Source organism: Gadus chalcogrammus, chromosome 5, assembly GCF_026213295.1.
Source record: "Gadus chalcogrammus isolate NIFS_2021 chromosome 5, NIFS_Gcha_1.0, whole genome shotgun sequence".
NCBI classification, from domain to species: Eukaryota; Metazoa; Chordata; class Actinopteri; order Gadiformes; family Gadidae; genus Gadus; species Gadus chalcogrammus.
In genome coordinates this window covers 869,981-937,988 of record NC_079416.1, presented here as the reverse complement: position 1 = coordinate 937,988, position 68,008 = coordinate 869,981, and the positions used below count along the sequence as shown (strand labels likewise).

General features: G+C 44.6%; 1 protein-coding gene, 2 long non-coding RNA genes and 8 other non-coding genes across 11 annotated transcripts; 1 reads left to right on the top strand and 10 right to left on the bottom strand.

The window, feature by feature from the left end:
* Positions 1 to 15,811: 15,811 nt before the first annotated feature.
* Positions 15,812 to 19,357, bottom strand: LOC130382666 (histone-lysine N-methyltransferase PRDM9-like). Its single transcript, XM_056590533.1, has 6 exons — positions 19,339 to 19,357; positions 18,974 to 19,104; positions 18,273 to 18,416; positions 18,113 to 18,177; positions 17,673 to 17,863; positions 15,812 to 17,266 (listed from the first exon to the last, which is right to left on the bottom strand). Exons 1-6 carry the CDS (start codon positions 19,355 to 19,357, stop codon positions 16,323 to 16,325), a joined length of 1,494 nt encoding a protein of 497 aa, XP_056446508.1. The 3' UTR covers positions 15,812 to 16,322.
* Positions 19,358 to 19,699: 342 nt separating this feature from the next.
* On the bottom strand, positions 19,700 to 20,848 carry LOC130382543 (uncharacterized). The gene is made up of 3 exons (XR_008895588.1): positions 20,762 to 20,848; positions 19,993 to 20,072; positions 19,700 to 19,771 (listed from the first exon to the last, which is right to left on the bottom strand). It is a non-coding gene; the product is annotated as an uncharacterized LOC130382543 (long non-coding RNA).
* A 276-nt stretch (positions 20,849 to 21,124) lies between these two features.
* On the top strand, positions 21,125 to 24,475 carry LOC130382541 (uncharacterized). The gene is made up of 4 exons (XR_008895586.1): positions 21,125 to 21,355; positions 22,798 to 22,855; positions 23,893 to 23,943; positions 24,293 to 24,475. It is a non-coding gene; the product is annotated as an uncharacterized LOC130382541 (long non-coding RNA).
* An 11,514-nt stretch (positions 24,476 to 35,989) lies between these two features.
* Positions 35,990 to 36,154, bottom strand: LOC130383307 (U1 spliceosomal RNA). Its single transcript, XR_008895749.1, has one exon. It is a non-coding gene; the product is annotated as a U1 spliceosomal RNA (small nuclear RNA).
* Positions 36,155 to 39,991: 3,837 nt separating this feature from the next.
* Positions 39,992 to 40,182, bottom strand: LOC130383329 (U2 spliceosomal RNA). Its single transcript, XR_008895768.1, has one exon. It is a non-coding gene; the product is annotated as a U2 spliceosomal RNA (small nuclear RNA).
* A 5,470-nt stretch (positions 40,183 to 45,652) lies between these two features.
* Positions 45,653 to 45,817, bottom strand: LOC130383306 (U1 spliceosomal RNA). Its single transcript, XR_008895748.1, has one exon. It is a non-coding gene; the product is annotated as a U1 spliceosomal RNA (small nuclear RNA).
* A 936-nt stretch (positions 45,818 to 46,753) lies between these two features.
* Positions 46,754 to 46,944, bottom strand: LOC130383336 (U2 spliceosomal RNA). Its single transcript, XR_008895775.1, has one exon. It is a non-coding gene; the product is annotated as a U2 spliceosomal RNA (small nuclear RNA).
* Positions 46,945 to 56,137: 9,193 nt separating this feature from the next.
* LOC130383305 (U1 spliceosomal RNA) lies at positions 56,138 to 56,302 on the bottom strand. The gene has a single exon (XR_008895747.1). It is a non-coding gene; the product is annotated as a U1 spliceosomal RNA (small nuclear RNA).
* Positions 56,303 to 57,239: 937 nt separating this feature from the next.
* Positions 57,240 to 57,430, bottom strand: LOC130383335 (U2 spliceosomal RNA). Its single transcript, XR_008895774.1, has one exon. It is a non-coding gene; the product is annotated as a U2 spliceosomal RNA (small nuclear RNA).
* Positions 57,431 to 61,373: 3,943 nt separating this feature from the next.
* Positions 61,374 to 61,538, bottom strand: LOC130383304 (U1 spliceosomal RNA). Its single transcript, XR_008895746.1, has one exon. It is a non-coding gene; the product is annotated as a U1 spliceosomal RNA (small nuclear RNA).
* Positions 61,539 to 62,475: 937 nt separating this feature from the next.
* Positions 62,476 to 62,666, bottom strand: LOC130383334 (U2 spliceosomal RNA). The gene has a single exon (XR_008895773.1). It is a non-coding gene; the product is annotated as a U2 spliceosomal RNA (small nuclear RNA).
* Positions 62,667 to 68,008: the final 5,342 nt, after the last annotated feature.

The window sequence follows — 68,008 nt, the reverse complement described above, 5'->3', positions numbered from 1 at the left end:
AGTGACTTCCTCACAAATCGACCCCAGAAGGTGAAACTCGGTCCCCACTTCTCCTCCACCCGCACCCTCAGCACAGGCTCTCCACAGGGGTGTGTGCTGAGCCCACTCCTCTACTCTCTGTACACCTTCGACTGCAGTCCCACCCACCCCAGCAACACCATAGTGAAGTTCGCGGACGACACAACGGTGGTGGGACTGATCTCAGAGGGAGACGAGTCTGCCTACAGGGATGAGATCCTGAAGTTAACATCGTGGTGTTCAGACAACAACCTGGCATTGAACATCACAAAAACTAAGGAGATCATCCTGGACTTCAGGAAAAGCAGAGCAGACCCGGCTTCCCTCTACATCAACGGTGACTGTGTAGAGAGAGTCCACACCTTCCGCTTCCTGGGCACCATGATCTCTGCTGGCCTCTCCTGGACTGCCAACACGGCGGCGGTCGTCAAGAAGGCTCAGCAGCGGCTTCACTTCCTCAGGGTGCTCAGGAGGAACAACGTGGGAGAGAAGCTGCTGGTGACCTTCTAGCGCTCCACCATCGAGAGTCTTCTGACGTTCTGTATCTCAGTGTGGTTTTCACAGTGCACTGAGGCAGAGCGGAAGAAACTCCAGGGAGTGGTAAACACCGCACAGAGGATCACTGGCTGCCCCCTCCCCTCCCTGAAGGACATATACATCTCCCGCTGCCTAAGCAGAGCGGAGAGAATCATAAAGGACAGCTCCCACCCTGGCTTTCACCTGTTCGACCTGATGCCCTCTGGCAGGCGCTATAGGTCCATCAGAACCAGGTCTTCACGGTTCAGAGACAGCTTCTTCCCTAAAGCTGTATCCACCCTGAACACACACATGCACTGACCCCCGACTGACTGACCCCCCCTAACCTCCCACTGCTGTATTGTACTTTACTTTATTTTACTTTATTATTTATTTTACATTATTTACATTTCTATTTGGTATACTGTTGTTCTTGTTCTATTTATATATTTATTTATTTTCTCGAATGCACCAATTGGGAAAGCTTACTAAAAATGTTGTTGTACTTGACTCGTGCAATGACAATAAAAGGCTTTCTATTCTATTTCTATTCTATTCTATTCTATATGTCAGTGGAGTCGGCTTTCATTTTAAACACGAGCGCACACACACACACACATACACACACACACACACACAACCACACACACACACACCCACACACACACAAAAGTACATGGTTTAGTATTTTGCTGTCCTCTGCAGCGAGATCTCGTTCTCCTCTCTCCCAGCAATTCTGGCAGGGGAGGAGGGGGGGGGGGGGAGGGGGGAGGGGGGCTCCAGTAATGAGTTGATCAATCAGCAGTGGAGAGATGGTCTCTGGGTAGGTCTGCGCTCTCTCTCTCTCTCTCCCTCCCTCTCTCTCCCTGTGTGTGTGTGTGTGTGTGTGTGTGTGTGTGTGTGTGTGTGTGTGTGTGTGTGTGTGTGTGTTTGTGTGTGTGTGTGTGTGTGTGTGTGTGTGTGTGTGTGTGTGTGTGTGTGTGTGTGTGTGTGTGTGTGTGTGTGTGTGTGTGTGTGTGTGTGTGTGTGTGTGCGTGTGTGTGTGTGTGTGTGTGCGTCATCATCATCTAGGAAAGCAGAACCACTGCGCTAGCTTGTGGGGGAGAACAGGAAGTCTCGTTCACGAAGCAAAAGTTAAGCGTTAAACCCAAACCACAGTCACTTGGAGGCACTTCTCTCTTTATGGAGACAAAGAACAACACTTTATAAACCAGTCTGATAAAAACCATTATAAAGGGAGTCCAAAGAATATAAAAAATAAAAGGCTTTCTATTCTATTCTATTTCTATTCTAAAAATGTTAAAATTGACCATCAATCAATAATTCAAATACATTTGACATTAGAAATATAGTCTTTGCAAAATCTGCTAAGTTAACCTGATGGAAGATCTTAAAAGTGTCTTCCTTTCATGGTTAATCAAGATCAACTTTAAGAAGCCCAAGAAAATGTAGCATTTGGATTATAGTTGAGTAGGCTACATGAATATAAATCACCAAAACAGTGTGTGTGTGTTTATATATACTTGTGTGTGTAGTCCGTGCGTGTGTGTGTTCACATCTGCGTGTGTGTGTTCATATCTGAGTAAGTGTGTGTGTTCATATCTGCGTGTGTGTGTGTGTGTGTGTGTGTGTGTGTGTGTGTGTGTGTGTGTGTGTGTGTGTGTGTGTGTGTGTGTGTGTTCATAGATGCGGGTGTACATGTGTCTGTGTGTATATTTGAGTGTTTATAATAAGGTGTGTGTGTGTGCACGTGGCGCGTGTTCATATGTACGTGAGTGTGTGTGTGTTCATATATACGTTTGTTTGTTTGTGTTCATATACGTGTGTGTGTGTGTGTATATGTGTTTGTATTCCTGTATAGGCCTATGTGTTTGTGTATGTGTGTTTATATATGCGTCTGTGCATGCGCGCATGTTTATATATGTGTGTCTTTATTAGGGCTGGCAGTTTAACGTTATTAACAGCATTAACGCAAACCAATTTTAACTGCGTTCATTTTTTTAACGCGCGATTAACGCTCTTTTGGCTTGCCAAACGTTGTAGTTGTTTCACCTGCTGTCTAGCAACAACTAGTCACATTAGAAAAACTACAACACCATACCAGATCTAGCTACACCGGAAACAAAACAACAAGAACGCCGCACAAACTTGTTGGGGCAAGCAAGGATACGGAGCGGGTGAAAAACTCCTTTAAATTGTCTGTGTGTTTGTGTGTCACTCTGTTCAAGCCTGATTGTTTAGACTGGGACCTGGGGTTATACCACGAACCTCGCTGAACATACCCAGGCTTTCTTGGGGAAACCTGGCTCGACAGCCGCAACTCGCAGTCAGAGTTAAATGGTTCCGCGACGCTCACTTTAGATTAAATTAGTTGAACCAGGTTTTCCGCTTTAGGTTCAATGCGCGTTCACAAAAGGGGCGTTTCTCGCGTCATTTGACTCTCTCTTATGCAAAATTAATCGATCGAGAGCGGTGTATTTCACCCAAGGCGAGCAGTGTATTATTATGAACTCCTACGAGGAATTCAAAGTTCAAATCACAGCCAAGGGGAACACGGTTGCCCATAATATGGCTAGGGTGGCGTGCTGGCAAAAAATAGCCGACCGTGTTAATTCGAAAGTGAAAAGATTCTGCATATTGTCTGAAAAATATCATGCATCATCATGCCTTTTATCCCCATAGATGTGTTGCCAGCACGCTCCTACGAACATGGGGCCGAGTCAAAAATAAATATTAAAATATTATTCAATGCGGGAAGTTGTAAGCATCCATTTGAATAATTTCAGGTGAATCTAGCCTATGATTTGCAATGACCATAGGCTCCAACCTTTAGTCACATGTTGATTACCTGTAGCAAATAAAAAGAAAACCCAAATGAATACGACTGGGAGGGGGACCGCTCCACCGCCCTTCACCACTTCGGAGGAGCTGGCTCTCGCCAATAACGAAGGTCTGCCGATGATGGTGGAAGGGGGGATGACCTCTGACCCCACTGCCTCGACTTCCAAGGCGTTTGTAATGAGTATGTATTCATGTATTGGCAATGGACATAAATAATTGTCATGCTAATCAAATGTGAAATGATTGAGTGTAAATTAATTGTGTCATTTTTAGTTTAAGGTACAAACATTATTTTGGAGGAGCCGCCGACAATCCATCTCCAATCAGAGGTATATAACTATCAAAACTAAGTATCACGTATTCATCTAAATGTTTACTTTTTGGGATGAATGTCCTATAATAGGTTTCCCTGATTCTTGCAGGAGACTGTCGGCCTGTGACTCCAGGGCGACTATGGAGGGGATTTTTCTTAACAATTCTCACAGCTATAATATGAATTTGTAGAATAAAAAAAGCCTAGGCCTAATTGTGTCACTGACATAGCAGTTATGTAAGGGATAATGGACAACACGGCGCTTGACTATCCAAGGTTAATGTACGTTGAACGTGTGGGGCCACCATTGAACCTGAAACACAGACACACTGCGCAACAGTAAATGCACGGCTCCTTTGTGTAGCATTGCCTACATACGGTCCAACAAGGACAATCAAATAACGAATAACCTCTGAGAGTCTGTATCTATCATAAAGAATATCGTCAGACAATGCCAAGGGATCGGTTCTGTCCCGAAAAACCCTCTGTCTCCGAAGAGACGCCTGTACGATAAGTGCGCCGAGGTCCACGGGAACACCCACAAATGGTGACGTCATTGTCGGAGAAGGGGCTAGGAAGCTGTGCGCGACGATTTAAATAGCCGATCTCCGGGTAGACTAAGCTGAAAACCTGCTCCCGACCAAGTTTGGTTGCGAGCATAAGTCACCATGGTGATACAGCGACGCTAAAAGAGATCGACTTTCGTGGTCCAGCTAACCCAGGCTTTGCGCTCAACATACCTCGCTAACCCTCTAATCGAGCTTCGTAGTACAGGCCAGGGGCGGGCCGTACTATTAGGCAAACCAGGCATTTGCCTGGAGCCCCGGGCCCCATAGAAGGTTTTTGGGGCCCCCAATTTTTTTTTTTTTTTTTACTTTTATTTTTCCCGATATTACATTAAGAACAGTTTCTTATTTACAATATTGATCTGGTCAAGAGGGCCCCAATGCATATATTTTTTCCCCATATTTATTATTTTTATAAAAATCTCTTCACAATAGTAGCATCGGGATGTCTAATTATTACTCATGTTTTGACGATCTTTCCGTGTGCACCCCCCTTCAGTCTGCACTACATGGACTATTCCATGTTACGCGCATCACGCTCATCATGCGTATGCGGAAATTATGTCAAATTCAAAACAGTAAGCGGTAAGAGAGAGAGAGAGAGAAATCGAGTGAGACATAAATCGAGTGAAACATGAAGCGATCGTACGAAAGCGGGTCACATAAAAAGAAAGACCAAAGGCAGGACTTTCTTTCAAAGCTGCCAAAGCTATCCAGCTGTTTTACAGCCACCGCAGTGGCAGCGGGACCGTCGGCGGATCAAGAGCAGCCGTCAACGTTGTTTGCTGTCACGTTACTGCTCCTTTCATTCCAAGTGGCTCTGGCTCAGCCAGCAGCGATGCTAATGACGTGTGTCAACAAACTGACGGAGATGATGCACAACTGGTAGTGAATATTTCTCATTCTCCTCCTTCCACTTTGGTTATTGAAATTTATGACAATAACGATAACAATGACTGCGAGACACATATTCTTGTGGATGACCCAGCACTCTGGCCCAAGCTGCTGTGTCTTGGGCAGGTGCACACATATTCTTGTGGATGACCCAGCACTCTGGCCCAAGGGCCGCAGATTCACAAAAGCATACTATTACATAGTAATGAAAAATGGTGAGAGGGTGAACAGGTCTTGGTTAGTCTACAGTGAAAGTGCAGACCGTGTTTTTTGCTTTTGTTGTTGCCTTTCTGGAAAACAAAAACAACTGAGTGAGGAAGGATTTAAAGACTAGAATAACCTTGCAATGCATCTAATCAACCATGAAAGGTCTGAAGAGCACAGGAAATATAGTGATAGCTGGACGCAGCTATCAGTGGGTTTCCAGTAGTGGTTTCCAGTAGCTCACAGCAGATAGCTGCTGTGAGCTACTGGAAACCCTCAGGTAAATGAGGACTTATGGTTAACAGTCAGTGTAATGTGTCAACATAACTAATCTTATTGTTTTGTATGTTATTCTCAATTTGTAAATAGATAATTAACATTTGCATGAAAGAAGGATAGTGACTTTTGTTCATCCCTTGTATGGAGTATCTCATTATGCGATATAAGGTACTGAGACCGGTAGATGCAGGGGCCCCCAAATGACTGTTCGCCTGGAGCCCCCAAAGGGCTAAGTTCGCCACTGGTACAGGCCCCAGGTGTTGTTTGTCTGCAAATAACTCAGCCTCCAGCAACAGGATTGGTGGAAACGTATGAAGTGAATGAAATAAAAGCCCAGTTCACCAGATCTGAGGTCTGAGGTAATTAACCACCTGGAACTTGGTGCGTTTCCTGGAGCTCCGAGGACGGCAGGACGGGTGTTTACCTGGTCGATAAGACTCTGAACCCAGAACCTAAACCCAGACATCCTAAACACAGACCCTGAACCCAGAACCCATTGGCGTCACTATGCTGTTTTATTCGGGGCTAAAGCCCCAGATATTATTTAATTAGCCCTGAGTATAATTTCTGGGTGAAATAAATAAAAAAAATTACAAATATTTATAAGTAGCCTAGCCTAGATAGTCCATATGGCAAGAGAATGAACAGTTTAAAAATATAACCTGTTTACCACGTCAAGGGAATTAACCTCTCCTATCCCCAGTCAGATCCGTGTGTGTACGTGTGTAAGGTCTGTCTCACTTGTATTCATTTTACTCTGAAATAACTTGAATGGAACTTAAGATGTCGGGGATGAGCAGCACAGCAGTCAGGCAGCTGTTTAAAGCTATGATAAACTGTGTGTTTTGTTTATTTAGGGAAAGCATTATGAAAAAATGTGCATGCAAAATAATTGCATTTTCCCTCTGGCCTAAGCCCCGGATGTTTATGAAACTTAGAAACACCCCTGTTCTTTTACTGTAAAGGAGATAGGCCTATTTAAGTCACTATTTGAGGCATCAAATGAAATTAGACAATCAAGCACTTACATCACAATCATTTATTTGATACATATATACACACACTATATATCTGTACATCTATATAGTCTGTATAGTATATATATAGCTCTGGATATACCACCATCCAGGTTGCCCATCAGTTTGTGGAGGGAGGATATTAGCACACACACAACAGTGGAGTCTCCATCACCTCTTCATCAGTGTGTGGAGGGAGGATATGACCACACACACAACAGTGGAGTCTCCATCACCTCTTCATCAGTGTGTGGAGGGAGGATATGACCACACACACAACAGTGGAGTCTCCATCACCTCTTCATCAGTGTGTGGAGGGAGGATATGACCACACACACAACAGTGGAGTCTCCATCACCTCTTCATCAGTGTGTGGAGGGAGGATATGACCACACACACAACAGTGGAGTCTCCATCCGTGTGTCTAAAGTAAGTTTGGTTTTCATAAGTCCTATCATTACTAGTCCCATCTTTGTCCACTGGGTGGCGCTTTAGAGACTGATTCAACTTGTGCTCCAGCAGCTGCTCTGTGTGGAGAAGCTTTAAGGTAGAACCTTAACACTAACTTAACCTCTTTGTTATTCACTTTATGTCCCCTCTTTGTGGTTCCAGTCTTTACTAAAGGCCTTAGCTGTTCAACCCCATAACAGCAAGTTAATGAATAACTAATATCTCTGACAATTTGACCCAGTTATAAGATCACCTGAAGTAACTGATTAACTAATATCACAGACTATTGAGCCCAGTTGTAAGATAAGCTAATGAATAACTTATATGTATGACTGTAGGAGCCAATTCCTTTGCATCGTGTGTGTGTGTGTGTGTGTGTGTGTGTGTGTGTGTGTGTGTGTGTGTGTGTGTGTGTGTGTGTGTGTGTGTGTGTGTGTGTGTGTGTGTGTGTGTGTGTGTGTGTATGTCTGTGTGTGTGTGTGTGTGTGTGTGTGTGTGTGTGTGTGTGTGTGTGTGTGTGTGTGTGTGTGTGTGTGTGTGTGTGTGTATGTCTGTGTGTGTGTGTGTGTGTGCATGGCCTTGTACTAACCTATTTAAATGGCATTCAAATAGGTGGCATGAATATATATCTCAAACATTGCAGGTATATCAAATGTAGATCAGTGAGGTACTCAGGGATTAAAATCAACTTGTGAATTTATTAATTCAACTGATTTAAAAAATACATAGTTTGCTACATGTGTTACATGTGTAAGATGAGCCATGCATAATCAAATAAAACAAATCCCTATACCACACACATGGGTTAACATAAAGAGGTGACTTGCATGAGCATAATGACCATCACTTCTACTGAGACAATCACCATGTCTTCAAACAATGGACAACAATAGCACTGTCTGTGATCGTGGAATCCATTCATACACCAGGCAGTGTTTGACTCTAACTATAGCATCAACTAGTTAACTTTAACCTATAAGTCAAGTCAGAGCTCTGGTCCAGACAGTGGTTTGTTACCAGTAGAGCTCTGGTCCAGACAGTGGTTTGTTACCAATAGAGCTCTGGTCCAGACAGTGGTTTGTTACCAGTAGAGCTCTGGTCCACACAGTGGTTTGTTACCAGTAGAGCTCTGGTCCAGACAGTGGTTTGTTACCAGTAGAGCTCTGGTCCAGACAGTGGTTTGTTACCAGTAGAGCTCTGGTCCAGACAGTGGTTTGTTACCAGTAGAGCTCTGGTCCAGACAGTGGTTCGTTACCAGTAGAGCTCTGGTCCAGACAGTGGTTTGTTACCAGTAGAGCTCTGGTCCAGACAGTGGTTTGTTACCAGTAGAGCTCTGGTCCAGACAGTGGTTCGTTACCAGTAGAGCTCTGGTCCAGACAGTGGTCTGTTACCAGTAGAGCTCTGGTCCAGACAGTGGTTTGTTACCAGTAGAGCTCTGGTCCAGACAGTGGTTTGTTACCAGTAGAGCTCTGGTCCAGACAGTGGTTTGTTACCAGTAGACCTCTGGTCCAGACAGTGGTTTGTTACCAGTAGAGCTCTGGTCCAGACAGTGGTTTGTTACCAGTAGAGCTCTGGTCCAGACAGTGGTTTGTTACCAGTAGAGCTCTGGTCCAGACAGTGGTTTGTTACCAGTAGAGCTCTGGTCCAGACAGTGGTTTGTTACCAGTAGAGCTCCGGTCCAGACAGTGGTTTGTTACCAGTAGAGCTCCGTTCCAGACAGTGGTTTGTTACCAGTAGAGCTCTGGTCCAGACAGTGGTTTGTTACCAGTAGAGCTTGGGTCCAGACAGTGGTTTGTTACCAGTAGAGCTCTGGTCCAGACAGTGGTTTGTTACCAGTAGAGCTCAGGTCCAGACAGTGGTTTGTTACCAGTAGAGCTTTGGTCCAGACAGTGGTTTGTTACCAGTAGAGCTTTGGTCCAGACAGTGGTTTGTTACCAGTAGAGCTCCCGTCCAGACAGTGGTTTGTTACCAGTACTTGTTACCAGTAGAGAAACCGTACGGATTCCGTGCGGTTTGGCAAGAATTCCGTACGGAATCCATACGGTTTTGAATGACTAATAGCCGCGGCTATTAGTCATTCACTCCGGCTATTAGTTATTCACTCCGGCTATTAGTTATTCACTCCGGCTATTAGGTATGCAGAACGAGCCCCTCCCTCTTCTTTGCTTGACCACTAAGTTTGAAGGCTGTCTAACCAATCAGTGAAGAGAAATACCAGACTAAAGTAACGCATTGTCGAGACTAACGCATTGTGCCTCCATGTTTCGCCGTAACATAAAGCTGTGTTGTCTTTACTAGTTTCACTACAATGTAATGACCACTAGCTAGTGGAAAATACATTTGTGTCTAGTACAGTGATATATTTGTATATGTTAGGCTATATATTGAGATGGCAGTGTGCATTGAGTAGGCCATTGAGTAGGCCATAACATCACAATATTTCATGGATGCAAGCAAGCCAAGACAATCAATCTATATCTATAGCCTACATGCCAACACACGCACACACACACACACACACACACACACACACACACACACACACACACACACACACACACACACACACACACACACACACACACACACACACACACACACACACACACACACACACAAACCCACACACGCACACACTTTAAACACTGGTAAAGCAATAGGAGCCTGCATTGGCTAAAGTTGTTGGGATGCACGTTATTTTATAACAGGCAGGGGCAAAGTTGTGCATTACAATGCAAACACGACAATAATTGGCACGTTCTTGCGCACTCAGAAGAACATGAACTGAATAAATGCCAGGTATATAGCATATCGGAGACGGGCACACAATCAGTGCATTTGCAAATGAGAGCCTGCAGTATGACCGATCTTGTGACATTATTTAACCATCCCTCTACAGCTAATACGATCAGACAGACACATCATTGATCACATATAAGCCCACAACAAGCCCAACATCACCTCGGCAGGTGCGCTCTCTCTCGCACATTCACACAATCACTCCAACTCCAAGGCTAGGCTGTTTCACTAAGACCACAAACAACCACAACTAACCAGCCTACATATCCACAACAATGCGCAACAATCAGTTCATTGCGTATCTTCTGTTTGGCGCACATGGCTAATTTGCATAGGCTACTTGCACAGGACTGTCGGCTCCGCTTGTCAAAAAAATAGAACGTATTTGTGAATAAATGCTTTGAATTCTGAATACTGGACTTGGTGAGCTTAAATAGGCTATTAAGTGACCTTTAGTGAGATGGCCTAAAACGGAATACAAATGAATTATTCTAGGACATAGGCTTTCAGGATCAATTCAGAGGTTCAACTGTTCGGGATTCATTTTGCTTAGCCAGTGAAAGTGACCAGCTGTAGATTCCACACACTGTTAAAAATACTTCACTACAAGTAGGCTATAAGTCCTCCAAATAATTCAGCAGAATTGCATTACTGCCACAAGCATAGGCAGCAGTAGTCATTATGCGCTAAAATGGTCCCTGCCAGTGTTTTTCTATTCTGATGTTTGTGGATGAATCTTTCAGCTACAGCTTTGTTACATTTCCTTGCGATGGTTTGCTGGTTTAATACAGCAATTCATCAAATGATGTAAGATGATGTGTCCGTTGCGTGGCTGTCATGTGAGAGCCGTATACGCATTTTAAAAACACCTGTGATCAGCGTGACTATGACTTTCCGAGCGGATCATGGGGGGCTCTTCAATCATTTATTTTTCAGGATTTTCTACCGTCATCCTCCAGTTTATCGCAAACATCTGGAGATAAGTCGGTTTAATTAAATACTCAAGTGAAATACAAGTGTACCTCCAAATTGCACTTATTGTACAGTACTTCGGTAAGGGCATTTACAATCCATCACTAAAGTTTTGATAGAGTATTCTGATTCAGCGGATTTAAAATGTATTTGTATAATCTTCACAAATCTTGCAGCAATGCAATGTTAATATATCATCATGGGAAATGAGTATTCTGATTCAGCGCATTTACTATTTATTTCTATAATCTTCACAACTCACAGCAATGAAATGTTAATTTATCATCATGGGAAATAGCATATAAACAAGCTTCATAAAAATTAATTTCTAAGCAGTAGGCCTACTACATATTTCTCAACGTAAACATCATGACCATAAGCTATCCCAAAGTTTTCACACCTTTCACACAGTAGGGCAGCATTAGTCATACATAATTAACAACACATCAAAGAAACTTTATTGAGGGATAGCAGTGAAAAAACATCTGCGTCTTGGGTAAAGTTGGGCTATGCTTAATGTGAGGAGCAGGGCCCGATTGGAAGGAAGCCCATTCAGGACGAAATTGACCTGGAGAAGGCAGCTGCAGGCAGATGAAGATGGGGGGGCTCTACTTCTTATTACCACAACAGGAACAGAACGCAGCCAAGCCAATGAATTCAGCCAAGTCACTGAGAAGTCTGTCTGTAACATTTGGAAGATACAGTTCAACCATGTAGGACTTTTGTAATTCCCCATTGTACTTTACAGAGATAGAGCACTTTGTTGCAGTCAGACATTTGTTTTTGTTTACCTTTAACATAGTGAGTCTGGAACACAATAGTTTGACCTGGCTTGGTGGAAAGCCCACTCACCACGTCAAGGTGCAGGTCATGAGTGGGAAAAAAGGTGTGTGTGTGTGTGTGTGTGTGTGTGTGTGGGGGCACTCCAAGCGTCCTTCCCTGTGTGTGTGTGTTTGTGTGTGTGGGGGCACTCCAAGCGTCCTTCCCTGTGTGTGTGTGTGTGTGGGGGCACTCCAAGCGTCCTTCCCTGTGTGTGTGTGGGGCACTCCAAGCGTCCTTCCCTGTGTGTGTGTGGGGGCACTCCAAGCGTCCTTCCCTGTGTGTGTGTGGGGGAGCACTCCAAGCGTCCTTCCCTGTGTGTGTGTGTGTGTGTGTGTGTGTGTGTGTGTGTGTGTGTGTGTGTGGGGGCACTCCAAGCGTCCTTCCCTGTGTGTGTGTGTGTGTGTGTGTGTGTGTGGGGGCACTCCAAGCGTCCTTCCCTGTGTGTGTGTGTGTGTGTGTGTGGGGGCACTCCAAGCGTCCTTCCCTGTGTGTGTGTGTGTGGGGGCACTCCAAGCGTCCTTCCCTGTGTGTGTGTGGGGCACTCCAAGCGTCCTTCCCTGTGTGTGTGTGTGTGTGTGTGTGTGTGTGTGTGGGGGCACTCCAAGCGTCCTACCCTGTGTGTGTGTGTGGGGGCCCTCCAAGCGTCCTTCCCTGTGTGTGTGGGGGCACTCCAAGCGTCCTTCCCTGTGTGTGTGTGTGTGGGGCACTCCAAGCGTCCTTCCCTGTGTGTGTGTGTGTGTGTGTGTGGGGGCACTCCAAGCGTCCTTCCCTGTGTGTGTGGGGCACTCCAAGCGTCCTTCCCTGTGTGTGTGTGGGGGAGCACTCCAAGCGTCCTTCCACGGGGTTGGGCACCTTCCTTCATGGCCTCCTTAAATCGATTGTACTCCGGATACACCGGTAGCCTGAGGACCAGGGAACAGGTATTGGCCGTGGGGAAAAGGGCCGGTCCATCTTCCTCATGGAGGAATTCAAGCCGGGGTCCGATGGGAAAACCCACAGCAGGAATCCTTTTGAGGCCCGTGGCAAACGCCAGAACCGCCCCCAGGGTGAGACTCGTATCTCCATCTGTTAGTACATAAGAGATAACTTGTAAGAACGACCGCATGTGAACATTAACAGGAATTTTACACTGCCTGACATGTGCCAATCTTTCGTCGTCCTTAGTTAAGATAAGATATACTTTATTAATCTCAGCAGAGAAATTAAGGTTATGTTTTATGTTGGTTTGTGTTGCATTTCTCAGATCACAATAGAAATGTTCAAAAGTCCTTGTTTAACCCTAAGTGTGCACTAATAGTGTCATTCTTTCGAAAAAAATATAAAATGTGTTATTCTGGTTCTGTCACAATCGGTTCAATATAATTCCCTATGCAGTGCTGTATTTACAGGTATGCCTAGGTTCACAAATCAAATAGTAAATATTTTTCATGTGTGCATTTGTTCATTCATGCAGAGCTGTAAACAGTCTTGTATTTTTCCTTTGTGTATTGTGACCCATTATTGTTTGTGAAGACTTAACTTCTACAGGATGCCCCTTTTATATCCATTCATGATAATATCACCTGTTACCAGTTACTAATGTTGAAACAGTTGAACATTGTTGTTTTTTGAGCATTCTACAGCTTTCCTCTTTGGTGGTCCCCTGTTTTGAATTGTGCATCAAATTCAGAATAAGCATATATTAACAAAGAACAATTAGATAGATAAGGGTTGTAGATAGAAACACTTCCTTACCCTCCACCTCGATCAGCCAGTCCCTCCAATATATAAGGGTCCTGGCCTCCTTCCTCCTCCGATTGGAGCCCGGCTCAGACAGGTAGGACGTCATGAATGTGGACTCCAACCGGGAGGCCAGCAGCGGCTCAGGTGTGTCCATGAAGACCCCCTTGAGCTCCTCATGGTGGATCCTCAAAAGAGCTAGAATCCCGAAGGTCTCCAACCCTTCTTTGAATCTGTAAAATCAATGAGATAATAGATCATAGAAAATATAAGGTCTGTTGCTCTGAAGCCTGTTCTAGCCTACTCCATTGTACATAATGTGAAGATAAAAATCAATTAGACAAGGAATCCTTTCAATTAATATAAATTTAGATTATTTTGGAACACATGATAACTTTTCACTCCAACACAAAGGTCTCAGTCCATTAAATAGTCAATTCCCAGCTCCACTTACTGATTGAGAGCAGTCAAAATACGGCCCTCTGTGAGGAAGTTGAGGGCTGCCCCCAGCAGCTCATCCCTATGCGGGAGGCTCCGCACAAAGGAAAGGAGCCCATGAGGGAGAGCTCGTCTGTGGCCTCCTCCATAGCCTCCCTGGCACCTTCCACATGTGTGGCATCTGCAATCTAATATCATACATTAGGAACAATAATCATGATTTGGGATTTCTAAGCACTTTCATGGCACAAATTATCTTCTAACAGTAAAGAATGCATTGACATATGTGTATGACATAAGTCATACAATGAAATTCAACATCAGTACACTATAGAGCACACCACACAGTATCTTGACACAAAAACACTTCTCCAAAAAGTGGTTTCAATTAACATTAACCATTTACTTGCCTTTTGGAGCTTGGCAGGAAGAGGGGACAGCTTACAAACCTGTCTGTAGAGGCGCTGTGATAGGAATCTCGGAGAGACCTGCCCCTGCACCAGGCAGAGGGCAATCATCTTCCCCACCAGCCTGTACTGTCCTTTCTGCAATGCTGTGATAAGGGGAAAAGCACAAGGTTATTAAAGTTTGTTGCTCATTTTAAATGCATGTTAAAAACTCTAAATTGCAACGCCCAATACCATAAATTAAATTCAAAGCTTACCAACACTGTTCAGGGCCAGGGTTGTGTTGCCCTCAGGACCTTCAGATATAAAGAAGTTCTGTATTTGGTCGATGAGGAGGGTACAGAACTCTCTGGTTGGCCCCCCCTCAATGAATGATTGAAGAGCCCCCCATGATCCGCTCGGAAAGTCATAGTCACGCTGCGTATACGGCTCTCCCAGGACAGCCACGCAACGGAATATATATATAATAGTGAAATGCCATATTGAGAACATTTAGATCGGGGGACACGCAACAATCGAGGGATGTGGACACCCCCGAATATTGACGGCTATTTCGCACATTTTGCCATCACAATTATAGCCTAACATAACACTGTACTAGACACAAATGTATTTTCCACTAGCTAGTGGTGGTCATTACATTGCAGTGAAACTAGTAAAGACAACACAGCTTTATGTTACGGCGAAACATGGAGGCACTGCAGCTCTAGTCTCGACAATGCGTTACTTTAGTCTGGTATTTCTCTTCACTGATTGGTTAGACAGCCTTCAAACTTAGTGGTCAAGCAAAGAAGAGGGAGGGGCTCGTTCTGCATACCTAATAGCCGGAGTGAATAACTAATAGCCGGAGTGAATGACTAATAGCCGGAGTGAATGACTAATAGCCGCGGCTATTAGTCATTCAAAACCGTACGGAATCCATACGGTTTCCGTACGGAATTCTTGCCAAACCGCACGGAATCCGTACGGTTTCCGTGCGGTTTTGCACTTTTACCGCGCCATTCTAGGGCCGGATTGTGGCCTTCTTGGCTTTCCATGGGCTACCTCCAGGTACCCCCTCCATGCCAGGGCGCCCTGATTTTATGTTTATTAACAGCTCCTCCACCGGGGTCAAGACAATTTGAGTGCCAGATCCAGTCAGCCGACTGTCGGCCTTTTCACGATTGGCTTAAAAAAATGGCTTATTTAAATTTAAACCAATACGATGGTGGGAAAAGCTTACCAGTTTGTATGTTTTTTTTATACTTATAATTTTTCGCAATTCTGGACCCCCCCCCCCCCAAAAAACAAAACTCTCCGGTTCTGCACGATTCACGTGAATGACCAAATAGACCAAGAAAACGGCGATTGTCGCAGAAAAGCGACAAGTTTGCAGCTTTGTATATTGAAGTGAATATTTCACGGAGGGGCGGCGCCCTAGCGCCCTCTATTGACCCACCGCCACTGGTTGATATATCTATCATTTGTTCACTGTATTAGCCTACCAAATCACAGGCCTCTTCAACGGTTTAAATCAGACATCCTTTTTTTTTCTCACTTCCATTGAAGGACGGTGAATAGTAATTATTATTGGAAGATTGAAACATAATTATCAATAATTAATTCAAAATGTCACTGAATCCGGGGAAGGGGAACATCTTCGTGGAGCTGTGGTTCCCTCTGGTGGTCAGTAACGGGACCTCAGCTCATCCTTTGAATTCTACGTTATACATAACAGCATATCAAATATAATTCACCAACATGTTGGACTGCATCTATTCTATCCAGACAAAACCAGACATCTCAACACTGCATATCTGATTTTATTTGAATTTCTACAGGATAAATAAATAAATACATACAAATGTAATAAATATAACAATGACGTCAGAGAATAATTCAGTTAACATTATCTCTCTCAAACTATTTTTCGGGTAAAAACCTTCACTCATACAGACATGAATATAAATAAATACATAAAGTTGATAAGATAAACAATTAACCGTTCATGTGCCCTTTTAACATATAACAGCAAGGACCATGTTCGATTAGATCTGAATAACAGATGTCTGGGAACCATTTAGTTTCTTCACATGGTTGTTTGGGTGGAGACTCCTCTGTGAAGTTGTGTGTGACGCTTGAGACGACCAGATTGACTAAATGTTTTCCCACACTGTTTACAGTGGTATGGTTTCTCTCCTGTGTGGATGCGTTGGTGTTCCTTCAGAGTATCAGATCTACTAAACGTTTTCCCACACTGTTTACAGTGGTATGGTTTCTCTCCTGTGTGGATGCGCTGGTGTTTCTTCAGATCACCAGATAGACTAAATGTTTCCCCACACTTCTGACAGTGGTATGGTTTCTCTCCTGTGTGGATGCGCTGGTGTACAGTCAGATGACCAGACTGACTAAATGTTTTCCCACACTGTTGACAGTGGTATGGTTTCTCTCCCGTGTAGATGCGCTGGTGTTTCTTCAGATCACCAGACTGACTAAATGTTTTCCCACACTGTTTACATTGGTATGGTTTCTCTCCTGTGTGGATGCGCTGGTGTACAGTCAGATGACCAGACTGTCTAAATGTTTTCCCACACTGTTTACATTGGTATGGTTTCTCTCCTGTGTGGATGCGCTGGTGTCTCTTCAGTTCACCAGATAGACTAAATGTTTCCCCACACTGTTTACAGTGGTATGGTTTCTCTCCCGTGTGGATGCGCTGGTGTCTCTTCAGACTATCAGAGCGACTAAAGGTTTTACTGCACTTCTCACATCTGTGGCGTCCGGCTCCTTCTGCTGGAATCTGGCTCGTGCTTTGGACGGTTCCCGGGGAGGCTCCGATTGGTTCTTGATAGGAGGCTGCGACGTATGGGAGGAGACTAGGCTCCACCTTGATTTCTCCACTCCTCAGCAGTCGGCCGTACAGGTCGCCGTGGCTCCTCTTCATGTGTTTGTGGTGGAAGATCTGAGACGTGTAGGAGTACGGACACTCGGGACAGGGGAAAGCCTGTGCTGGTGTCAGCTGGGATCTCCCTCCTAGGAGAAAGAGAGAGTCATATGTATTTTATTTGCTGATGGCTGGTTTAAGCAGCCTCACCTGGCCAGAGTCAGGTGGTTTAGGCTTTGGGGCTTGATAAGGCTGCACAGCCTAATCAAGCATACCTGAATTAGTATACTTATATGGTTTTTTGAAACCTCCATGGTACTGTATATTTTGCATTTAGACCTTTTTCCAAGTAAGAATATTTTTCTATTATGTTGTCATCTTTTGTTTATTATATTTAAATTTATGTTAAAACTTCACAATTTCCTGTATAACTTCTTAACTGCTTTGTTAATGTAGATGTTTATTGTCCAAGCTCTTTTGAATTAAAATGAGATGTGGTCATGAAGGGCCGCATAGAAACCAAACCCTGACAGAAAGACAGACTTGAAGGCAGACCTTTAGTAGAGCTCTTGTTGTTCCACAGTCGATCAAATCCGATTCCCAGATGTCTGGCGTATTCGTCCCCATACCAGACCAAGAGCTCTGCTCCTGAAGTCACGAGGCCACAGGAGCGATACAGAATCCCTCCTTTGTGCTGAAATGCTATTAGGTTCTGTTCCTCTTCATTACGAGCACAATTGACGTACCTAACACACAGAGGGGTACGTCAACACACCTTTACAGTCTATCTTCTGCATATGTCATAGCAACCCAGAAAATATTGTGGATCTAATCAGATAACAGACACGGAGAAATATAAATGTTATCAATCAAGTAATGATAGTAAGATAATTATGAAATTTCTTCATGCAGTAGATGGTATAACAACAATTTCCCCCCGGGGATCAATAAAGTATTTCTGATTCTGATTCTGATAAAAGTGAATAGGGTCCAACCTCATCCAGTTAGAAAGTGTCTCTCTCTTTGCATCAATGTAATCATTGTGTCTGCTTTTGTAGATCTGGAGAAATGTGTTAATCAGACTCTATGCCATCCAATAAACACACAAGCACACACACAAGACTAGATCAAATAAATGAATACAAACACACTGACCTCCCAGGAGTATCCACTCTCCAGGGCTCCCTCTTCATCTGTCCTGTGTCCTTCGTAGGGTCCAAAGTGTGTTCCAATGGGAAGGCCACCGTCTCCACAGTAAAACACCCCTAGACCGGCCCCAGGGATCCCAGAATCTCTGATCTACCCCACATGAGACAGAGACGGAGAGAGGAGGAGAGTCGTAGAGTGAGAGGAATACATAGAGGGAGGGAGAGGTGGAGGAGGGAGGAGAGATAGAATACACACATGGAGAGGGGAGATGTAGAGAGATTGAGGCAGGGAGAGACAAAGAGAGGTGAGAGGAATGGAGAGAGGTGGTGAGATGGAGGGGGGGAGAGGAAGATAAGATAAGAAATAAATGGAGATGTGTAGTTGGGAAACAAGTGAGAAAGAGAGATTTAGACAGGAAGAGGGAGGGAGGAAAGGAAAGAGGGGGGTGGGACAGGGGGGGGGAGTTCAGAGAGGGAGTCACAAAGAGAGCCAGATAGAGGGAAATGGGGGGAGAGAGGGAGAGATAGACGGAAAGCACGATTCAGGAAGAAGAACCATTGGGGGAGAGATATATCCATCTGCTTTGGTAATATAACTGTTCACATTACTGTTTTTATATACATTAGCTGGGAAATGTATTAAACAATGAATGTTATACCGTCTCATTGGACGGGGATAACTTTGTTGTGTTAAAGTACGACATCTACCTCAAACCCAGCGGGCAGCGTCTTCTTGGCTCTGTCTTTCTCTCTGACAGCAACGGGGCGATCAGCCACGAAGACGATAGGACCGTGGACCTCGCACTCTTCGAGGAAGAAAGTCCTACACTCATCACAGACTGGAGAGAGTTCATTTATTTATTACGTCCAAAAGAGCTTCAGCTACAAATCTATATTAAATAGACAGAAACAGGAAGATTAAAAATTGGTTTGTGAATGAAAAAGAGGTGCACAGAGAGAGAGAGAGAGGAGAGAGAGAGAGAGAGAGAGAGAGAGAGAGAGAGAGAGAGAGAGAGAGAGAGAGAGAGAGAGAGAGAGAGAGAGAGAGAGAGAGAGAGAGAGCGCCCTCTTACAGAAGTAGTCGTCATCCATAGGTATTTCCGGTTCTTGGTAGTTAACTCTGAGACATTTCTCAGGTTCCTCCCCCTTGAATAAACCCTTGAGCCCTTCATATGTTCATGGAGAACTGATACACACACACACACACACACACACACACACACACACACACACACACACACACACACACACACACACACACACACACACACACACACACACACACACACACACACACACACACACACACACACAGTTACAGACTATACGTGCACAACAAGGTGTTATTGCAGTGAAGCAGTGGTGGGATCAGAGCTAACCCAATGAGACCTCCTCCTGGACTGCAGAGCCCCTCTCTACTCCTCCTCTGGGGCGGTCGATCTCTGGATGAGAAGGAGTGGTCCCTCCAGAGACCTCCTGGTCACTCCAGCCCCGCCCTGAGAGACTCTGACAGACAGAACCTCTAGTTAGGAGTACTCCCTGTTTTATTAATGTGGGTAGGACACACCTTACCTCCTAGCAACAATACGTCTAAGGTTATACATCGTGCTGGTGTAATTAATACCCTTAATCCATGAGTCTGCTGTCACACGGACATGAAGCAGGTCTCGTACCATAGAGGACAGGATATGGTAAGGCTGCTGAAGGTGATGTGTGCTGTTTTATACCTGTACAGAAACTGCATCTGACGTACTGGGCTGTTGTAGAGACCCCTGTCTGACTGGTGGTGGCTTCCACACTCGAGCACCTGCTGACATAACTGGCTTTAGGTTAGGATGTAACCTGCTAACTATTACCAACTGACTATATGAGTTAGGATGTGACCTATTACTACAACAAACAGACCATATGTAAGGATGTACTATATTAACTATGACTAACTGACTTAAAGGTAGCTTAGAAGTTATTAACAACCGAAGCAGTATAAAACCTATTACTATTAACGTACTATAAGGTAGTATTTCACTTTCTGACTTACGATAAATTAATATGTAACATATTAACTACTTACTGACTCTTAAGTAAGGAAGTATCCTACTCACTACTACTAACTGACCAAAAGGTAGTATAAGCTACTAACAACCAATGAAGTATAAATCCTAACTTACTAACTATAAGCAAGGATGTATGCTACTAACTACTACTAACTGACTATAAAGTAGTATATAAACGACTCACTTCAACTAACTGACTAAAATGGGTAATATAACCTGCTAATTTACTATGAGGTACAACCTATTATTAAATACGTTTATTACAGGTTTTCCTTTTTTCAGATGCAATAAAATCCCTTAAAATCAATAAAACCCCTTTTTGTTGCTATATCTTTGGTCAAATGACTAAGCAAAGCGGGCTAATGTATCTTCAGGGCTTTGAAAGGGATAATGTTCACTGCACATTACTCCTTCCAGAAATGTCTTGTAAATGTCTTTGTACCGGTCAATCCAGAGGTCCAGAGCTGCTCCTCCTCAGAGTCTGTCTCTTCAGGTGAGCAGACTCTCACCTGGCCGGGCTTCTCTCTCCTCATGAAGGCTGGAGCCACAAAGGACAGGCCTGACACACACACACACACACACACACACACACACACACAACACACACACACACACACCACACACACACACACACACACACACCACACAACACACACAACACACACACACACACACACACAGACACAAAAGAAGCAGTGATGTGTACAGCAGCACCACCTGTGTCTGTATGTATAGCAATGTACTCAGTAAAATAGTATTTAAACTATGAGTGGTTTACCAAGAGACGCCAGAACCAAAGAGAAGGGTCCAGCTGCAGGCTTGGGCGTTCCCGTCATGACACAAAAACGCCCATCGGGCGTTTCCGTCACGACACAAAAACGCCCATCAGGCGTTCCTGTAGCGTTTCATCGATCAATCAAGAAGAGGTGAGTGAGTTTCGCAAGGCATGCTGGGTATGCTACCCTTCCTTTTTGGCGGTTTTACCTCGTAGTAACTTTCCAGAAAAACGAAAGGGTTATGATGAGAGATTATGTCAGTAAGTATGATATTGTTTATTTGACAACATTGGCTGTTTAGTATTCTCATTTAAATCACTGATAAGCTGTGGTATCGTTGTATCCGAATTCGAATCCGATGTAAATACTCGTGACAAGCATGGTTCGGTAGCAGCGAATGCTATGCTATCTCGTCCATAAACGTAGCATATACTATTCAGAAATCAGCAACGTTTAAGACGGTTTGTAGGTAGGGTAAAGTTTGCAGCGAAGGCTTTGCCGATTATTTTACTGTGAGGTTAACATTACCAAAGTACATTGTTAAGTTGGATGTTAAGGTGTCAGCTGGCACGGTAAGAGGCATGAAATCGCGGCCACTCTGCTTCGTTGTGGTGACACACGCATCGGATTAAACTGCATGTAAACGTACTAGTACGTCTAAACTAACTAGTATGTTTACATGCATGGCAGATCAGAGAATTCTGTCAGTTCGGTCACGGCGCAACGAATTAATAAAGATCGTTAGCACTCTGAAAAACAGATGACAGATGTGCCCTTAGTCACTACTTTATTACCTCGTTGATGACCAACGTTTAGGAAAACATGTACTTTTAATTCACCCTTGGGTGAAATCACGACGCTGAAGTTGGCATCCGATTCGCAGCATCCGATTCGGCAGCTGGTCCACTTTAAATCGGTCCTGATTGAAAACCACTACACCTAGACTCTTCAAATCTGGACAAAATTTTCACAGTGAGGCTATACATTATATAAAACATAGTTACAGATTTGTGAAACCTTTTTCTATTTGTGAAAATGCAATACAGGCTCATTTTAATGCTTTTTAGGGGTCCAGACTGCATTAGAACGGGTCCTGATTGAAAACCACTACACCTAGACTGTTCAAATCGGGACTAAATGATCACAGTGAGGCTATACATTATGAAAACATAGTTTCAGATTTGTGAAACCTTTACCCTATTTGTGAAAATGCAATAAAGGCACATTTAATGCTTTTTAGGGGTCCAGACCGAATTAGAACTGATCCTGATTAAAAACCACTACACCTAGACTCTTCAAATCTGGACTTAATTATCACAGTGAGGCTATACATTATGTAAAACGTATTTTCAGATTTGTGAAACCTTTACCCTATTTGTGAAAATGCAATACAGGCTAATTTAGGGGTCCAGACCGCATTGCATTTTCACAAATAGGGTAAAGGTTTCAAAAATCTGAAACTATGTTTTACATAATGTATAGCCTCACTGTGATAATGTAGTCCAGATTTGAAGAGTATAGATGTAGTGGTTTTCAATCAGGACCGATTTGAAGATTCTAAGTGGTTTTCAAGCCGAATCGGATGCTGCGAATCGGATGCCAACTTCAGCGTCGTGGTGAACTCGAAGCTTAGTGTGGACTGAATGCGTGTTGATGATGATGCATATGAATTGCAACTTACACGTCTTCCAAACCTTTTCAGTACCCTGGCACATGCTTTGTCCAATGGACCATGGAAGGGACTTTACTTGGCTGACGAGGTAAAACGTGTGGCTGGCGCACGATTCATTGCATCTAGTAGAGTAGCATTCACTGGTAGACAGTAGGCCTGCAGCGGATTCGAATTGTATCCGAATCCGTTCGGTTCGTTTACCACAGTTCGGAGCATTCTGGAGATCCGCGGATTTCGGTTTCATGAAGGCATTGCCTTATGTAGCGTATTTTGCCTACTGTAGCCTACGTCCGAAACAAAAGGGTGTTTAGGACCCAGCGGAATGCATTCTCTCCAGTGCCTCCCGAGCCAATGAGACTTTTCCCGCCCCTCCCTTCAGCCTGTCAGCGTTCAAAACAAACTGGGCTTTTCAAGCGCACGATTCCGAAATTTAAAGAAAGTAATTGATACAATTATATTCTAAATATACGGGAGATAAATACAAACGGGTGATAATCGGGATAACGGCCTTCGAGGGCCGGACCGGTTCGTAGGAAATAATGGAACAGGTAGAGGCAACTATGGCTTTCATTGCTGCGCTCGTCGCCAGAGTTCTAAGCCTCGTCGGGGTTTATCCCTACATGTTACACTCCCCAGTTGCACCATGTTTTCAAATGCAATTTTAGGGGCAACATTTATTGCACAAAAAAGCCTTGCAAGTTGTCTGATTTGCAGTCAATTAACACATTGCAAATTAGCCTGTGGGTCTCATTCATTTTTGGTTTCTCCCCCAAAACCCTCCCCCGTCAAAAAAAGTCGGCCTATTTACTATTCACGGACCTGATCCTAATCCGAACCGTATCCGTAAAACCGAGGCCCAAAACGGTTATCTGAACCGAACCGTGGACACACTGATCCGTTTCACCCCTAGTAGACAGGCAGGCCTCTAGATTGTTTATTATGATTTAATGAAGTGTTCCTATGTGACGCTGATGGGCCCTGGTTGCTGCTAAATGCTTGTTCAAAGTGCATTGTGCACTTTTTGTATGTAGCTACAAAATGAGGGTGGATATCACTTTATAGTTTATAGGCATTATATACTAATAAGAATCATTGACAAATCACATTCCCCTTTTACCACCACAGGACGCACCTCACCAGTATCAGAGCAACAGCTGTGGGGTGTTTATGCTGATGGTGAGATGCATTATTTTCAGAAATGATGACTGATGACTAGTTTGCAAAACAACTAACTCATTTGTATGTTAATTTCAGTACGCAATGTATTCTACCCTCAAAAGCAATATGATTTCAGTCATCTCAATCAGATGTGTAGCATGAAATATAAGGCTTTTAATAATCTAGTCATCCTTACTGGAGGCTACAATTAACATGCATCATAGGTCATACACATTCTTTGTCTTCAGGTACTGCACTTACGGGAGGAGATGGCTACATCTTCACAATAATTTACACTGCTAAACAGTACTGTAACATGGATTTGTATTAGGCTATGAAGTCATTTAAAGCATAACTTTACTTTCAGGGGGACATGCTCTATCAGGAGGTGGTGGTTGGACAGCTGTTGGAGACCTTTATGCTTGAAAGGTTTATATACTGTGTCCATGTTGCTATTTACTTATTTTTGGTGCTCACGAAGATCGTAGCCAATACACTTGTCTCTCTGTCTCTAGCCCTGCAGAACTAGCTGGCTCCTTCTCACCCTCTCCATCTCCATCTCAGTCACACCTTCCAATCACTAAGCAGTGAAAGGTATTGCATACTATGTCAATACTTTTCTATTTACGTATATTCTCTCTTGCTCTTTCTCAGGCTTTTGATCGATCAGTGATTGCCTTTTTGTTTAATGGTGTGGGTTGTGTTGGTCTGGGCTTGTGTGATTGAATTGAAGGTTGATTATAATCCCTGTTTCTCTCCCTCTCTCTCGCTCTACTTCACTCTTTTTCGGCTCTCTCGCTCTCTCTAGCCCTGCAGGACTAGCTGGCACACCAAGCTCACCCTCTCCATCTCCCCATCTCAGCCACACGCTCCAATCTGGCACAACAGAGGACAGGCCATTCTTACCAACCTAAGTCCTTCAGTAAATTGTACAAGAGACGCTGAGACTGTACATGGCGATGCTTGGCGTGTTCAACAGGGTTTCAAACACATTCCGAGAACTAATCAAGCCTCTCCATCATTCCATATATAAATGACAGTTTGGCAGGGGACATTAAGCTTAATAAAGACAATCTCATCTACATAACGGTTAGAAAGATTTACAACAATGCAGGCTGTGTCAGTGGCCTTGCCCTACGCCTCAAAGGCTTCTCAAAAAAGAAGAATTGGCCAAGAGCACCCCTGGTACTGAGGCACGTTGCATATGGCAGGTTTGTCATAAAAGATGTCTGCCTAGCATAATGTTCTTTTATTACTCCTTTTTCGTTTTATTTGGGACGTCATTTTTGCAATCCCTTTCATTTGTAAATGTACATACTACTGTAGTAAATGTATCTGCCCAGAAATGCTGGTATTTTATTACTCCTTTCTTTTTTGTTTTTGTGACAAATGCTATACGATGTATATAACATACATTTGTGCCTACGATGTATGTTGTAAGGTTAATTGTTACAGAGCAATTACTGTATTTTGTCTTTATTGAAAACATTCAGTGGGAAAAGTAAGTGAACACTTGGAGTCAAATGGCCTACTGTTTGAGCCTTCATAGTGTCTGGTAACTGGATTTGAACTGCATAATGTCCCAAGTGTTATTTTAATCTATTAATTATTTAATTTGGGCATATTCTTAAACAACTATATCAAACATCTCACTTATACCTAATACCCTACCTATACTAACCCAGAAGATAATGAACATGAGATCATGGAGCCTCCCTGTAATGATCGTGTTGCATCAAGTTTGATGCAAAGTTTGGGCCGAGATCCGACACATAAATGTAAGCCAACATTCTGTAGGCCCAGCTGGCTAACGTACCCGTATTACGAGATCGAAAAAGAAGGGGGCGCTAACGTCAGTTCTATGCTGCCCATACTACTAGATCGACGAAGAAGAACGGGGCGTTCCAGCCTGCGTAGACGAAAACGCCCATCACACGAGAACGCCGGGGGGGGGCGTTTTAGTCTGCGTGAACGAGAACGCCCACGACACGGGAACGCCCATTTGTGTCTGCAGTCGGATGATATTGGAGAGTCTTGGCCCCATAACGCGGAAGCAAATCGCTCCTGTATGCTACCCTGCGCCACTGAGCAGTTTGTATAGGAATGAATGGACGGCCAGTCCGTGGTCCATCCTTATTATGTCCATGCTCTGGCAGCATCTTTATGGTGCGTTTTAATATCCATCCGTCTCGGAGCTCCGAGGACGTTGCCTAGCGACACGCACAAACACGCCCCTTTTCCTTGGAAGTCGATCTCGCCATCTCGTTTGAACTCAGCGGTGACCGAGCGAGGCTTCCGAGATAGAATTGAAGATGGATGCGCCACATTCAGTGAACTGTTTTCATTGTGTTTGGACCGCTTTGGTGGTTTAAATCGCAATTTCAATCACTCGTATTGCTGTAATAACTTGCATATGCAGAAGATACATTGAAACATGAAATGAAGTGAAAATTGTAGAAGTTCAAATGGCTGCGTTTTCGTACGGTGAAAACGCACCGTTTCATTTATATTATTTCGTAGTCCTGAAATAATAAATGAAAATAGTAGTAGTAGTCGGCCAATGCTACCGCAACAATAGCTTTCCGGGTGGCGTCCATGTTTTTCTCCGACGACCTACGCTCAAAACATAATAAAACGATTTTAGTGTGGGGTGGCGTGGCGTCCGAGATCCGAGTCGGCTCGCAGAGAATACTCGAATGCACCATTAGACGGATGAGGAAGCCGGAACCATTACGTCATAGGCCACGCCCACTGGATACAAACCCAGCGCGGGAGTCAGATGAGGTCAGGAACATATGGCCGTCCCGTTGCTAGAACACGGCAGCGCCAAACATTTCACTGACGACTGCTTCCTCAACTTGGGCCAATACAGAGCTGGACTTGCTCAACGTCTGAAAATCAAGTCTGGATCAGTACCAACTCTCCTCGGCTCAGCTACAAACCTCGACAAAGTAAGTTAACTAACGCCATATCATTGTGTTGCTTTACTGTATATGGTTACCTTGTTAGCATTATAATGTTGCTTTAGCATTAGCGCTACAGCTAACAGCCAAGTTATTGTCGCTAATGTTAAGGTAGATAGCATCAGTTATGTGTGTAAATACCATGGACCTATTAAAGAAAGGACTGTGGACTAATACATGGCCGCCCATTCATTCCTATAAATACACGCACTGTAAGTCGAGCGTGCATCTCAGCAAGCATGGGGCATCACACGAGAATGGGCACAATTCAACAAAGGGGCTACAGGCAATGATCTCTACTGCTTGGATACCAAGGGAATGCAATGTCTGCTCACCATACAACAAACGAATACAACTGTATTTTACCGGCCACTGGACCGCAGTAGTTCTAGCGTTTTACTGATGAGGAGATTGACCTGTTAAACTCATCCTAAATGCATATGGTGCGTTCGGGGCAACCCTTGTTCTCGCCCCCTTCTACCCTCTTGTACTCCCAGTTATAACTGGTTGTTTACGGGCTAAAAGTGTACCTGAAACGCACTATTATAGGCATGGTTTCCCCTTCTTAACACCTGATTCAAATCAAAGGGTTATTAGCAGATTTCTGAAGAGCTTGATGTCATGGTATTGAGTTGATGAGATGAACTATAAAATATGTAAACAAATCAAGGATGTAATATCATTTCATAGAACTAATTTTAAGTATTAGGCTAATGTAATTCACTAAACATGTTTATCTTATATCTTTTTGCATCTTGCACATGGACTATATACAATGTTACAAATTGAGTACCTATTTTACTTTGTTGTCTCTACGCAGCCCAGCTCATCAAGTGCTTCCATTCAGCAGCTTCTCTCAAGGGATGTTGCCTGCCAGACAGAACACCTGGAAACGCATACTTGTAGGCACACAGAAGAATATGTTGGCATTTTTGCACTTAAATAGTTAATCGCGTTTTAGCCTACATTCAGATGTGAACTCATTCTTGCATGCGAGGGTCTTGAATCCAAAAAAATAAATACGCAGGCAAGACATTGAAATTGTAGGGCGTGCCAAGCCGCGACCGAACCAGCTTGGCAGTGTAAAAACGCCTAATCTGTCAGTAGTGGGGATTGACAACTATTCTATGAAAATGAAAGAATATGTCTTGTGTTTGTTTCCTTCTTTATGTGGAAAGCAGCAGACCCCCGACACCATTTCAATCAAGGTTGAAGAGGATATTGGTGGAGGCTTGCCCGCCGTAGGTTAGTAATACTCATTGCATCTATGCAAGAAAACAACCTTGATCAACTGAGAATGTACTTGATTCTACCTGCGCTAAAAAGCCTGGTCCTCTTTGGAAAAGCATCATGACCAGCGCCCTGCTAAAACATGAGTCAAACTTGGGAGTTGCATTTCAAAGATGGAATCAGTCAAGAGCCCAGAAGGGTTTCAAGACGGATGCCACATGAGCTGGTTTATCATTCTCAAACATCACTGAATTCATAATGCATGAATGTCAGCTGATCAGCTTAGAGGGAAGGACACGTTGTTGCTTTTTAGTGTCAAAATATAATTATTGTGCTTGCCTCGCTTGTCATGTGGTGCTCAGATCACTTTGCGCTGCTGTTCGTTGAGTGTCCTTAACCTGGCCAACCTCTTGAGCTTTGAGTCTAGGGAGGAGGGTGCTGGAGGTGACGGCCCTCTCCAAAACTGTGAATCTGTGTCTGCAGTACCATTTTAAACCCTCTGTGTCAATGTTGCATACATTTAAAGAGTTTCTTTCACGTGTACAAATACACAATGCCTCCCTTTATGCAAATAATGTATTAAAACAATAGATTTTTCCTTTTTTTCTCCCTCTGCAGAAGACTGCGATGCCTTCAGAGACCGTAGCACTCAGCGCGGCGCCACCTCAGAGAGTCTGGGTGTGGTCGCCCCTGGCTCCTCCCACATGTCCAGCCACAGTGAGGAACTGAAGATTCTGAGCGTCTACGGAAAAGGGGAGGGCCCACTGGCGGAGGACGGCCATGGCACCCTCTTCACCGCGTCAGAAGTGGAGGCCCTGAACTCGCTGTCTGCGGACCACAGCGCGGCCAAGAGCCTGGAGCGCGCCGAGCGGTTGGTCTGCCGCGAGGAGCTGAGTGTGCAGGTTGGAAATAATCTTCTCATTCACCATCCAAAAGAGATGCTTCCTCTGTTACAACTCTAAAACAAACCCATAGAAAGCACACACCTTTATGATTCAGTAGTTTTTTACACTGCCAATTATGTCCGTCTTATGCCCAACTAATCTGTCGGTAGTGGGGATCAACATCTATTCTGTGAAAATGAAAGAATATGTCTTGTGTGTGTTTCCTTCTTTATGTGGAAAGCAGCAGACCCCGGACACCATTTCAATCAAGGTTGAAGAGGATATTGGTGGAGGCATGCCCGCCGTAGGTTTGTACACACATTGCATCTATGCAAGAAAACAACCTTGATCAACTGAGAATGTACTCGAATCTGCCTTCTCAGCAGGAGCCTTTAACCCTTGACCATCCAAAGGGCGACATGGGAAAATGCATAATCGACAAATAGAAGTTAGAAAGAATGTCCAAATATAATTCTTCCAATACACAAGTGTGTACAAAGTACATACTGTATACCTTTTGTGAAAATGATTAATTAAAAGCATCACTTTCTCTCTTTCTCTGTTTTCCTCTCTGAAGAAGACAATGTCATCAGAGACTGCAGCACGCAGCGCGGCGCCACCTCGGAGAGTCTGCGTGTGGACGCCCCTGGCTCCTACATGTCGGGTCACAGCGGGGAGCTGCGCATCCTGAGCGTCTACGGACAAGGGGAGGGCCCTCTGGCGGTGGACGGCCATGACACCCTCTTTGCCGCGTCAGAACTGGAGGTCTTGAGCTCGCTGTCTGCTGACCACAGCGTGGCCAAGAGCCTGAACTGCAGCGTACGGCTCGTCCGCCTTGAGGAGCTGACTGGGCATCAGGGCAGCCGCAAGGGCCGGCCGGTGTCTTGTGTGGAAAGGTTGTTCCCAACAATGCCAATATGATTGTCCACATGAGGACTCACTCTGGGGAGAAGCCCTACAAGTGTGACCAATGCACGAAGCGGTTCAGTCTGAAAGGCACCCTGAATAGACACATGATGAATCACTCTGGAAAAATCACCAGGAAATCTGCAGCTGCACATAGACACCATCTACTCTGTCCAGTTTGTTTGAGGACCCAAGAGTCTCTATCCTGTCACCTGCGCAGAGTCTGCATGAAGGATAAGACACCACCACAGATCCTAGAGGTGGTTGAAAAGGCCAAGAAAGATGTGTGACCTCCTGAAGAATGGGCGGGCTTTTAGTTATGCAGTCCTGAAGCAAATCGTCTCATCACCAAATCCACTCGAAGGATTGATTGAGGAGCTGAAATACCATCACTTGTTTGTGACAGGAGTCCCTCCTCCTCTGCCCATTGGTAATCCAAGGTTGGTCACCGAAACCCTTTCTGAATGCCCTGGGGAGGCACCCGGAGAGACAGAGCCATCTGATGTGGAATCTTGCGGCAGCAATGAGCTTTTTCAATGTAGACAAGAGAAAACGTATACCAAAGACAAAATGGTGAAAGCGAAGGATTTAGGCATTTTGAAAAAGCATTCAGCAGATCATCCATTGCTCAAGCGCTTTGCCGACTACCTAAAGAATGATTACGAAAATGCAAAGTACCAACAGGAGGTTGGTACTTTGTCAATGTCTTGTCGCACCGTGTGCGACAAGACATTCAGTGAAAAGTCCAACCTGGTGAGTCATCTGAAGATCCATGCCATCGCCAGGGAGACCTTTACCTGTGATGTCTGCGGGAAGAGCTTGGCCACTAAACCATCGCTGGTCAGCCATCAACAGTTACACTCGTAACCCAACATCATTTTGTACCGGCAAGGAGAGGCCATGCTGTACTGTACAGAGGCAAGCAAGGTCTGTGGCAGAGGCCCGCAGCAGCACTGTTGTTGACCCTAAATGGCTGGATCTCAAGACAGCAGAGGCGGCTGCCAAGAGGTCGGGGGCTGAGCTGTGGAAAGGTCAGCTGGTCCTCACGTTCGGGTAGTACGCCGGTCAGACCTTCAGGTGGCTTGTGGAGAATGATGTCGGCTGGCTGGTGTGGCTGCTGCTCCAGTACTGCCAGCAGGGAGAGCAGAACGAGCTGCTGAAGTGGCAGAAGGAGCGACTGCTCCTTCGGCCACAAGGTGACTCCTCACCTGAAAGTGCTGTCGGACGCACCGTTCCCGGAGGCTCCTGCGCTGCCAACATCCCTCCCTCCGCCAGACCGGCCTCAGGTCCAGTACCGGCTCATCCATCACGAGGCTGGAAAGAGACGTGGTGAGAAGTAGGGCTGCACGATAAATCGTTATAAAATCGCGATCTCGATTCACCCCCGTGTCGATTTAAGTTTTAAATTAATCGATTAATTCGATTCTCTTTTTTTTATGAGCCGAGTCCGACTGATAAACGCGATGGTTTAAAAGCACTCCCAAGCGCGCTCTCCCTTCTAGGTTCTGAGAAGGGCTTCACCCTCAGCCAATGACGAAGCGCCTTTTAGTCACGTGTTTCACTCGTTGCGCAGCGGAGAAGTCTGAAAGTCGTCCAACAACAACACAGACATCCATTACTGACACCTTGCACAAGGCAACCCCATACCCACATAACTCCAGTAGGAGTAAGGAAATAACGGACGCAATTGCTAACCATCTAGCAAAGGATATGGTTCCAATAAACACCGTTGCACGTGACGGCTTTCAAAAGATGATCCATACATTGGACAAACGCTAACCCGTCCCGCAACTATTTTTCATCCGTTGCACTGCCAGCTATGTATAAAAAGGTGCGGGCTGCGGTCGAGGCAGAAGTACAAGAAGCAGATTATTTTGCAGCAACGACTGATTTATGGTCCAGCCGAACCATGGAACCGTATATGAGCCTAACTGTCCACTTCATAGCTACTGATTTCACCAGTGAAGGCTATCTCCATCAACCACTGGACCAGACTCCAATGTTTTGGCCATAGGCTACATCTGGCAATTGGTGAGTTGTTACTCTACTTGTTGCTACTCTAGTTAATCTAATACTAATAATAATTAGGGCTGTCAAGCGATTAAAAAAAGAATCAAATGAATTACAGGCTCTGTGATTAATTAATCTGAGGAAAAATTTATTAATTTAGATTAATTAATCTAAATGAATCACATGCTTACAATTTTTGCAAGAAAGTATGTCAAAATAAACGAATTCAAATAAATTATGGCAGATGAGTAATTCAATGAATACTAAAAAAATATATACAATACTTTGTTTTGCAATTAAAAAAATATATATATATAAACAGTATTTGTTATCTGTGAGAAAAAAATCGTGGCAGAAAATCGTGATATTGATTCTAATCAAAAAAATCGTGATTCACATTTTTACCTGAATCGTGCAGCCCTAGTGAGAAGCGGAGGTAAGTTGTCATAAGCACTTTGTTTCACCTGTTGGCTGTGGAAAGCAAATAGCACACACGTCATATCAATACTGATCACATGTGTATTTTATATTTCCAGATTATTTGTTGATGAGCCTGTGACTCCAGCGAACCGGCCCGTTCAGCCCACTGGGTTTGTCGTCCTCCACCCGGCTGAAGCCTGCTGCGCTCACCCCCATTCTGCCGAGGCCTCCTGCGCCCACCCACCTCCAGCCGAGGCCCCCTGCTGCGTTGACCTACGGCCCACCCCCTGTGTCGGCAGCACCCATACTGCTGGTCTCCCCGCACAGCCACAGGCCCCCTCCGTCCTGTTTCGTGGGCCATCCTGCAGCCAGAGCCTTGTCCCCTCCTGCACCAACAGTGAAGACATTCATGCCTAACAAGTCCTCAAGGCCATGTGGGGCTTGCCACATGCCAAACTGTGGTGGACAGTGGAAGAGGTACAACCCTTTCAAGGACAAAGTGGCTGGAAGCATGCAGAAAATGTTTTCCTACTGTCCATCCACTAGGAAGTCCACTACCCCTGGCTTTTACAATGTGGTGTATGACAACTTTGAACACTTTAAGAGTGTCGTGGATGCAGAGTTGGACAGGAGGACTGTGTGTGTGTGTGTGTGTGTGTGATGTGTGATGTGTGTGTGTGTGTGTGTGTGTGTGTGTGTGTGTGGGTGTGGTGTGTGTGTGTGTGTGTGTGTTGTGTGGTGTGTGAGGGTGGGCGTGTGTGAGGGCTGGGCGATATATCGATATTAAAATATATCGATATTTTTCAAACGCGATATAACGGACCATATCGTCAATATCGATATAATTTAATTTGCGTTGAAATTACAGCACATTTGTTCCAAATAACACCAGTTTCGAACCGCGCCTGCCGCCTGCTATTTCGTACTCTGCTTATGTCTCTCCCGCTCTGCCTCCGGCTCACACACACAGCCTCTGCCTGCCCCGGCCCCTCCCTGACCACGTCACTTTTTGAAACATGAGCCGTGTTCGAAATCGTTCACTATTTATTGGGTATTTTAAGTGCACTATATTGTGCATGAAATTAACCACTGAGAATTCGAACACCACTACAAAATGGCGAGCACCCTATATAGTGCACTATATCCGTGATAGGGAACGATTTCGAACACAGCTATGGAGTCCGCCTGCGCATGCAGCTTGCAGCTCCGAGGAGCTTGTTGCAAGCGAAAGACCAACAGCTCCATAGTATGAAAATGGTTTGGATATAAGTTGTCTGACGAATTACAAAATCACGTAATTTGTGGAGAGTGCTTAAAAACTGTCGCAACCAAAGGGGTGCAATTCTGTCCATTATATTTCCGGAGGTGCACACAGCTTTTGGCCGTGATATTATATATTATAATGTTCTCAAATACGAGGTGGAGGCAGTGTCTAGTCCACGGTTTATTCAACCAAGCTCCTCCCCTTACTCTGCCTGGCCCGCCCAGAGACGTTGGCCCGCCAATGAGACACGACCGTGCGAGCGCCACATGTGTGTGTGTGGTGTGTGTGTGTGTGTTGTGAACACACACACTGTAACGCGAGGTGTTTCTTGTCGGTTCTTTGACGTCTCTTGTATTTCCACAACGAGACTGTTTTGGGGGTTATCTGAGCCATGGTTGAGAAGGAATTGGGGAAAGGAACTTTGGCTTGACTCGCTGAAGTACATGAACTGCGACATGCCTCCCGTGTGTTCTAGAATATTTACAGAACACGGCAAAAGGCTATGCGCCTCGCCATTGCGATACATCCACTGTAAACAGCGCATGGTACCGTGGCTGCACGGCAGAATTTCTGGAACGTCTTTGAATACTGTGTTAGTTGCCCACTAATACCTATATTAAGAATACATAAAATAGCATGTCATGTCCGCCCCCCCCACGCAGTCGTTACGGTTCATAATATTTCGGAGGCGCACAAAGCTTTTGGCCGTGATGTTATATATTATAATGTTCTCTAATACGAGGCGGAGGCAGTGTCTAGTCCACGGTTTATTCACCATCAAACTGTATTCAATTCCGAACGGTAGAAATAGTAATATCAAATCTGCGCACGGAGCGCGCCGCACCCCCCCGCCTTCGACAAATATCGATATATATCTTAGATCGATATTCTGCTTGAAGATATCGAGATATGACTTTTGGTCCATATCGCCCAGCCCTAGTGTGTGTGTGTGTGTGTGTGTGTGTGTGTGAATAACTTACCTCTGTGATGCCACTGTTCCTGTGCCATCTGTAAGAGAGAGAAAGAGGCTTGTTTGTGTGTGTTTGTCTCTGTCTTTGTGTGGGTTATTAAAGTGCTTCAGCAAGCACTATCTATTTATTTATATCGTTAAAAAAAATGCAAAAAAACTTTGTAGTATCCATTCTGGTCTATTTTCAATATCAAGGCCAATCTTTTTAACCTTAATCAGTTCCAATCTAACACAATCAGTTTACATACCCTTTAGTGGTTGTTCATGTTCAGATAATCTGTGTTTTTGTCATGCATGTTGTTTGTCTTTGTCAGCTTCATGTGTTTGTGATGTTTGTATGTATTTGTCTGCTTCAGTTTTAACAAAAGTTTGCTAAAGAAAACACAAAAAACACAAAAGGGAGGAACAGCTTGAGCCTTTATTTGTTGATTGGTCACCTGAGTCTTTGGATAATCATGTTCATTATTGCACTTTAGCCTGTACAAGCCAATTGTTGAGTTGTATCTTAAGTACAAGTGTGTGTTCTTCAATTGTTGAGATTTTTGCATTATTATTAATGTTATTTATATGTGCCTTTCCTTTTGATGTGTGCATGTCTGTCAGCTCCATGTTTAACGAAATGTTTGCAAATGGTAGTACATGTTTGTCTCTCGTCTCATGCTCTCGTGTTCTCGCCTGTAGATCTGTACCTTGTTGTGGTGGGCGAGCTTTTAATTAAACAGATCTTGTTTACTTGTGTTTTATATGCATTGCCTTTTCAATGAAACCCATTCGGGGTGAAAAATAAAAGTTGTAAAAGAATTTGAGTCTCTTTGTGCTTGGCTTTCACAAGGGGTGGGGTAGTGGAAAGAAAAAACACACCAAAGAAATTAGAAGTCCTTGTGTCTTCTCTCCCGCAACCAGAGGTGTGAATACACCCCCACTTTGCTGGCTGCACTCCCTGTGTGGTCAAAATAATGAATTCTGTGAATGGCTCTGTCATCCAGACAAAGTGAGTGCACTGAATACATTCTTATTATTTTTCTTAATTCAGCCCAAAAATGTAACAATTAAACACTTTTCCACTTGATAATATGAATCTCATCAGCTACATCAACTCAAAGTATGAAAATAATAAACAAAACATTCAGCAGACTAGCGGATTTTGATAATCTAGGCCTTGCACATAATATTTCTGGAAATAAGGATCCATAATGAATGAAAGGAATGAATGAATGAATGAATGAATGAATGAATGAATGAATGAATGCGTTATTCCAGACTCAGAGTTCCATATTTGAACGCAATGCATTACACTGCTTGGGCGTCATCGTTTGCGTGATCTTTTGAAGAAACGTAGCGATGCAAAACATGGTATGGACTGCAATATAGCACGATGAAGCCATTCATAGCTATTATTTCTTTAGAACAACATGATCAGGGGAGAGCGCGAACGCAGTCCCCCACTACCAGAAATTATGCAATCGAGATTCCCACATTTGGGGAATTCGCACGGGTCAGCAACAGCCTCAGTGCAATGGCTGAGCCTCGCTATGGGTGAACCACCTTCTTGATCATGGTATCTCCCTTGCCAGGTAAGTATGAGTTGAACACGTTCAGGTGGGCTGAACGATGCCCACGCGTGTTCCCGTGGAGAACGGTTGCAAAGCATTCGGAGATGTCTAGACTTTAATAAACATTGTAGACCACCGGTCACACGATGACAGGAGAATCTGAAATCAGCGAGATGGAAGCATAACGAAAGGAAACCTGGAGATCCGAGTTATCGACACGCCACAGAAAGAATCCTTTTTTCTTTCTTAAACAACAGAATATCGTTGGAATAATTGTAAACAGTGCGTTTATGAATTGTAAATGACACTTTATTGTCTACAGGCGGACGGGTGTACTCTCAGGAGGAGTTTAGTTTTTCACAGTGAGAGAGGGGTGCACCCAGGGGCGGCGCCAAACGGTTGCTTGCCGTTGCTATAGCAACTCCAAGCAATTACTCAGAAACCCCAGAACAACCCCTGATTTTTTGTCAAACTCAAACAACATATTTGAAATAATGCCATTTTCCGTAAAATGGTATTAAATAAGTTCAACTAAACCTATGGCCGAATGCGGTACCCGTCACCATACCGACCATTCCTGTCATATGGATTCCACCCTGGATGATCACCTCTGGCCAACCTCTCATCAGCTCCCTCTCTGACTTCACCCTAGTAACAGAACAGACCGTTTCAGAACTCATCCGCAAAGCCAAAACCACCACCCGTCAGCTCGATCCTCTTCCCACCTCCCTTGTCAAAGCATGTCTTTCCGTCCATCTCCCCCATGATCACCAACATAATTAACTCCTCCCTCACTACTGGTACTGTACCCCCCACTCTCAAGCTGGCTGCCATCACTCCCATCCTGAAAAAAACCTGGTGCTGACCAACTGACCTTAACCATTACCGGCCCATCTCCAATCTCCCTTTCATCTCCAAAACACTTGAAAGGGTGGTTGCCGCACAACTACAGTCCCACCTCGACACTAACAATCTCCACGAACCGTTCCAATCTGGCTTCCGTCCAAAACACAGCACTGAAACAGCCTAGGCAAAATCACCAACGACCTCCTCCTTGCAGCCGACTCTGGATTACTCACCATTCTCATCCTCCTCGATCTCAGCGCAGCATTCGACACCATCTCCCACCCTCTGCTCCTGGACCGCCTAGCTGGTATTGGGATCACTGGTGCTGCACTCTCCTGGTTTACATCCTACCTCACCGGCCGTCAACAATTTGTTCAACTAAGCAACCACAAGTCTGGGTGTTCAGGTGTCTCACTGGGTGTCCCCCAGGGGTCAGTCTTAGGTCCACTCCTCTTCACCACTTACCTCCTCCCGCTGGGCACACTCCTCCGTCACCATGGGGTCCATTTTCACTGCTACGCTGACGACACACAGGTCTACATCTCCACCAAACCCACCGCTGCCATCCCCCCCACTTCCCTCATCACGTGCTGGAAGAGATCCGGAGCTGGTTGAGCAGGAACTTCCTGAAACTCAATGGAAACAAGACCGAGGCCCTGCTCATCGGATCCAAATCCACCCTCACTAAATCACAACACACCCCAGCTCCACTCATAATTATCGATGGATTCCCAGTACCCTTCTCCTCCAAAGTCAAGAGCCTCGGCGTCATCCTGGACAACACCCTCTCATTCGCACCCCATATTCACAACATCACCCGGACTGCATTCTTCCACCTCCGCAACATCGCCAGACTCCGCCCATCACTGACCCAATCCAGCACTGAAATCCTAGTTCACTCATTTGTCACATCACGCATAGACTACTGCAACGCCCTCCTCACCGGACTCCCCACCAAACTCATCAACAGACTGCAGATCATTCAGAACTCAGCCGCCCGGATCATCACCCGCACCAAATCATCTGACCACATCACCCCTGTCCTCATTCAACTTCACTGGCTCCCAGTACACTACCGCATCCAATACAAAACCCTACTCCTCACCTACAAAGCTCTCCACAACCTAGCCCCCAGTTATCTCTGCGACCTCCTCCAAGAATACCTCCCTCCCGCTCCCTCCGCTCAACCTCTGCTGGACTACTATGTATCCCCACATCACGACTCACTTCAATGGGTGCCCGGTCATTCAGCTGGTCAGCACCCAGGCTCTGGAACTCCCTCCCCCCACACATAAAACAGTCAGACACCATTACAACCTTCAAGTCACAACTCAAAACTCACCTGTTCAAACTCGCACACAACGTCTAACTGATCACTGTTTTGATTGTTTTTTTTGTTTTGTTTTGTCTTGTTTTTGTTTTATTTATTTCTTATTGCTTATGTTTATTTATTTATTTATTTATTTTTTTCCACAATGTCTTGTTTTTTTTAAATATGTATGATGACTATATGCTCTGTAAGGTGACCTTGGGTGTTTTGAAAGGCGCCTCTAAATTAAATGTATTATTATTATTATTATATGAATCACCAGATTAAGTGCATAATCAGTGAGTAGCGTCAACATTTCAGGGCCGTGACTGGACTGTCGTTCAAATGAACACGAGTCAGCCTGGGACTCTCCTCTCCTCCCCTCCCCCTCACCGTGCCCAGTTCCCGAGCGTTGGGCATGCGCACACTCTGTAAGTGACATGAACAGATTAAAAAAAAACACATACACACAATTAACACAAACTATCCCAAGCAATATGTACAATATTAATTAATTATTATTTAATGTACATGAAACAATAATTTCATTAATAGCATAGTCTTACGAAAAATAAATAACATTTCAAATATGCGGACATCTCGCGGCGAGATTATCAGTCATATATGTTCGTTGCCGGCTCGTTGGCGCTTAAAAAAATAGGACAAGTTTTTACTATTTCGAAAGAAATCAAGTTCAAACACGACTCGCGATGGCGAGGCTGAGGATGGGCTCGTTAATAGCCAGACTTGTGTTGGACTTGGCAGTTGTTCGGAGGGGGGTTATGCTGAGGTCAAGAAACGGAAGAAAATATTGTAGCCTACACAGTTCTGAATTAGCAATACAATGTTATCCACATGCTTGCTAGCAATGTTGGTGTGTTAAACCGTATGGATTAAAGTGGAATATTGCAAGAAGTCCTGTGATCAAGACATCGATTTAAGGTAGGCCGTTTGGTTATTAAGTTTGCCCGTCGCAGCATATTGACTTGGGGCCCATGTGATTTTGTTTTGAAGTAGAACTAGATTATAGGTTTGGCTCATGCCAAAGGATGGGTTTATCGTAGCCTGGTATGATCCGCCCTTAATAGAAGTATTATGAAGTATAATAGTATCAACAATAATAGCAACTATTGTATTAATGTTCCACATAGGCCTACATTTGAGACGTATCGCGCAACTAATGTGAATGCTTTGGAATGTACCGTGGCGACGGTGGGTCTGAGATGTGCAATTCACCACTATTGACAGGACAGGTAACCTTGTAGTTGGGGGACTGCTGACGGGCTGTTGATTGAACTATGTTGTTTGTTATCGTGTGGCCGCAGTGCCACCTGGACTAGCAGTGAATGTGTACATGCCGCTGGCTATTTTCATGTTGGCCTTCTTAAAGATCTTCCTCTATATTGTTCTATGTCTTTACGTCTTTATGTCTGTGCGTGTGTGAGGGAGAGGGAGAAAGATAGCGCACGTTGAACTGTCAAATGATACGATCACACTCAATCACAGTGGTGCGATTAGTCTGTGTTGTTACTGTACTGTAACTTGCCTCGTACGGGACCGCAACCACCCCAACCCATGCCGAAAATGTCTTCCCGGCCGTGTCTCTGCCAAATTCAGGTGTTTTGATCAAGGTTTTTTTTTTTGACCAGCAACCTCTTGAATTCATACAGCAACTGTTAAGTAACTGCAACAAATTATTTCTGGCGCCGCCACTGGGTGCACCGGTCCTGGAGGTACTGCAATACCAGGTCGATGCGTGGAGTGGACGGGGCAAGCCCCTTTTCCATCTCCCAGTTCCAAAAATCAATTTAATATATGGTCCCCGGGTAGGGGACGTATCAGATATTAAACTGATAAGAACAGATACTACACTTGATCTTAGCCAAAAGGCCGAGAAGCGATGCCTACACACGCTCAGACCAAGAGGCGACGTTCCCAGACACGTCGCTCCACGTGGCGGTTTAACAGACAACGAAAAAAAAAACAAAAGAATGACCAAGCACCCTGTGTGCGTGTTTGTGTGTATGTGAAAGCTGAAGAAATAAACCGAGGTCGCTACATCTCTTTGCTGCTGCCTGCTGGCAGTCTCACTAGGCCGTCTGCATGTTTCACAAATAGAGTTTGGAGCAGTGGAGGCTTCTATAAGACTACAGGTGAAGCAGTGCTTCACCAAAAAAATGTTAAAAAATAAATAAACCAACAATACTATCGAATACTGCCAAAATGGTGGTGCCCACGATTTCCCCGCCCCAACAACGTCAACACCCGGAACTCTATTGCAGCCATTGCAGCCAATGAGCTCGAGTTGAAAAAGAAAATAGCTTACAGCACGTGGTTTCACTCAGGTAAATTGTATCCCCTTCACCGTTTGCTAGTTGATAATTAGACCTTTTTTTAAGGTTTGTATTAAGCTGTTTCGATTTTGTAGAAAGAGAAAAGATTTCGACCGTGTCATAACACGGTCGTTGTGTATAAAGGGAAGACGTAGCGGTTACGTTTTTAGCTGCTGGGTAGACTTCAGTCAACCTATCGCCGTTTTGTCTGCGAGCAACCATATTACTCGTGGGTGGTCTCCTTTTAATCGTGGTAATCTAAGCTTTCCAACGGTGTATGGCATGACTATATGTACCCAGGGGTCGTTGAAATAATAAGCTGATTAATGTGTGTTTTGTAACGATAGCTAGGCGCGGCTAACGACACTGTTTACAATGAGTAAGGGCATACGTCGCATACCTGCAAACTTGTTGCTTTTCGGCGACAATCAACGTTTTCTTGGACAATTTGATGTGGATATGTGTTGATTTGGGTAAATGTGACTGTTTAGACAACAGCTGATGCGAGAGTAAGTGTAACATAAAGCAATTTGGCGACCGTGTTAATCTCTTGTTGCATGGGATGCGCTGCATACCTGGTAAACAGTAGCTGATTTCTAACAACATAGATAACAATCTGGCGAGCGTGTTGTCCCTAGGCTAATACACCAACAGCACATTTCTGTATAATAAAGGGCTACATATTGTCAATCTAAATGATCTGCTTGTTGTACTCATTTATTCATGTTTTACTGTACCAGATGGAACATGGAGGAGCCTACACATCAGTGCACCGTGTGCGACAAGACATTCAGTGAAAAGTCCAACCTGGCGAGTCATCTGAAGATCCATGCCATCGCCAGGGAGACCTTTACCTGTGATGTCTGCGGGAAGAGCTTGGCCACTAAACCATCGCTGGTCAGCCATCAACAGCTACACCAGTACCCCAACATCATTTTGTACCGGCAAGGAGAGGCCAGGCTGTACTGTACAGAGGCAGCAAGGTCTGTGGCAGAGGCCCGCAGCAGCACTGTTGTTGACCCTAAATGGCTGGATCTCAAGACAGCAGAGGCGGCTGCCAAGAGGTCGGGGGCTGAGCTGTGGAAAGGTCAGCTGGTCATCACGTTCGGGTAGTACGCCGGTCAGACCTTCAGGTGGCTTGTGGAGAATGATGTCGGCTGGCTGGTGTGGCTGCTGTTCCAGTACTGCCAGCAGGGAGAGCAGAACGAGCTGCTGAAGTGGCAGAAGGAGCGACTGCTCCTTCGGCCACAAGGTGACTCCTCACCTGAAAGTGCTGTCGGACGCACCGTTCCCGGAGGCTCCTGCGCTGCCAACATCCCTCCCTCCGCCAGACCGGCCTCAGGTCCAGTACCGGCTCATCCATCACGAGGCTGGAAAGAGACGTGGTGAGAAGCGGAGGTAAGTTGTCATAAGCACTTTGTTTCACCTGTTGGCTGTGGAAAGCAAATAGCACACACGTCATATCAATACTGATCACATGTGTATTTTATGTTTCCAGATTATTTGTTGCTGAGCCACAGCCTGTGACTCCCGCGAACCGACCCGTTCAGCCCACTGGGTTGTCGTCCTCCACCCGGCCGAAGCCTGCTGCGCTCACCCCCATTCTGCCGAGGCCTTCTGCGCCCACCCACCTCCAGCCGAGGCCACCCGCTGCGTTGACCTACGGCCCACCCCCTGTGTCGGCAGCACCCATACTGCAGGTCTTCCCCGCACAGCCACAGGCCCCCTCCGTCCTGTTTCGTGGGACATCCTGCAGCCAGAGCTTTGTCCCTCCTGCACCAACAGTGAAGGCATTCATGCCTAACAAGTCCTCAAGGCCATGTGGGGCTTGCCACATGCCAAACTGTGGTGGACAGTGGAAGAGGTACAACCCTTTCAAGGACAAAGTGGCTGGAAGCATGCAGAAAATGTTTTCCTACTGTCCATCCACTAGGAAGTCCACTACCCCTGGCTTCGACAATGTGGTGTATGACAACTTTGAACTCTTTAAGAGTGTCGTGGATGCAGAGTTGGAAAGGAGGACTGTGTGTGTGTGTGTGTGTGTGTGTGTGTGTGTGTGTGTGTGTGTGTGTGTGTGTGTGTGTGTGTGTGTGTGTGTGTGTGTGTGTGTGTGTGTGTGTGTGTGTGTGTGTGTGTGTGTGTGTGGTGTGTGTGTGAGGGCTGGGCGATATATCGATATTTAAAATATATCGATATTTTTTCAAACGCGATATGAAACGAGACCATATCGTCAATATCGATATAATTTAATTTGCGTTGAAATTACAGCACATTTGTTCCAAATAACACCAGTTTCGAACCGCGCCTGCCGCCTGCTATTTCGTTACTCTGCTTATGTCTCTCCCGCTCTGCCTCCGGCTCACACACACAGCCTCTGCCTGCCCCCCCCGTCACTTTTTGAAACATGAGCCGTGTTCGAAATCGTTCACTATTTATTGGGTATTTTAAGTGCACTATATTGTGCATGAAATTAACCACTGAGAATTCGAACACCACTACAAAATGGCGAGCACCCTATATAGTGCACTATATCCGTGATAGGGAAAGATTTCGAACACAGCTATGGAGTCCGCCTGCGCATGCAGCTTGCAGCTCCGAGGAGCTTGTTTGCAAGCGAAAGACCAACAGCTCCATAGTATGAAAATGGTTTGGATATAAGTTGTCTGACGAATTACAAAATCACGTAATTTGTGGAGAGTGCTTAAAAACTGTCGCAACCAAAGGGGTGCAATTCTGTCCATTATATTCCGGAGGTGCACACAGCTTTTGGCCGTGATATTATATATTATAATGTTCTCAAATACGAGGTGGAGGCAGTGTCTAGTCCACGGTTTATTCAACCAAGCTCCTCCCCTTACTCTGCCTGGCCCGCCCAGAGACGTTGGCCCGCCAATGAGACACGACCGTGCGAGCGCCACATGTGTGTGTGTGTGTGTGTGTGTGTGTGTGTGTGTGTGTGTGTGTGTGTGTGAACACACACACTGTAACGCGAGTGTTTCTTGTCGGTTCTTTGACGTCTCTTGTATTTCCACAACAAGACTGTATTGGGGGTTATCTGAGCCATGGTTGAGAAGGAATTGGGGGAAAGGAACTTTGGCTTTGACTCGCTGAAGTACATGAACTGCGACATAACTCCCGTGTGTTCTAGAATATTTACAGAACACGGCTAAAGGCTATGCGCCTCGCCATTGCGATACATCCACTGTAAACAGCGCATGGTACCGTGGCTGCACGGCAGAATTTCTGGAACGTCTTTGAATACTGTGTTAGTTGCCCACTAATACCTATATTAAAGAATACATAAAATAGCATGTCATGTCCGCCCCCCCCCCACGCAGTCGTTACGGTTCATAATATTTCGGAGGCGCACAAAGCTTTTGGCCGTGATGTTATATATTATAATGTTCTCTAATACGAGGCGGAGGCAGTGTCTAGTCCACGGTTTATTCAACCATCAAACTGTATTCAATTCCGAACGGTAGAAATAGTAATATCAAATCTGCGCACGGAGCGCGCCGCACCCCCCCGCCTTCGACAAATATCGATATATATCTTATATCGATATTCTGCTTGAAGATATCGAGATATGACTTTTGGTCCATATCGCCCAGCCCTAGTGTGTGTGTGTGTGTGTGTGTGTGTGTGAATAACTTACCTCTGTGATGCCACTGTTCCTGTGCCATCTGTAAGAGAGAGAAAGAGGCTTGTTTGTGTGTGTTTGTCTCTGTCTTTGTGTGGGTTATGAAAGTGCTTCAGCAAGCACTATCTATTTATTTATATCGTTAAAAAAAATGCAAAAAAACTTTGTAGTATCCATTCTGGTCTATTTTCAATATCAAGGCCAATCTTTTTAACCTTAATCAGTTCCAATCTAACACAATCAGTTTACATACCCTTTAGTGGTTGTTCATGTTCAGATAATCTGTGTTTTTGTCATGCATGTTGTTTGTCTTTGTCAGCTTCATGTGTTTGTGATGTTTGTATGTATTTGTCTGCTTCAGTTTTAACAAAAGTTTGCTAAAGAAAACACAAAAAAACACAAAAGGGAGGAACAGCTTGAGCCTTTATTTGTTGATTGGTCACCTGAGTCTTTGGATAATCATGTTCATTATTGCACTTTAGCCTGTACAAGCCAATTGTTGAGTTGTATCTTGAGTACAAGTGTGTGTTCTTCAATTGTTGAGATTTTTGCATTATTATTAATGTTATTTATATGTGCCTTTCCTTTTGATGTGTGCATGTCTGTCAGCTCCATGTTTAACTAAATGTTTGCAAATGGTAGTACATGTTTGTCTCTCGTCTCATGCTCTCGTGTTCTCGCCTGTAGATCTGTACCTTGTTGTGGTGGGCGAGCTTTTAATTAAACAGATCTTGTTTACTTGTGTTTTATATGCATTGCCTTTTCAATGAAACCCATTCGGGGTGAAAAATAAAAGTTGTAAAAGAATTTGAGTCTCTTTGTGCTTGGCTTTCACAAGGGGTGGGGTAGTGGAAAGAAAAAACACACCAAAGAAATTAGAAGTCCTTGTGTCTTCGCTCCCGCAACCAGAGGTGTGAATACACCCCCACTTTGCTGGCTGCACTCCCTGTGTGGTCAAAATAATGAATTCTGTGAATGGCTCTGTCATCCAGACAAAGTGAGTGCACTGAATACATTCTTATTATTTTTCTTAATTCAGCCCAAAAATGTAACAATTAAACACTTTTCCACTTGATAATATGAATCTCATCAGCTACATCAACTCAAAGTATGAAAATAATAAACAAAACATTCAGCAGACTAGCGGATTTTGATAATCTAGGCCTTGCACATAATATTTCTGGAAATAAGGATCCATAATGAATGAAAGAAATGAATGAATGAATGAATGCGTTATTCCAGACTCAGAGTTCCATATTTGAACGCAATGCATTACACTGCTTGGGCGTCATCGTTTGCGTGATCTTTTGAAGAAACGTAGCGATGCAAAACATGGTATGGACTGCAATATAGCACTATGAAGCCATTCATAGCTATTATTTCTTTAGAACAACATGATCAGGGGAGAGCGCGAACGCAGTCCCCCACTACCAGAAATTATGCAATCGAGATTCCCACATTTGGGGAATTCGCACGGGTCAGCAACAGCCTCAGTGCAATGGCTGAGCCTCGCTATGGGTGAACCACCTTCTTGATCATGGTATCTCCCTTGCCAGGTAAGTATGAGTTGTACACGTTCAGGTGGGCTGAACGATGCCCACGCGTGTTCCCCAGGAGAACGGTTGCAAAGCATTCGGAGATGTCTAGACTTTAATAAACACTGTAGACCACCGGTCACACGATGACAGGCGAATCTGAAATCAGCGTGATGGAAGCATAACGAAAGGAAACCTGGAGGTCCGAGTTATCGACACGCCACAGAAAGAATCCTTTTTTCTTTCTTAAACAACAGAATAGTGGTGGCGAGATGATGCCTCATGAAACGTCAAAGCCTCGCAGCCAGGTGAACCATCAAAGTGGTTCGACCTCGAAGCTTCAAATGAGTACGCTAGGGACAAGGAATGAAATTATGATGAAAGAAAGAGTTTCCTGTGATGATGTGATGTTTGCTTCGTACAACATCAAAACGTTTAAGAATTAAAGTCATTTCAGTGATACGTGTGAGTGTGCCGTTCATAAATATCTCCCGAGCTCATGGTAGAGAACAAATCATTTGACAAAGGTTTTAAGTCATCCCGGGCAAAATAGATTGTCTTATAACTACAGTAGCCTACTAATAATTGTAATAATAGAACTGCATGATGTCTGAGAACGAGTGTGATTAATTACATAGCCATAAAAGTGATCTTGGAACTGGGTAGGGTCTTCTTTTTGTAGAAATGTGCCAATTGTGAACCCATATCGCGGAACAGCCCGAGATGAAGCCTCGAACGTCACGCGCCACGTCATTTCGCCTATGTGATACGGAGCTTCGCTGGGGGAGGAGCCGAGGTACTCGACACACGCCCCGATGCCTCGACGCAAACCATAACATCACTACAACAGAATATCGTTGGAGCAATTGTAAACAGTGCGTTTGTGAATTGTAAATGACACTTTATTGTCTACAGGCGGACGGGTGTACTCTCAGGAGGAGTTTAGTTTGTTTTTCACAGTGAGAGAGGGGTGCACCGGTCCTGGAGTTACTGCAATACCAGGTCGATGCGTGGAGTGGACGGAGCAAGCCCCTTTTCCATCTCCCAGTTCGAAAAATCAATTCAATATATGGTCCCCGGGTAGGGGACGTATCAGATATTAAACTGATAAGAACAGATACTACACTTGATCTTAGCCAAAAGGCCGAGAAGCGATGCACACACATGCTCAGACCAAGAGGGTAGCTTCCCAGACACGTCGCTCCACTTGGCGGTTTAACAGACAACGACGAAACAAAAAAAAGACCAAGCAATCTGTGTGCGTGTTTGTGTGTCTGTGAAAGCTGGAGAAATAAACCGAGGTCGCTACATCTCTTTGCTGCTGCCTGCTGGCAGTCTCACTATTCCGTCTGCATGTTTCACAAATAGAGTTTGGAGTAGTGGAGGCTTATATGAGACTACAGGTGAAGCAGTGAGTGAACGAAATGTTGAATGTATTTTCTTTCTTTATTTATTATTTATTATGTTACCTTTTTAAATTAGACCAGTACGTGAGTGCACTGAATTTCGTTGTACTTCTGTCCAATGACAAATAAATATATATCTATAACACCCGGAACTCTATTGCAGCCAATGAGCTCGAGTTGAAAAAGAAAATAGCTTACAGCACGTGGTATTCCCCGGTGAAGCAGTCAACGGAGGATTCACTCAGGTAAATTTTATCCCCTGCATCGTTTGCTAGTTAATAATTAGACATTTTTTTTTTACGGTTTGTATTAAGCTGTTTCGATTTTGTAGAAAGAGAAAAGATTTCGGCCGTGTCATAACGTGGTCGTTGTGTATAAAGGGAAGACGTAGAGGTTACGTTTTTAGCTGCTGGGTAGACTTTAGTCAACCTATCGCCGTTTTGTCGGTGAGCAACCATATTACCCGTGGGAAGTCTCGTTTTAATCGTGGCAATCTAAGCTTTCCAACGGTGTATGGCATTACTATATTCACCCAAGGGTTGTTGAAATAATAAGCTGATTAATGTGTGTTTTGTGACGATAGCTAGGCGCGGCTAACGACACTGTTTACAATAGTAAGGGCTACGTCGCATACCTGCAAACTTGTTGCTTTTCGGCGACAATCAACGTTTTCTTGGTCAATTTGATGTGGATATGTGTTAATATGGGTAAATGTGACTGTTGAGACAACAGCTGATGCGAGAGTAATTGTAACATGAAGCAATTTGGCGACCGTGTTAATCTCTTGACAATCTGGCGAGCTTGTTGTCCTAGGCTAATACACCAACAGCAGATTTCTGTATAATAAAGGGCTACATATTGTCAATCTAAATGATCTGCTTTTAGTTTTACTCATTTATTCATGTTTTACAGTACCAGATGGAACATGCCTACACATCAGTGCACCGTGTGCGACAAGACATTCGGTGAAAAGTCCAACCTGGCGAGTCATCTGAAGATCCATGCAGACGCCAGGGAGACCTTTACCTGTGATGTCTGCGGGAAGAGCTTGGCCACTAAACCATCGCTGGTCAGCCATCAACAGCTACACCAGTACCCCAACATCATTTTGTACCGGCTAGGAGAGGCCAGGCTGTACTGTACAGAGGCAGCAAGGTCTGTGGCAGAGGCCCGCAGCAGCACTGTTGTTGACCCTAAATGGCTGGATCTCAAGACAGCAGAGACCTTTGGAAAGGTCAGCTGGTCATCACGTTCGGGAAGCACGCCGGTCAGACCTTCAGGTGGCTTGTGGAGAATGATGTCGGCTGGCTGGTGTGGCTGCTGTTCCAGTACTGCCAGCAGGGAGAGCAGAACGAGCTGCTGAAGTGGCAGAAGGAGCGACTGCTCCGCCAGACCGGCCTCAGGTCCAGTACCGGCACATCCATCACCAGGCTGGAAAGAGACGTGGTGAGAAGCGGAGCTAAGTTGTCATAAGCACTTTGTTTCACCTGTTGGCTGTGGAAAGCAAATAGCACACACGTCATATCAATACTGATCACATGTGTATTTTATATTTCCAGATTATTTGTTGATGAGCCTGTGACTCCAGCGAACCGGCCCGTTCAGCCCACTGGGTTTGTCGTCCTCCACCCGGCTGAAGCCTGCTGCGCTCACCCCCATTCTGCCGAGGCCTCCTGCGCCCACCCACCTCCAGCCGAGGCCACCTGCTGCGTTGACCTACGGCCCACCCCCTGTGTCGGCAGCACCCATACTGCTGGTCCTCCCCGCACAGCCACAGGCCCCCTCCGTCCTGTTTCGTGGGCCATCCTGCAGCCAGAGCCTTGTCCCTCCTGCACCAACAGTGAAGACATTCATGCCTAACAAGTCCTCAAGGCCATGTGGGGCTTGCCACATGCCAAACTGTGGTGGACAGTGGAAGAGGTACAACCCTTTCAAGGACAAAGTGGCTGGAAGCATGCAGAAAATGTTTTCCTACTGTCCATCCACTAGGAAGTCCACTACCCCTGGCTTTTACAATGTGGTGTATGACAACTTTGAACACTTTAAGAGTGTCGTGGATGCAGAGTTGGACAGGAGGACTGTGTAAATACCTGGAAATGCGTGTGTGTATGTGTGTGTGTGTGTGTGTGTGTGTGTGTGTGTGTGTGTGTGTGTGTGTGTGTGTGTGTGTGAATAACTTACCTCTGTGATGCCACTGTTCCTGTGCCATCTGTAAGAGAGAGAAAGAGGCTTGTTTGTGTGTGTTTGTCTTTGTCTTTGTGTGTGTTTTTTAAAGTGCTTCATTAAGCACTATCTATTTATTTATATCGTTAAAAAAAAGGCACTTTGCAGATTTACTTGAAGTTCTTTTGTTCGCTTTTTATTTATTATTATTTATATTGCTGTTAAAATTAACTTTGTAGTATCCATTCTGCTCTATGTTCAATATCGAGGCCAATCTTTTAAACCATAATCAGTTCCAATCTAACACAATCAGTTTACATACCCTTTAGTGGTTGTTCATGTTCAGATAATCTGTGTTTTTGTCATGCATGTTGTTTGTCTTTGTCAGCTTCATGTCTTTGTGATGTTTGTATGTATTTGTCTGCTTCAGTTTTAACAAAAGTTTGCTCAAGAAAACACAAAAGGGAGGAACAGCTTGAGCCTTTATTTGTTGATTGGTCACCCGAGTCTATGGATAATCATGTTCATTATTGCACTTTAGCCTGTACAAGCCAATTGTTGATTTGTATCTTAAGTACAAGTGTGTGTGTGTGTGTGTGTGTGTGTGTGTGTTGTGATGGAAAATCTACATGTTGTATTGTTTTGGTCTATGTATGAATTTAAGTTTTGTTGTTATTCTGTGTAATTTAATATAGGGCCTACGTTCTACTCCATGCGGGTCATTTAAAGTGTAAACCGTCAAGGGTTGAGTGATACATTTTTATTGCCTGCCTGTTCCTGTGTTTTCGTGTCTTGTAAATGACCCTCCATGCAATCCTTTGATGTATGGGCCTGCTCCTCTACCCCCTGGCTAGCGTCAACAAAGCCAGGGGTTTAGATGGCACGACCGCTGCCCCCTCCAATGGCATTCCCCACAGCTGCAGTTGTAAAGATAACCATCTGGTACACAAAGGCTTTTTGGGGGACACACCTCCTCCAGAGCCCAATTCTCAGTGGAATAAGAACTCATCGATTCAGACACTCGGTGGACTTCTCCCCAGCGTACCTTTAGAGAATGAAGTAACACGCAAAGAGAAGCTCCCATCTGGGGCCTCAGATTATTGTAATGTATGCCTGTTATGTTGTTTGTTGATGCATGTTGTGATGTATCTTTGTTCATACTTTTAATACAAATATATGCGACCAGCAATTGCCTACAAGTATTGTGTGCTTTTTTTGCATCTAAAGATCTCATCTGTCTCAGACGCAATATCTAATACAGAAATTGCCACGACAATTTGGGGGCTCGTCCGGGATATCTAACCTGAAGATTCTACGAAATATCGCTCCAAAACAGGTCCGAGTCGAACTCGGTCCCAAAGCTCTACCCCGCCTCCAGGTGACTGTAACCAGACTAATGGGGTCGAGGAGAGAGTGCCTGTGGGGGATAAACTAAGGCTTCTTCAGTACGGTATCCAGAAGGAAACAAAAGAATTCGAGCAGGTGAGATCTCAATACTTCTGTAGCTTGAAAATACCTTTAAGCTACAAAAAAATCCGTTACTAAAACGGTATATACTGTTTTGAAAACGTATATTCGAACAAATCGGCCACGTTCGAACTTTGTTATAGGAACATACGGTAAAGCAACTCCGGTGAAGTTCCGTCAATATATGAACTATATGTTATATATGTAACAGAAAGGGCAGGAGGGTCTGTCAAAACGGTAAAGGGAAACCCGTTATGCGCTGTTGGGGTCACATATATATATAAATAATAATAATAGGTATTCATTAATAAATATATGTATATGTGTGTAGTAACAAGGAGGTTTCGGCGATATTAGATAATTTGTAAAATAATAACTAGTGTAAAAGGATCTAAAATATGGGGAACAAATCTGGAAAAACGGAGATAACGGGACCTGCGAAGGTGATGTTGGAGAAGCATGGTGAAGCGGCTCTGGAGGGTTTAAAATATTGGTGCAAACTGGGCTTTCCTGAAATGGGGAGTTTTAGCTTAAAACGATTACAGGAGTTAGAGAGACGATTGTTGGAATCAGAAATGAAAAAGAAAAGTTCCAAACTATGTTGGTGTGCGTTTTATTTGTGGGAAAGAGAGGGCCAGGATAGGAAAAAAAATCAGCCAGGGACAGAGAGCGTAGAGAGTGTAGGGATTTTTAATCTCAATGTCACCCGAGATATAGACCCGGACCTGGACTGCACCGGCGGACCGCGTGCGAATCCCCCTTCTCCTCCCCCGTATGACAACGCCCCTGAAGCTGCATCATCGGACAATCTCTACCCTGACCTCAAAGATGAGGAGAAAGCACCCGATTGCAGCACGGCAGGAGATAGGCCTGCAACTCGTAGCCAGAGGAATGCTCCACAGCAGGCGACGGCCACACCGACCAAGCGGGAGCCCGTCGCCAGCCGCTTGAGAAACCAGGGAATGGCGTTCTCCCCAACTACTCAACACGGGGACGTGATGAATGGACAATTCCCCATGATCGAAGTACTGAACCCCCAGGATGGCAGTCCAGCATACGTTTTCCGTGCATGGAGACCCAGTGACATTAAGGACATAGCGGAATGGCTCCCAGACCCATCTGTAGTGGGGGGGGCTGCCTTCGCCACAGCCCTTCAAGAGTTGGTCCAACAACACAAAGCCTCCATCAGCGAAGTTCGCCAACTCTGTGCGTACAGACTGACCCTAAGGTGGGGTCGGATCCAAGGCGACATGCCCGGGAGGGACGAAGCGGATTTAATGTTCAATTGGGATCAAGGGTCCGTGTACCGCCGGCTGGTAGAGGGACTGTGTGAACGGGCCAGGGGGGCGTTCCCCATGGTTAGAGATTGGACCGCTATTCGAAAGATCAAACAAACAGAAGGCGAGACGGTGGCTGACTTGATGGACCGCGTCGAAAAGGTGTTCAAGATCCACGGGGGAGTGCCTGTACCAACCGACCGGGTGGTTCAGACTCCGTACGAAGAAAATCTCACCGCGGCCTTCCTGGATGCGTTGGACGACAAAATATCGGAATTCATAGAGACACACTGCATTGGGTGGCGTACCGCCAGACTTGATTTGATTATAAGTCACGCAACCCACGCAGAAAATCTCTTCATGAAGAAAGAAAAGTTCGAGAATAATAGAAAAGAAGAGAGAACCAAGAAGCTCCAGCTCGCCCAACTGGAGGCCCTGGAGAATCCTAAGCCAACCCGTCGCAACAAAGACCAAGGAACCGATCGGCCAGAAGAGAGAAAGTCCCGTGGAGTAATCAACCGGGACTGTTTGTATTGTGGCTCCAAGGATCATTGGTTAAAAGATTGTCCCATTAGAAATGAGGAAAACGATGAAGCGGACGGCTGGGAAACCGCACCTTCCCGTGAAGTGACTGTGAATCATCCAAGAGGCAGAGGTGAAGGGGGGATTTCGCATTGACGGGACGCCGGAGCAGACCAGGTCCAAGGAGCAGGTATGAGCACCATAACACATAACACAACCAACCAAATGATTGTTGTATGGTTCTCACCAGCCTTAAGCGAGCTAATCAGCTAAATTTAATATTAGATATGGTTATTTTAAACAACGGGCTATTGTAGACAGTGGACACTCGATTATTACAATCTATCACAACCAATTTAATGGTCAACCATATCACACAACCATGACATGACTCCAACTGACCCAGACTAACCCCGACTGACCCCCACTGACAACAGAAGTGTATTGCCTAATATTGAAAAATGCAGATTTTTATATTATGATATTTTGTTAATGTTTTATGGCCAAATGGCAAGAAGGTGAATTAATGAACGTATGAGAGAGATTGGAAGAAGTATGTGTTATGGAAGGAGAAGAGATAGATGAGAACGTAAGGCAAGACAAGATAAGGAAAGGGGTGGGGAGAAAGATAACCCATCTGCATCAAGTTTTGTTCAAATAGATCCGGACCTGGACAACGCTCCTCCTTCTCCTGCTTTCAGCCCGACCAGTGGCCCAATACAGTGCAAATACCCCACGTCACAACTCCTCTGCATCAGACTTTATGAAGTTACAGACCATGGGAGGCCCACCTGAAGAGCTACGGAACGGTCTGCTGGACGACACAAGGAGACAGTCCAGCAGGACCAACAGCACCAGAGTGGTGGCCTCCATGGTGCCTGTGTAGCCACATTGAAGTGGCCTGAACATTGAGACAAAGGAGGGTCTCAGAGACGGGAGAGACGTGGGGACAGGCACTTCAAAGGACAGCCCGTGATGCGGATGAGAGGCAGGAAGCAGAGAGAGAGGTGGAGGCGTGTCCAGGCGGAGGGAGAGAAGAGCAGTGTACGGAAAGTATCACACTAGACACAGCATTACTGTCTATATGAGTGTGTGATAGTTTCTAAGAAGTATATCTGAAAGGTTTGAAAGTTATTAGGAAAAGTAGTTTGAAGGATCAAAGACAAGTAGAAAAGTTGAAAGTTAAAGAAATGTTTTTTTTTTTTTGTTTTTTTTTTTACCAATTAAAGTAGAGGGTTTTTGGTGCGCTTGCAACAGAAAGCCATGCTTACAGGGCTTTCCCTTATTATGGTAAATTGACGCATGGGAAAGTCCATGCGTCAAAAGGGGGGATGGGGAGCCCACAACAACAACCTTGAACAACAACCTTGGGTATACTAAAGCAAACCAAAGGAAATAATTACAAAAAAAAAAAATTATTAAACAAACCCCATGTAGGTCCCTCAGAGACATCATGAAGGACAATGGGAAAGAGAAGAGGAATACCGTTTAAATGTTGGGTTATACTGTGTGTTATTAATGCTGACTGGATTGACAATTAATGTTTAGAGTAGTAAACATTAAGTGCTTGCCAACTACTCATGTGTTAGTATCACGGAAGCAGCATTAAGGACATTAAATAAGAATATTTTTGTTTAGAAATGTTTTTAAAAGGTAGCCTTGTTTCTTTGTTTTGGTTTTCTTTTCTGTTTTTATTTTTATGACTTTTGAATATATGGAAACAGATGACTTGATTGTGATGTTAGGTGATTTTATGCTACCTTCTGTAAAAGCGAACGGTGGTATAAATAGTCTGAACAACCTCCTATAAAAGCGGAGAAGTGCTGATGGTCGGACATGATAGATTTTTGAATTTGTGATTATAAAATAATCAAAGGGGGATTGTGATGGAAAATCTACATGTTGTATTGTTTTGGTCTATGTATGAATTTAAGTTTTGTTGTTATTCTGTGTAATTTAATATAGGGCCTACGTTCTACTCCATGCGGGTCATTTAAAGTGTAAACCGTCAAGGGTTGAGTGATACATTTTTATTGCCTGCCTGTTCCTGTGTTTTCGTGTCTTGTAAATGACCCTCCATGCAATCCTTTGATGTATGGGCCTGCTCCTCTACCCCCTGGCTAGCGTCAACAAAGCCAGGGGTTTAGATGGCACGACCGCTGCCCCCTCCAATGGCATTCCCCACAGCTGCAGTTGTAAAGATAACCATCTGGTACACAAAGGCTTTTTGGGGGACACACCTCCTCCAGAGCCCAATTCTCAGTGGAATAAGAACTCATCGATTCAGACACTCGGTGGACTTCTCCCCAGCGTACCTTTAGAGAATGAAGTAACACGCAAAGAGAAGCTCCCATCTGGGGCCTCAGATTATTGTAATGTATGCCTGTTATGTTGTTTGTTGATGCATGTTGTGATGTATCTTTGTTCATACTTTTAATACAAATATATGCGACCAGCAATTGCCTACAAGTATTGTGTGCTTTTTTTGCATCTAAAGATCTCATCTGTCTCAGACGCAATATCTAATACAGAAATTGCCACGACAGTGTGTGTGTGTGTGTGTGTGTGTGTGTGTGTGTGTGTGTGTGTGTGTGTGTGTGTGTGTGTGTGTGTGTGTGTGTGTGTGTGTGTGTGTGTGTGTGTGTGTGTGTGTGTGTTCTTTAATTGTTGAGTGTTTTTTATTATTATTAATGTTATTTATATGTGCCTGTCCTTGTGATGTGTGTATGTCTGTCAGCTCCATGTTTAACTAAATGTTTGCAAATGGTAGTACATGTTTGTCTCTCGTCTCATGCTCTCGTGTTCTCGCCTGTAGATCTGTACCTAGTCGTGGTGGGCGAGCTTTTAACTAAAATGATCTTGTTTATTTGTGTTTATATGGATTGCCTTTTCAATGAAACACATTCTGGTTGAAAAATAAAAGTTGTAAAAGTATTTTGGAGTCTCAGTGTGCTTGGGTTTCAGAAGGGGTGGGGTATTGGAAAGAAAAAACACACCAAAGAAATTAGAAGTCCTTGTGTCTTCACTCCCGCAACCAGAGGTGTGAATACACCCCCACTGTGATGGCTGCACTCCCTGTGTGGTCAAAACAATGAGTTCTGTGAATGGCTCTTATTATTTTTCTTAATTCAGCCCAAAAATGTAACAATTTAACACTTTTCCACTTGATTGTATGAATCTCATCAGCTACATCCACTCAAAGTATGAAAATAATAAACAAAACATCCAGCAGACTAGTGGATTTTGATAATCTAGGCCTTGCACATGACATTTCTGAAAATAAAACCACCCACCATTGGCCACCAGATGGAGCCGTCCGTTTTGATCCTCGATCCTTTTGGATCGATCCCAGTGTTGAGGGATAGGGACTTTGGGGGGTCATGAGCCATTCCCAGGCGGTCACCCATCCAAGTACTAACCAGGCCGGACCCTGCTTAGCCTCCGAGATCAGACGAGATCGGGCGTGCTCAGGGTGGTATCATTCATAGCTATTATTTCTTTAGAACAACATGATCAGGGGAGAGCGCGAACGCAGTCCCCCACTACCAGAAATTATGCAATCGAGATTCCCACATTTGGGGAATTCGCACGGGTCAGCAACAGCCTCAGTGCAATGGCTGAGCCTCGCTATGGGTGAACCACCTTCTTGATCATGGTATCTCCCTTGCCAGGTAAGTATGAGTTGTACACGTTCAGGTGGGCTGAACGATGCCCACGCGTGTTCCCCAGGAGAACGGTTGCAAAGCATTCGGAGATGTCTAGACTTTAATAAACACTGTAGACCACCGGTCACACGATGACAGGCGAATCTGAAATCAGCGTGATGGAAGCATAACGAAAGGAAACCTGGAGGTCCGAGTTATCGACACGCCACAGAAAGAATCCTTTTTTCTTTCTTAAACAACAGAATAGTGGTGGCGAGATGATGCCTCATGAAACGTCAAAGCCTCGCAGCCAGGTGAACCATCAAAGTGGTTCGACCTCGAAGCTTCAAATGAGTACGCTAGGGACAAGGAATGAAATTATGATGAAAGAAAGAGTTTCCTGTGATGATGTGATGTTTGCTTCGTACAACATCAAAACGTTTAAGAATTAAAGTCATTTCAGTGATACGTGTGAGTGTGCCGTTCATAAATATCTCCCGAGCTCATGGTAGAGAACAAATCATTTGACAAAGGTTTTAAGTCATCCCGGGCAAAATAGATTGTCTTATAACTACAGTAGCCTACTAATAATTGTAATAATAGAACTGCATGATGTCTGAGAACGAGTGTGATTAATTACATAGCCATAAAAGTGATCTTGGAACTGGGTAGGGTCTTCTTTTTGTAGAAATGTGCCAATTGTGAACCCATATCGCGGAACAGCCCGAGATGAAGCCTCGAACGTCACGCGCCACGTCATTTCGCCTATGTGATACGGAGCTTCGCTGGGGGAGGAGCCGAGGTACTCGACACACGCCCCGATGCCTCGACGCAAACCATAACATCACTACAACAGAATATCGTTGGAGTAATTGTAAACAGTGCGTTTGTGAATTGTAAATGACACTTTATTGTCTACAGGCGGACGGGTGTACTCTCAGGAGGAGTTTAGTTTTGTTTTTCACAGTGAGAGAGGGGTGCACCGGTCCTGGAGTTACTGCAATACCAGGTCGATGCGTGGAGTGGACGGAGCAAGCCCCTTTTCCATCTCCCAGTTCGAAAAATCAATTTAATATATGGTCCCCGGGTAGGGGACGTATCAGATATTAAACTGATAAGAACAGATACTACACTTGATCTTAGCCAAAAGGCCGAGAAGCGATGCACACACATGCTCAGACCAAGAGGCTAGCTTCCCAGACACGTCGCTCCACTTGGCGGTTTAACAGACAACGACGAAACAAAAAAAAGACCAAGCAATCTGTGTGCGTGTTTGTGTGTCTGTGAAAGCTGGAGAAATAAACCGAGGTCGCTACATCTCTTTGCTGCTGCCTGCTGGCAGTCTCACTATTCCGTCTGCATGTTTCACAAATAGAGTTTGGAGCAGTGGAGGCTTATATGAGACTACAGGTGAAGCAGTGAGTGAACGAAATGTTGAATGTATTTTCTTTCTTTATTTATTATTTATTATGTTACCTTTTTAAATTAGACCAGTACGTGAGTGCACTGAATTTCGTTGTACTTCTGTCCAATGACAAATAAATATATATCTATAACACCCGGAACTCTATTGCAGCCAATGAGCTCGAGTTGAAAAAGAAAATAGCTTACAGCACGTGGTATTCCCCGGTGAAGCAGTCAACGGAGGATTCACTCAGGTAAATTTTATCCCCTGCATCGTTTGCTAGTTAATAATTAGACATTTTTTTTTTACGGTTTGTATTAAGCTGTTTCGATTTTGTAGAAAGAGAAAAGATTTCGACCGTGTCATAACGTGGTCGTTGTGTATAAAGGGAAGACGTAGAGGTTACGTTTTTAGCTGCTGGGTAGACTTTAGTCAACCTATCGCCGTTTTGTCGGTGAGCAACCATATTACCCGTGGGAAGTCTCGTTTTAATCGTGGCAATCTAAGCTTTCCAACGGTGTATGGCATTACTATATTCACCCAAGGGTTGTTGAAATAATAAGCTGATTAATGTGTGTTTTGTGACGATAGCTAGGCGCGGCTAACGACACTGTTTACAATAGTAAGGGCTACGTCGCATACCTGCAAACTTGTTGCTTTTCGGCGACAATCAACGTTTTCTTGGTCAATTTGATGTGGATATGTGTTAATATGGGTAAATGTGACTGTTGAGACAACAGCTGATGCGAGAGTAATTGTAACATGAAGCAATTTGGCGACCGTGTTAATCTCTTGACAATCTGGCGAGCTTGTTGTCCTAGGCTAATACACCAACAGCAGATTTCTGTATAATAAAGGGCTACATATTGTCAATCTAAATGATCTGCTTTTAGTTTTACTCATTTATTCATGTTTTACAGTACCAGATGGAACATGCCTACACATCAGTGCACCGTGTGCGACAAGACATTCGGTGAAAAGTCCAACCTGGCGAGTCATCTGAAGATCCATGCAGACGCCAGGGAGACCTTTACCTGTGATGTCTGCGGGAAGAGCTTGGCCACTAAACCATCGCTGGTCAGCCATCAACAGCTACACCAGTACCCCAACATCATTTTGTACCGGCTAGGAGAGGCCAGGCTGTACTGTACAGAGGCAGCAAGGTCTGTGGCAGAGGCCCGCAGCAGCACTGTTGTTGACCCTAAATGGCTGGATCTCAAGACAGCAGAGACCTTTGGAAAGGTCAGCTGGTCATCACGTTCGGGAAGCACGCCGGTCAGACCTTCAGGTGGCTTGTGGAGAATGATGTCGGCTGGCTGGTGTGGCTGCTGTTCCAGTACTGCCAGCAGGGAGAGCAGAACGAGCTGCTGAAGTGGCAGAAGGAGCGACTGCTCCGCCAGACCGGCCTCAGGTCCAGTACCGGCACATCCATCACCAGGCTGGAAAGAGACGTGGTGAGAAGCGGAGCTAAGTTGTCATAAGCACTTTGTTTCACCTGTTGGCTGTGGAAAGCAAATAGCACACACGTCATATCAATACTGATCACATGTGTATTTTATATTTCCAGATTATTTGTTGATGAGCCTGTGACTCCAGCGAACCGGCCCGTTCAGCCCACTGGGTTTGTCGTCCTCCACCCGGCTGAAGCCTGCTGCGCTCACCCCCATTCTGCCGAGGCCTCCTGCGCCCACCCACCTCCAGCCGAGGCCACCTGCTGCGTTGACCTACGGCCCACCCCCTGTGTCGGCAGCACCCATACTGCTGGTCCTCCCCGCACAGCCACAGGCCCCCTCCGTCCTGTTTCGTGGGCCATCCTGCAGCCAGAGCCTTGTCCCTCCTGCACCAACAGTGAAGACATTCATGCCTAACAAGTCCTCAAGGCCATGTGGGGCTTGCCACATGCCAAACTGTGGTGGACAGTGGAAGAGGTACAACCCTTTCAAGGACAAAGTGGCTGGAAGCATGCAGAAAATGTTTTCCTACTGTCCATCCACTAGGAAGTCCACTACCCCTGGCTTTTACAATGTGGTGTATGACAACTTTGAACACTTTAAGAGTGTCGTGGATGCAGAGTTGGACAGGAGGACTGTGTAAATACCTGGAAATGCGTGTGTGTATGTGTGTGTGTGTGTGTGTGTGTGTGTGTGTGTGTGTGTGTGTGTGTGTGAATAACTTACCTCTGTGATGCCACTGTTCCTGTGCCATCTGTAAGAGAGAGAAAGAGGCTTGTTTGTGTGTGTTGTCTTGTCTTTGTGTGTGTTTTTTAAAGTGCTTCATTAAGCACTATCTATTTATTTATATCGTTAAAAAAAAAGGCACTTTGCAGATTTACTTGAAGTTCTTTTGTTCGCTTTTTATTTATTATTATTTATATTGCTGTTAAAATTAACTTTGTAGTATCCATTCTGCTCTATGTTCAATATCGAGGCCAATCTTTTAAACCATAATCAGTTCCAATCTAACACAATCAGTTTACATACCCTTTAGTGGTTGTTCATGTTCAGATAATCTGTGTTTTTGTCATGCATGTTGTTTGTCTTTGTCAGCTTCATGTCTTTGTGATGTTTGTATGTATTTGTCTGCTTCAGTTTTAACAAAAGTTTGCTCAAGAAAACACAAAAGGGAGGAACAGCTTGAGCCTTTATTTGTTGATTGGTCACCCGAGTCTATGGATAATCATGTTCATTATTGCACTTTAGCCTGTACAAGCCAATTGTTGATTTGTATCTTAAGTACAAGTGTGTGTGTGTGTGTGTGTGTGTGTGTGTGTGTGTGTGTGTGTGTGTGTGTGTGTGTGTGTGTGTGTGTGTGTGTGTGTGTGTGTGTGTGTGTGTGTGTGTGTGTTCTTTAATTGTTGAGTGTTTTTTATTATTATTAATGTTATTTATATGTGCCTGTCCTTGTGATGTGTGTATGTCTGTCAGCTCCATGTTTAACTAAATGTTTGCAAATGGTAGTACATGTTTGTCTCTCGTCTCATGCTCTCGTGTTCTCGCCTGTAGATCTGTACCTAGTCGTGGTGGGCGAGCTTTTAACTAAAATGATCTTGTTTATTTGTGTTTATATGGATTGCCTTTTCAATGAAACACATTCTGGTTGAAAAATAAAAGTTGTAAAAGTATTTTGGAGTCTCAGTGTGCTTGGGTTTCAGAAGGGGTGGGGTATTGGAAAGAAAAAACACACCAAAGAAATTAGAAGTCCTTGTGTCTTCACTCCCGCAACCAGAGGTGTGAATACACCCCCACTGTGATGGCTGCACTCCCTGTGTGGTCAAAACAATGAGTTCTGTGAATGGCTCTTATTATTTTTCTTAATTCAGCCCAAAAATGTAACAATTTAACACTTTTCCACTTGATTGTATGAATCTCATCAGCTACATCCACTCAAAGTATGAAAATAATAAACAAAACATCCAGCAGACTAGTGGATTTTGATAATCTAGGCCTTGCACATGACATTTCTGAAAATAAAACCACCCACCAGTGGCCACCAGATGGAGCCGTCCGTTTTGATCCTCGATCCTTTTGGATCGATCCCAGTGTTGAGGGATAGGGACTTTGGGGGGTCATGAGCCATTCCCAGGCGGTCACCCATCCAAGTACTAACCAGGCCGGACCCTGCTTAGCCTCCGAGATCAGACGAGATCGGGCGTGCTCAGGGTGGTATCATTCATAGCTATTATTTCTTTAGAACAACATGATCAGGGGAGAGCGCGAACGCAGTCCCCCACTACCAGAAATTATGCAATCGAGATTCCCACATTTGGGGAATTCGCACGGGTCAGCAACAGCCTCAGTGCAATGGCTGAGCCTCGCTATGGGTGAACCACCTTCTTGATCATGGTATCTCCCTTGCCAGGTAAGTATGAGTTGTACACGTTCAGGTGGGCTGAACGATGCCCACGCGTGTTCCCCAGGAGAACGGTTGCAAAGCATTCGGAGATGTCTAGACTTTAATAAACACTGTAGACCACCGGTCACACGATGACAGGCGAATCTGAAATCAGCGTGATGGAAGCATAACGAAAGGAAACCTGGAGGTCCGAGTTATCGACACGCCACAGAAAGAATCCTTTTTTCTTTCTTAAACAACAGAATAGTGGTGGCGAGATGATGCCTCATGAAACGTCAAAGCCTCGCAGCCAGGTGAACCATCAAAGTGGTTCGACCTCGAAGCTTCAAATGAGTACGCTAGGGACAAGGAATGAAATTATGATGAAAGAAAGAGTTTCCTGTGATGATGTGATGTTTGCTTCGTACAACATCAAAACGTTTAAGAATTAAAGTCATTTCAGTGATACGTGTGAGTGTGCCGTTCATAAATATCTCCCGAGCTCATGGTAGAGAACAAATCATTTGACAAAGGTTTTAAGTCATCCCGGGCAAAATAGATTGTCTTATAACTACAGTAGCCTACTAATAATTGTAATAATAGAACTGCATGATGTCTGAGAACGAGTGTGATTAATTACATAGCCATAAAAGTGATCTTGGAACTGGGTAGGGTCTTCTTTTTGTAGAAATGTGCCAATTGTGAACCCATATCGCGGAACAGCCCGAGATGAAGCCTCGAACGTCACGCGCCACGTCATTTCGCCTATGTGATACGGAGCTTCGCTGGGGGAGGAGCCGAGGTACTCGACACACGCCCCGATGCCTCGACGCAAACCATAACATCACTACAACAGAATATCGTTGGAGTAATTGTAAACAGTGCGTTTGTGAATTGTAAATGACACTTTATTGTCTACAGGCGGACGGGTGTACTCTCAGGAGGAGTTTAGTTTTGTTTTTCACAGTGAGAGAGGGGTGCACCGGTCCTGGAGTTACTGCAATACCAGGTCGATGCGTGGAGTGGACGGAGCAAGCCCCTTTTCCATCTCCCAGTTCGAAAAATCAATTTAATATATGGTCCCCGGGTAGGGGACGTATCAGATATTAAACTGATAAGAACAGATACTACACTTGATCTTAGCCAAAAGGCCGAGAAGCGATGCACACACATGCTCAGACCAAGAGGCTAGCTTCCCAGACACGTCGCTCCACTTGGCGGTTTAACAGACAACGACGAAACAAAAAAAAGACCAAGCAATCTGTGTGCGTGTTTGTGTGTCTGTGAAAGCTGGAGAAATAAACCGAGGTCGCTACATCTCTTTGCTGCTGCCTGCTGGCAGTCTCACTATTCCGTCTGCATGTTTCACAAATAGAGTTTGGAGCAGTGGAGGCTTATATGAGACTACAGGTGAAGCAGTGAGTGAACGAAATGTTGAATGTATTTTCTTTCTTTATTTATTATTTATTATGTTACCTTTTTAAATTAGACCAGTACGTGAGTGCACTGAATTTCGTTGTACTTCTGTCCAATGACAAATAAATATATATCTATAACACCCGGAACTCTATTGCAGCCAATGAGCTCGAGTTGAAAAAGAAAATAGCTTACAGCACGTGGTATTCCCCGGTGAAGCAGTCAACGGAGGATTCACTCAGGTACATTTTATCCCCTGCATCGTTTGCTAGTTAATAATTAGACATTTTTTTTTACGGTTTGTATTAAGCTGTTTCGATTTTGTAGAAAGAGAAAAGATTTCGACCGTGTCATAACGTGGTCGTTGTGTATAAAGGGAAGACGTAGAGGTTACGTTTTTAGCTGCTGGGTAGACTTTAGTCAACCTATCGCCGTTTTGTCGGTGAGCAACCATATTACCCGTGGGAAGTCTCGTTTTAATCGTGGCAATCTAAGCTTTCCAACGGTGTATGGCATTACTATATTCACCCAAGGGTTGTTGAAATAATAAGCTGATTAATGTGTGTTTTGTGACGATAGCTAGGCGCGGCTAACGACACTGTTTACAATAGTAAGGGCTACGTCGCATACCTGCAAACTTGTTGCTTTTCGGCGACAATCAACGTTTTCTTGGTCAATTTGATGTGGATATGTGTTAATATGGGTAAATGTGACTGTTGAGACAACAGCTGATGCGAGAGTAATTGTAACATGAAGCAATTTGGCGACCGTGTTAATCTCTTGACAATCTGGCGAGCTTGTTGTCCTAGGCTAATACACCAACAGCAGATTTCTGTATAATAAAGGGCTACATATTGTCAATCTAAATGATCTGCTTTTAGTTTTACTCATTTATTCATGTTTTACAGTACCAGATGGAACATGCCTACACATCAGTGCACCGTGTGCGACAAGACATTCGGTGAAAAGTCCAACCTGGCGAGTCATCTGAAGATCCATGCAGACGCCAGGGAGACCTTTACCTGTGATGTCTGCGGGAAGAGCTTGGCCACTAAACCATCGCTGGTCAGCCATCAACAGCTACACCAGTACCCCAACATCATTTTGTACCGGCTAGGAGAGGCCAGGCTGTACTGTACAGAGGCAGCAAGGTCTGTGGCAGAGGCCCGCAGCAGCACTGTTGTTGACCCTAAATGGCTGGATCTCAAGACAGCAGAGACCTTTGGAAAGGTCAGCTGGTCATCACGTTCGGGAAGCACGCCGGTCAGACCTTCAGGTGGCTTGTGGAGAATGATGTCGGCTGGCTGGTGTGGCTGCTGTTCCAGTACTGCCAGCAGGGAGAGCAGAACGAGCTGCTGAAGTGGCAGAAGGAGCGACTGCTCCGCCAGACCGGCCTCAGGTCCAGTACCGGCACATCCATCACCAGGCTGGAAAGAGACGTGGTGAGAAGCGGAGCTAAGTTGTCATAAGCACTTTGTTTCACCTGTTGGCTGTGGAAAGCAAATAGCACACTAGGGCTGTTAAAATTGCTCAAAAATGACATTTGAATGTTCGTTTGGAAAAAAATCACGAATTCGAACTATTCGAATATCTGGTTGCCTATTTTACGCAGTTGCCGTCAATATGTCAATAATGCGACAAAACCATGGTTCAAATTAGTGGGATATATATATTTCCTATATATAGGGCGGCGGCTTCCTGCTGGGCATTTCCTTACTTTAAAACGAGGGACATCGCGACCAGACGGAGGCTCATTCACAAAGCAGTTAGGCGCTTGTACCGCGGGAGTGTTTTTTCACATTCGAATATTATGAGGGACATCGCGAACAGACAGAGGCAGTGGCGGCGCCAGAAATAATTTGTTGCAGTTGCTTAACAGTTGCTGTATGAATTCAAGAGGTTGCTGGTCAAAAAAAAAAACCTTGATCAAAACACCTGAATTTGGCAGAGGCACGGCCGGGAAGACATTTTCGGCACGGGTTGGGGTGGTTGCGGTCCCGTACGAGGCAAGTTTACAGTACAGTAACAACAAAGACTAATCGCACCACTGTGATTGAGTGTGATCGTATCATTTGACAGTTCAACGTGCGCTATCTTTCTCCCTCTCCCTCACACACGCACAGACATAAAGACGTAAAGACATAGAACAATATAGAGGAAGATCTTTAAGAAGGCCAACATGAAAATAGCCCAGCGGCATGTACACATTCAGCGACGGGCAAACTTAAATAACCAAACGGCCTACCTTAAATCGATGTCTTGATCACAGGACTTCTTGCAATATTCCACTTTAATCCATACGGTTTAACACACCTACATTGCTAGCAAGCATGTGATAACATTGTATTGCTAATTCAGAACTGTGTAGGCTACAATATTTTCTTCCGTTTCTTGACCTCAGCATAACCCCCCTCCGAACAACTGCCAAGTCCAACACAAGTCTGGCTATTAACGAGCCCATCCTCAGCCTCACCATCGCGAGTCGTGTTTGAACTTGATTTCTTTCGAATTAGTAAAAACTTGTCCATATTTTTTAAGCGCCAACGAGCCGGCAACGAACATCTCTGACTGATAATCTCGCCGCGAGATGTCCGCATATTTGAAATGTTATTTATTTTTCGTAAGACTATGCTATTAATGAAATTATTGTTTCATGTACATTAAATAATAATTAATTCATATTGTACATATTGCTTGGGATAGTTTGTGTTAATTGTGTGTATGTGGGTTTTTTTAATCTGTTCATGTCACTTACAGAGTGTGCGCATGCCCAACGCTCGGGAACTGGGCACGGTGAGGGGGAGGGGAGGAGAGGAGAGTCCCAGGCTGACTCGTGTTCATTTGAACGACAGTCCAGTCACGGCCCTGAAATGTTGACGCTACTCACTGATTATGCACTTAATCTGGTGATTCATATGACAGGAATGGTCGGTATGGTGACGGGTACCGCATTCGGCCATAGGTTTAGTTGAACTTATTTAATACCATTTTACGGAAAATGGCATTATTTCAAATATGTTGTTTGAGTTTGACAAAAAATCAGGGGTTGCTCTGGGGTTTCTGAGTAATTGCTTGGAGTTGCTATAGCAACGGCAAGCAACCGTTTGGCGCCGCCCCTGGACAGAGGCTCACTCACAAAGCAGATAGGCGCTTGTGTAACCGAGCGTTGGCACTTAGATATTTATATGACAAGAATGACACAAGCGTGGAAGGGAAAATAGTCTCGTTTACTTAGTACCTATCAGAAGTCACCCAGTCACAGCGTGAGAGCTGGAATACCTATATCCAAGTACGGAAACCCCGAGGGGATAAAATACATTCGCTCTTCACAATACTAGTCTGTTACACTTGTACCGCGGGAGTGTTTTTTCACATTCGAATATTATGAGGGACATCGCGAACAGACAGAGGCTCATTCACAAAGCAGATAGAGGCGCTTGTACCGCGGGAGTGTTTTTTCACATTCGAATATTAATTTTCACGTTCGAATTCGCGTTTTTGGATACATTTCGAACGAATATTCGAACTTCGAATATTCGTTGACAGCCCTATAGCACACACGTCATATCAATACTGATCACATGTGTATTTTATGTTTCCAGATTATTTGTTGATGAGCCTGTGACTCCAGCGAACCGGCCCGTTCAGCCCACTGGGTTGTCGTCCTCCACCCGGCTGAAGCCTGCTGCGCTCACCCCCATTCTGCCGAGGCCTCCTGCGCCCACCCACCTCCAGCCGAGGCCACCTGCTGCGTTGACCTACGGCCCACCCCCTGTGTCGGCAGCACCCATACTGCTGGTCCTCCCCGCACAGCCACAGGCCCCCTCCGTCCTGTTTCGTGGGCCATCCTGCAGCCAGAGCCTTGTCCCTCCTGCACCAACAGTGAAGACATTCATGCCTAACAAGTCCTCAAGGCCATGTGGGGCTTGCCACATGCCAAACTGTGGTGGACAGTGGAAGAGGTACAACCCTTTCAAGGACAAAGTGGCTGGAAGCATGCAGAAAATGTTTTCCTACTGTCCATCCACTAGGAAGTCCACTACCCCTGGCTTTTACAATGTGGTGTATGACAACTTTGAACACTTTAAGAGTGTCGTGGATGCAGAGTTGGACAGGAGGACTGTGTACATACCTGGAAATGCGTGTGTGTGTGTGTGTGTGTGTGTGTGTGTGTGTGTGTGTGTGTGTGTGTGTGTGTGTGTGTGTGTGTGTGTGTGTGTGTGTGTGAATAACTTACCTCTGTGATGCCACTGTTCCTGTGCCATCTGTAAGAGAGAGAAAGAGGCTTGTTTGTGTGTGTTTGTCTTTGTCTTTGTGTGTGTTTTTTAAAGTGCTTCATTAAGCACTATCTATTTATTTATATCGTTAAAAAAAAAGGCACTTTGCAGATTTACTTGAAGTTCTTTTGTTCGCTTTTTATTTATTATTATTTATATTGCTGTTAAAATTAACTTTGTAGTATCCATTCTGCTCTATGTTCAATATCGAGGCCAATCTTTTAAACCATAATCAGTTCCAATCTAACACAATCAGTTTACATACCCTTTAGTGGTTGTTCATGTTCAGATAATCTGTGTTTTTGTCATGCATGTTGTTTGTCTTTGTCAGCTTCATGTCTTTGTGATGTTTGTATGTATTTGTCTGCTTCAGTTTTAACAAAAGTTTGCTCAAGAAAACACAAAAGTGAGGAACAGCTTGAGCCTTTATTTGTTGATTGGTCACCCGAGTCTATGGATAATCATGTTCATTATTGCACTTTAGCCTGTACAAGCCAATTGTTGATTTGTATCTTAAGTACAAGTGTGTGTGTGTGTGTGTGTGTGTGTGTGTGTGTGTGTGTGTGTGTGTGTGTGTGTGTGTGTGTGTGTGTGTGTGTGTGTGTGTGTGTGTGTGTGTGTGTGTGTTCTTTAATTGTTGAGTGTTTTTTATTATTATTAATGTTATTTATATGTGCCTGTCCTTGTGATGTGTGTATGTCTGTCAGCTCCATGTTTAACTAAATGTTTGCAAATGGTAGTACATGTTTGTCTCTCGTCTCATGCTCTCGTGTTCTCGCCTGTAGATCTGTACCTAGTCATGGTGGGCGAGC

Coding starts and splice junctions, on each gene's coding strand:
- LOC130382666 (XM_056590533.1), bottom strand. Junction 18,178..18,272: donor AGAGTGGATACTCCTGGGAG/GTCAGTGTGTTT, acceptor ACATTTCTCCAG/ATCTACAAAAGCAGACACAA. Junction 17,267..17,672: donor CAACAAGAGCTCTACTAAAG/GTCTGCCTTCAA, acceptor TCTTTCTCCTAG/GAGGGAGATCCCAGCTGACA.